Raw genomic sequence first — 72,089 nt, forward strand, 5'->3', positions numbered from 1 at the left:
CGTTTACATCATCATCGGCACGGCGCCGACGGCGCTTGCGCCGGGCGGGAAGAGGAGGCGACTGTGCGAGTGAGGCCTTACGTGGCCGACCCCGTCGCCGAGCAGGAGCAGACATAGATGCGGCATCCACACTTGTAGAAGACAGCGACTCAGAAGAGTGTCCTGCGCTGGTAGGCGGCACCGCATCCATCCCACACGTTTTCTCTCCCGGCGGCCTATCGGCGGCCCTCGGCGGGATACGGATTTTCCACAGACGAACGATGACGCCTTCTAATACCGTTGAGACTAATATAGAAAACTCCGGGGTAAAATGGGAGACGGAAATAGAAAGCGATCCTGGCGGTGAGGAGTGGACAACTCGCCACTTTCCCCGGAAATGAATCAAGTGGGTCTGACTTAATAGAAATTTTGATAGTCTATGAAATAATTCTTCTTTTTTTTTTGATAAAGCATAGGGAGCATAAGCACGTGATATTGGACCTCTTGGTATTTTGATGTCAATTTGTAGTGTGCGGCATAGAACAGACAAGATTTGTATAGCGATCTTGTATGATCTAAATAACTAAAAACCTTTTCTGAGCTTGTTGATTTATTCGTTTTATCCCTACCGAATTTCGGCTTAGGAGATGTCATTGGCTCCAAGTGACCATAATTGGCAGTACGTATCAATTGTTTTTATGAGGTCGACTTGAAATGGTTTTAAATGACTAGAAGTAATTATTATTCATAATGATCTGGGTTTTTTTGTGTGTGTATACACGTACGAACGTCATCAATTAGCTTTTGTTGGCTAGAAGCATCTTCTTAGACCAGATGAAGGTGGTTATATTTAGGACTTCTGGAGTGGCGCTGGCGCTGCGGAGCTGACGCCAAAAATGGCGACCGCCGCCGTCTTACTAAAAATAGAAAGCGGATCGGCGCGTTGTGCGACGTGCGGCGGTTGGTGTGATCTGTGCTTGAATTGTGGTGATATGCGGTGCTTCGTTGAAGGAAACTCTTTGTAGAGTTTCCTTCAACTGCTTCAACTGCAGCCAATCCTGAAGGACTGGTGAAGGCGAGCGGGTTGAACATGAATAGATAAAATCGAAAGAATAAAACACAGAGGTTGTCCTGTGCTTGTCCTCTGTGTTTTATTCTTTCTATTTTATGGATCCTGAAGGCGGTGGTGAGAAACTGCGTCACTTTCGGCTGCGCAAATCATTTGAAGACGCCCGAATTACCTTACATATGTGAGTATGCAGCAAGCACGTTGGAAGGAATTTCGCTCGCCCGCTATAGTTTACTACTGCGTGTGAGCAAGCTTACGGGAGAAACTTGATTATTATGTGCATTTGAACGGCAGAATAGAACCCTGAATATGTTTGCGCGTCACAGGTTTTCCAAAGACGTCACTCGGCGTGCTGCGTGGGAGCATGCTGTTCAGTGGACGGATGGTTGGTCTCCCAAAGATGCCGACTTTCTGTGCTCGGTACAGTTTGAAAAAGCATGCTTTGACCGGACCGGTCAAACTACAAGACTTCGACCGGGCACCGTTCCATTTGTGCTTCCGGCGTTTCCAGCGCACCTACAGAAAGCAGTAAGTATCGTAGCGGCTGTAAACACTTTTTGCAGTGTTTGCAGCAGCTACGACCGCACACAGCGTATAACTATGTGCGGTCAAAGTTCAACAATGCGTTGCCTGGCCAGCGGGCGATACGCGTCTGTGAATGGCGAGCCCGGCTTTACCTCGGAAGCGTTTGACTTCCTGAAAAACCTGGAAAAGGGCCAAGATGAGCCAGAACTCGGTGCGCTGATGGTAGACGACATGTCCATCAAGAAGCACGTTCAGCTTGTTGGAAAAAAAGTGATTGGCTACGTTGACTTTGGAACAGACATGCCTGTTGACAGCCTTCCAAAAGCGACGAATTTTTGCGTTTTCATGCTTGTGGAAATGAATATGAGGCTCAAGGTACCACTTGGATACTTTTTTTATTGATTCTCTTTTAGGGTCAGAAAGAGCACAGCTCACAAGAAAATGTCTGTCAAGGATGGCCTCAGTAGGCATTGAAGTAGTCTTACCGACATTCGACGGAGCAGCTTCGAACTTTTCTATGGCCAAGTGCCTTGGTGCTGACCTGAGTTGTAATTCACCGACATTCAACACCTGCTTTGTGTTCCCGACAGAGGCGTCTAACATCACACACAAAGTGTTTGTTATATTATATGTCTGTTATATGATCAAACTTATTCGAAACTGTTTGGGTTCAGTGAGTCGCCTTATTGATCTCGAAGATTCACAAGTCAGGTGGTCTTACATTGAAGCGCTTGAGTTGTTGCAGCGAGACGAAGGACACGAAGGACTGCACCCATGAAACAGGCTGACAAGAGTTCATATCGAATGGACGAAACGAAATATGAAAGTTCGACTCGCCGTGCAGCTCCTCAGCCCATCCGTTGCGGATGCACTTGACTTTAGTGAATTCTTTTTGAAACTTCATCAGTTTCAAGGTGCACACGCCACTGCGTAGCTTATACGGCTCTTTGATCGCCTGTTCGACATTTTGAACTTGAGAAGCCCTCTGGCTAAATCGTACAAAGCTCCACTGCGAAAGCAGAATGCAACCTCTTGTAAGGCATTTTTCCGAAAAGCTGACGCTTACATCAGAGGTTTCAAAGATGCAACTGGGCGGCCATTGATTGAGAGACTGAAGAAAACAGGATTTGTGGGGCTCCTGATTTGTATGCAAAGTGTCAAAGCGCTTTTTAATGAACTTGTTTCTACAGAAAGGTTGAAGTACATGCTGACACTAAAAATGTCGCAAGATCACTTCGAGACATTTTTCGGCTGTGTGAGGGGAAGGGGAAGCTTTAATAACAACCCTACCGCCTGTCAGTTCACAGCCGCCTACAAGCGCCTCTTTATACAAACAGAAGTAGCGTCGTCCAATGCGGGGAACTGCTCTCAAGATAGTGTAACAATCTTAAACTTGTCCAGTGCAGTCAGTCTGGCTGAGTCGCCAACGGCTTCTACGTCACAGAGAAGATCACCATTGCTGGAACCCCTAGACGACGATCACGACTACACCCGCCGTGCGGATTACCCGAAGAGACTTTCGGCAGCCACAGGCGCAGTCGTGCCATACATAGCAGGGTTTGTGGCCCGGAAGGTGCATAGTTCGAAACCTTGTGAAGAATGTTGTGCGGCATTGCTGTCAAGTGAGCTGCCGGCCCTCATTTGTGCAACAAACGGTGGCGGCCTCGTGTCACCGTCAAAAGACATTCTCCAAATCTGTGAAATTGCAGAGAAGGGGCTTTGAGTTCTACGAATCGAATGCAAGGACTTAAGAACATTGCACGTAAGGTGCGACAGCCTTATGGTTGAGGCTCTGACTGTAGATTTTTTTTTTTTTTAAAAGCACTTTTATTACAGCTTGAACCATGCACACCTCCTGAATTGCGATCCACTGAACAACCACATCTACACACTGTCCGAGAAGATTGTTAACTTGTACCTAAGGATCACGATTCACCACATAGCAAAAGAAATGAACCGAAAAAACTGCAAGGACAGTGTTCGGTCGTTACTGACGGTAACAATAATATCTAGGAATCAGTGAGTGTCGCGCATATAAAATCCATCAGCGTTCAGAGACCAGAAACTGCTTGGAATATGTTGAGAGGACGGCTCTGCTAAAACCACAAGTGTTAAATCTTTTGTAAGTATTGTGAATAAATGAATGGGTTAAAGAAATATGTGAGTTCATGTTTTGAACCATATTCAAAAGGAAACATCTGTTTGCTCTTCCTCCTCACCTTTAAAGGGTCACTGCAAAGAAAAAAAGTATTTTTAAACAGCCTAATTGGAACAAGTATGTCACAAAACAATTTTTCCGCAAAAACAAAATTTTGTGCAGCAATATTTGTTATGCGAGTCTGATTTTAGATTGCGCCTATTTCGTCCGTTTTAAATTGCACGCAACAAAGTTGGTATTATACGTCACGTAGTGGCTGCTATACGACACGGAGTGACGTATAACAGTCACTCCGCGCGCGTCCAAAGAGCGGAAGTTTTAAATGTGGAGAAGTTGTGACTCCAGCTAAATTACGTCCTGTGGCGTAACAATTGCTAGAAAAAATTTGCTTTTTCGCGGAAGATACGTTTTGTGACATGCTTGTCCCAATTAGGCTGTTTGAAAAACACTTTTTTCTTTGCAGTTATCCTTTAATAGTTGGTTCTGGAATATTTTGAAGGTAATAGTTTTCTTTTATTTCTATTACTGTTTGTCCCCAACGGGCACGTAGCCAGGGGGGCGGGGGGGGGGGGGGATGGGGCATGTAGCCCGGGATTTCTCCGAAATCTTTGATATTGCTGGAGCCACCTCTCGCCTCTCCCCCTCATACATCATTTTGTCATGGGCGGAACACCCCCCCCCCCCCCCCCCCCCCCGCCTCCCCGAGCCGCGACAACATCCTGGCTACGTGCCTGGTCCCCAAACAACATGTCTTATTCGTGTTGTTCGTTGTAAAACGGACGGACGCAGTCAAGCTGCTGCAGCAGCTTTTTTTCCCTGCACTCCACTCCACTTGCAGAAATAAACGCTAATTTATTCAAACTTCTGGCAAAGTATCCGAGAAAAAGGAATCTAACGAGTCTTAAGCGGCTTCTGAATCCTCTAAAAAAAAAATCAGTGTTTTTTTTTTTTTTTGATACTCAGGCCCAAAACGGTGCACTGCTTCTGCCGCTTCGAGCGCCGTTTCGTTTCACCTTTAGTAAGATGGCCGCCAACCGGCAAAACTGGCTTCACCCGGTCGCATGGGAGTGTGGTGGAGACCTCCACTCCAGAAGTCTTAATATAACCTCCTTGGACCTGATTGGCTTTAAGTGGCTGCCAATGGCTATTGTTGAGATCATTTACAATTACATATTTCGTTGTTGGTGAATGCACATGGCTTCAACTGGCTATCATAGGCTATCAGCTTCCACTTTTATATATATTTGCTAAATACGGGGGGCCACAAATAATAATAATATGTAATGAAAGCTTTGAGCTATTTCTGTTTATAAATTGGGATGACTTCAGGTGGCTATTGTTAGCTATTCGAATATATTTCTGACTAGATTGGCTGAAGGGCTACTAATGGCCATTAGGGAGTATAATACCCAATTCACATGGAATCGTAAAGGTACCTTTAACACAGGTACCTGTAGTAAAGGGAGCTGGAGATCGTAACCACACCGCGCATAAACGTCTCTTTCGCTAAGGGAGTAGCCTCGGACCCACGTGCTCAAAATAAAATAACATATATATATATATATATATATATATATATATATATATATAATCTTGTTTAATGCATTAAAACAAATTGAATAAGTAGCACATTATGAAATGATTGTAAACATAATTGTGGTGGAATAATAAATTAACCAGGAACGCATACTCAAGCAAGCAGGTAGCAGCGGCGGCACGTGGAAAACAATGTCTGCTGGACTCCGAACGCGATGGACCACTGCGAGCTCATTTTCGAGGTTGTAGACGAGTCGCCCGGGCGGGGACAATATCGGTTCGGTTCAGTTCCGGTTCGATCGAATATAACGGTTCGGTTCGGTTTTCGCTCGACACTCTGGTTCACCGCGCATGCGCCATCGTGCGTCTCCCGGCTTCCTCGGGAACCCGCGCGCGCGCTGCGTCGTGGGTCGTTGTGTCGTCTGCTTGTGTACAGAGGCTTTGAAACAGCACTCGCGTTAATAAAATAACGCAATTACAAATGTCTAGAGCCCTACGCGGATAACAGCTTGATCATCCGCATCCGATCCGCCTCCACAGACTTCGTGTCCGCGTCCGAACCGCATCCTCGATGTTCCTTAATAACTGTACCCACATCCCATTCGCATCCGCAGACTTAGTATCCGCGTCCGAATCTCATCCGCAAACTTTGGAACCTCATCCGACCCTCAATCCGCGTATTCATTTTACATCCTTAAATCTCGCATGAATTTTCTTTTAAGCATCCGGATGGTATTTCCGTCAGCTTACCCTTGTACGAAGAACTCTTGGTGCCAGAATGCGGTGAAAGTCAATTTATCCCACTCTATTCTCGTATATATCAAATAAGCAATCATCCTTCGAGATATACTTCGCATCGCTGGAAGGATGCTGGCTCTATGAGATCGTCTCAGAAGTCCGCGGCACTGATAGTCTGTCCAGAAGATGCGCTCAGAGGGAAGGAAATTGTAATATTTATTTTCCTTTTTGATTTCTAAAACACATTTCAAGCAGACGCATATTTTATATGCGTGAATATTACCAAACGACAGACTAATAACATTGTGTCATTTCATTTAGGCCAGACAATAAAAAGGTGGAAGAGAAAAGGCGCTCACTCACCGTAGCAAAGTACTCAGGTATGTGGTAAGGCGCGAGTACACCACTGGAATAAGATCACAATATTAAATGATGGCAACACCTCCTATCGGTTTCCGTTTTAAACACGAACCCATACCTGCATGCTTACAACCGTCGTCCATCCTTTCGATGGCTTGAATGGCGCAACCGTGAGACTCACGTGGTTCGTTTCTGGCGGGCACTCTTTAGTAACTGCAGTAAAACTTTGCGAAAAATTGAGCTGCTAAACAGAAAGAGGTCGCCCACCTCACGATGAAAACTCGTAAACGCAGATGATTTAGGACCAGATGTGGCCACACGGGACGGACGTTTTAAGGCAAGACTCATTTAGGTGCGCCTTTAGATATAGAGAAAAATAAATAAATAAAGCGCCGGCAAAAGCAAACACAAGTAATATTTAGGTTTTAAATGTGTTATTTCACACAGAATAATAAAAAACTACGCGTCAAACGGATTTCGAGGAATAATTGTTTATCACATGCTCCTCTCGCGGTTTAGCAGGAATGCAATCGACATCAACTTAAAGGACACATGCAAAGGAAAAAAAAACATTTTTTTTTCAACAGCTTAGATGGAAAAAGCATATCATAAAATAATTTTACAACCAAGAAAACAAATTTTTAGAGCTATATTTACGGCGGTATATGAATTTGTAGTTGGCGCCGGCGGGCGCCGCGGAAAAGTGGCCCTTGACGGGCCCATATTTGTCACGTGGTGCTTCGCTCTTCCGGAAGCTTCCTATGGCCTCTAAAAGTAACTTATTCATCTTTGTTTGAGGTATAACAAAAAACTTAGATGAATAAGTAACTTTTAGAGCCCAAAGGAAACTCCTGAAAAAGCGCAAACAGACGTGGTAGACCTGTGCGCCGGTCAGACGACGGCGGCGACGCCCCGAAGCAGACGAACTTGTGCGGCGGCGGCGACGGCGGCGTGGAGAAACGCGTTGAAGCGGCGTTCGCACAACGCTCAGCGTGCGGCGGCGACGCAGCGCGGCGGCGCGTATGCCTACCACGTGACCAGCGGCGGCTCCCGCGAGCGCCAACTACAAATTCGTATAGCGCCGTAAATAAAGCTCTAAATATTTTTTTTTCTTATTTATTTATTTATTTATTTAATTTACCTCAAAGCGCCCTTTCGGGCATTGTATGAGGGGGGAGTACAAGGTTTTTGACAAAATATTGAAACGATACATATCGTACATATTTGCTTAATAAACAAGAAACAATGCAATACACCCACTCGAAAGGAATACACTCTTACACAAACAGGAAACAACGTGCCAACCAGGCTACAAAAAGAGAGAGAAAAGACCATCTTTGCACATGAAAAACAAGAAAGACACCATCTCGCGATTCATTCCATGGAAAAGTGAAACCAACGTTCACATGATGATTTGAATTCATTTTTTATCTATGATATCTACAACGTGGTGGGGCAAAGAGTTCCATTCTGCAATGGCAAGCTGTAATGGCGAGTTGCGAAACTGGTTAGTGCGACAATTTGTTAAACGAATTTTCTGAGGGTGATCTTAAAAATCGTTGTGAAATCGTTTTATGATATCCTTTTTCCATCTAAGTTGTCTAAAAAAATGTTTTTTTCCTTGACATGTTACCTTTAAAGTGCTCCGTTTATTTATCGTGTGATCAAGAACGCCGTTTCCTACACGTACCTTCAGCTTAGGGACCTAAGCTACAGGTACCTTTACGCTGCCGTGTGAATTGGGTATAATAGCAATTATCTGCTGTTTGAGTGTTTATGAATTAGAATGGTTTCAAGTGGCTAATATTGGCTGTAGGCACCTATTTTTAATCATGTCGGCTTCAAATGACTACAATTGGCTATTAATAGCTAACTATTGATTGAGCTATTTTTATATTTACGAAATGGAACGGGTTCAAGCGGATAATGTTGGCTATAGTATTTATTTTGACCAGACTGACTTGAAATGACTACTGATGAATATTGATGAGGTCATTATACAATTCTGTGCTATTTCGATGCTTAACAATGAGTATGGCCTCAAGTGACTATTATTGGATTATGCATCAACTTCTAGATGAATTTGATTAGAATGGCTACAAATGGCTATTAGTGATTGGTGTTGATATTTATAAGCGATTTTGGTGTTTACTAACTAGAATGGCTTTTAGTGGCTACTATTGGCTACTAGCTTGAATTTCTGGCCAGACTGGCTTTAAATGGCTTGCAATGGCTGTTAGCGAGCATAATTGAAAATTCGGAGCTATTTCTATGTTTATGAGCGAAACTGGCTACTAGTGGCTATTATTGGCTATAAGCATTGATTATTCATTAGATTAACTTGAAATTGGTACAAATGGCTGGTGGCTATAGCCTTGATATTTACGCACAATTTTAGTGTTTACTAACTGGAATGGCTTTTAGTGGCTACTGTTGGCCATTAGCATCTATTTTTGACCAATTGCTATTAGTGAATATAATTGACAATTCTGTGCAATTTCTGTATTTATTGATGAAACTGACTACAAATGGCTATTACTGGCTATACGCATTTATTCTTTATTAGATTGGCTTAAAATGGCCACAAATGGCTAGTAGTGACCAGTGTTGATATTTATAAGCAACTTTTTGTGTTTACTAACTGGAATGGTGTTACGATTGCTCTATACAAAAGCAGGCGCCACCTTTGACACACACGCGCATTAGAAAATAAAGAAGTGCAACGTACGGGCGCCGGTGTACCGTACTTTGGCATCTTGTAAGCAGGTTAAACACGTGATTTCCCTTCGTCGCCAGTTGTTACGAGGTAGTAAATAAGACCGAAACAGGCTACGTCCGTAGCTGTTAAAGGCACAGGCTCAACTGCTCGCGCCACCGGCGCCCATGCTTTGCACTTCTTTATTTTCTAACCTGGTATCAACTGGCGACGAGGATGGGACATGATTGGATTTAAGCATTGAACATGACAGTGTTCAACGTTTTAGATGTCTACTCCGTCAACGATGTCCAACAGCTCATAGAACAGCATAACACTCTCTTTTTTGACGAACCAGGAACATTTCAAGGAGTCTCAGTGAAACTGTCAGTTCGTGAAGTCGTTAAATCACGGTTCTTCAAGGCACGTCGTGTCCCATTTGCTTTGCTCCACAAAGTATGGGAAGAACTTCAGAGATTAGAGCGAGAGGACATCCTTGAACCCGTGAAGTCTTCCGACTGGGAAGCACCGATCATCCCAGTCATAAAGAAGGACGGTCGCATTCGCGTATGCGGAGATTATCAAGTGACTATAAATCTTGTTGCAGTCCTGGACCAGTATCCAATTCTAAGAGTCGAGGAGTTGTGGGCGAAGCTTTCAGGTAGTATCAATTTCACCAAGCTTAACCTGAAGGACGCTTTTCGCTCCATATAGAGGGAAATGTTGCCCCATTCTGGGGGCAATAGTACACACCCCTTGTTTCAGCTTTTACCTACTTATGGAGAGAACTATGATCCACTTTGGGGTTAAACGTACACGATGAGGAAAACAGCTCAGAAAACGCGGACTACGAAGAACAAACACGACAGGACAGTGCTGTCCTGTCGTGTTTGTCCTTTGTAGTGCGCGCTTTCTGAGCTGTTTTCCCCATCATGTACAACATCAACCAACTGGCCCAGTTCACCACCTTATTACACGTTAAGTGTACACATGATGGAATCACTTATACCCTCTAAACGAAGGTACCATGGCGCTTTGTGTGTGTGATAGTACATGCTTCAAGGGTGGGCACTATACTGGAATAAACGGCACTCGTTCTCAAAGTAAATGACAATGTTTTATTGTGGCTGTCACAAACAAAATGGCATAAAAATCAATGGTATGACTAGACATCCTATAAAAGGTCTAAGATGAAACCACTAAGCGCAATTAAGGCATTTGGAACAATATTTTCATGGCTCTAGTTCACGACAGTCAATAAAATTATCACAAAAAGTGCATGAACAATCAGTGTCCACCCAGCAAATAACAGTGAATGCTTGGAACACCGCTTGGAAGAGCAAAGCTTCATCGGGGTGAACTCATATGACTGAGTTTTGTACAAACCAGAATCAAAATGAACGCACAGTGGTGTAGCATAGATTCAGTATCGCACATTGCAAAAAGCAATAAAAACCAAAACATGACTAGCAATGACTAGTGCGTTGCAACTCAAGGACAGCCGTACACTATGCCTGTCCTATCCACAGTAGTGGAATGAATGCTGGAGTAGAGGAAAGCAGACTCTGGGATTTGCTCTTGTAATATGGAAAGAAGAAAGGGCTCATATCTCCTGCTGCTATTGAGCTGCAACAAACTACCGCGAAGGCCAAAGGGATCTAGCCCACTTTAAGTGAATTGAAAAGCTCTGCTTTGACCATATTGTATTTAAACCCTGCAAGCCATCAAAAACCATCTCGTATTTATCCCTTGCATGCACAAATCACTGTGAACATGAAACCACAACCCTCAAATGCTTTCAGGCAGTGAGTATGAAGTAAACTGAAAAAAATTAAGTATGCCAATGCTGCACAAAGCGAGACGCGGTGATTTTTTAAATTTAAAAAATGTGACTATAAAGCAATATCATTTCCCTTTTGTAACTCTAAGAATCAACCATCCTGCCCTATGTCAGACAAAAAAAAAATCATTAAACAGACGACATACAAAAAACCTAAACCTGCATAAAAAGGCAGTAAAAAATAAAATATTTTTGTCATTTTTTGGGTGTTTGAAAGCAATGTGTTGCTGGTGACTCCACATTTGAGTGTTTCAGAGCAATTAAGCGCTCCAGTGCAATGAATCTGCACCTGAACTGGTGATGGTGCTCGAAGTTAACGATGAAGTAGAAGCAGAATGCAACCAGGACTGCCTCAGTAGACGATGCGGCTTCGAGGTCTCCCTCCACTGCCACATAGCTGGGCAGCTCAGGATTAATTAGGCTTGAGCTGACAGCCACCGGGTAGATTGCACTGCCTGCCTGGAACCAAAAGCAAACTCTGAAGAAATATTAGAGCTTTCTAATACGCATTTGGACCATTTACTGGGCCACTAGTTCCAACATTGAAAAGCATCAACGATACTTATCAGACGTGACCAGTTTAACTGTCGACTAACCACCATTGACTAAAAGTCTCATATGGCGATCGATAACCGTACATTAGTAAGCACTTTACATTCACCGGTCTTGTTTAAATTTGTCACCCTGATTTACTTAGGTGACTAATAAATCTTAGTCAAAGGCCTTCAACTACTGTATCAAGTCAAAGGCGTACAACTACTGTATCATTTTACTAGCTACTCAGCACCACAACCGACTCTCATGACCGCCAACCCTAACTGCAGAACTTCGGCAAATATTTTCTTTGTAAAAGGAACGAACACCACAAACACAAAGAAGGTATAAAAATCAAGAGCCGCATTTTAAGTGCCTAAATGCGAACAAGAAAATCAAAATAAAATATCTGCCCTATTGAAAATCGCTCTGAGGGGACTTCAGGAATTCTTTAAAGGGTGTGAAGGGGACTTCAGGAATTCTTGTGATGTTTGAAAGGTGAACCGATATTTCCTGGTGGGTTCGTTGGCCCCGTCAGAGGCTCTCCTGAAATGTCTGAAGTCCCCTTTACAATGCCTTGAAATGTCTGAAACCCTGTCAAGAACTTTTCTAATGGGGTCGGAAAAACCTTCAGGCTTCTTGAGATCTCTGTGGGGACACGGCCTAGGTGGAGAAAATACATGTCGCAGAATTAGAACATAGCTACGTATTGTTCACAAAGGGAAAACAAATAATTATATGGAGAATGTCGATCGTATGTCTGTACGGTCAGTTTTTTATTACTGCTCTTCTATCAAACACAACTGGGCTCCTCGACCCGTCTGTCAGTGGCCGGGTGTTCGGTCGCGAAGGGGGCTACGGGTTCGATCGCCCCCTGTAGAGAATTGACAAGGCGCGGGCCGAGTGTTGTTGGCCGAGCGGCGTTTTGAGGAGAACAAGCTTTACTTGTTGCGCTAATAATAATAAAAAGGGCAAGCCGAGAGCAGCGCGTTGCCCAAATTCAGGGACGCTGCGCTGGGGAGGTTCCGAGGGCGAAGCGGCAGCGACTCGTGCCGGGAACCGGTTTCCCCGCGGGGGACTGTCCCCAAAAAGGAAAAAAAGTAAATAAACAAAACTATTTTGCTTTTCACCAGAGTCGGAAGTCCTCTCTTTTTCGCCGTCGCCAAAAACACGAACAGGCAACTCAAATCCCCCCCCCCTTTTACAATGCCTACACACACACACTGCGCTTCACTCCCCCCGGCAATGGGGAGAGGGTGCAATACCGCCAGTTCCGGACAGCACGCTTCTCCAATGGTCGGCGGGAGAGAGTGGTGTGAGGAAGCCGAAGAAGTCAGGAGGCCGCTATAGCCATTTTTTTTCCGCTCGTGGGCAGTTTGTTTCTCACCGCCATGGAGATCTGGAACGCACCGTTTCCTACATCCAGAAAGGTAAGCGCTGCTTTGAGGGCTCGCCCCTTGGTCTGTTTTAATCCGTGCCGTTTCTTCCTTGGTTCCGCAGGTGAACCCCAGTTCGGCGTTGGCCGCCTTCAGCACCGCTCGAGCACCATCGTGTTCAGCGCATTCAAGGAAATGGTGGCCGGCGTCGCGACCTACTCGCAGCAAGCCTGGCAGTCGGGATCAGCGTTCAACCGCATGTAGTGCCTACGCACCGGGATCATGGCACTGTGGGTCCTGAGACGGCGGATGACGGCCGCTGTCCCGCCTTGTTCTTTGCGCCTCTTCGTCCGACCGTCCTCAGAAGAATCCAGCGAGCGAAAAATACGCCGAAGACGCCGCCCCGACGACATCGTGGACGAAACCGTGACTGTGCTCGGAATTTCTCAACGGTGACGGGATCTGCTTGCGAGTTCGTGGTTTTCGCTAAACGTGCTTACTCAGACTGTGTATGTGTACGTGAGGTGCACCTGCTCCGTTTTATTAGCTGAACTACCGTACATCAGGAATTTACCCAACGGCATTGTGAGTACTTTGAAATATATTTTCGTTGTGATAAAGAAGTTAGTTGTTCCTATTTTATATGATCTCTTTCGTCGACAGCTGCTTGCGCCCGGGTTTGAACAAGCGTTGGTTTTTATTGTCTTTTTGAGTGTTAATACGCATGTAAAACTCAATGTCCGCAATAAATTTTCAATAACGTTTTGAACTTAATTTTTGTTTATGGTTCACAGTCATTTGGGCGTCTAAAGGGTTGATGGGCTAAGGGGTTGGGGTTGAAGGGCTGTGGGGCTGGAGGGTTTTTTCTGAGGGGTATATCTGAAGGGTATTTTTGAAGGGTTTTGAAGTCCTGTGCGGTCCCATAATCCTTCAAGGCTGATGGGCCCTTTAGAATTATTTTCAATAGGGTGACTACGCTTACCTGCAGTAAACAGTGTTAAGAACTGTCACGAGATGCGTCCAAGGTAGCAGGCGTCGAGTACCATTGACGGAATCAGCCTACAACGTTGACGCAGAACGAAATATACTCAATAAACTTCAAATACTGCAAACCTGAGCCATCTAACTCACCTACTGAATGATCAGACATCTAGAAATGCTTGATGACACCCAAAGAAAATGCCAAGACAACAATATAATTGCTAGTCTCTCTGCCGGCAATAGCTTAGTGACCTAATTCCGTAATGTACTGCTATTAATGTTTTTTTAATTGCACGAGTAATTAGCTCAGAAATTTATATTAGGTAGTTCAAGGTAACGTCATGTTTTACCTAAATATTTATAATCTCGGTAAATTAAAAACTTTTAACACTGACTTTTACGAATATCAACGACATTGAGAATTAATCACACCGGTTGGCCGGTGCCGCGAATGAATGCCTGATCGACTCCTGCTCTGAGAAAAAACAAACAACAACAACAATCGTACGAGATTTTAAAATGTTTTATTAGATCTAAACGTAGGCGAACCCCGATTCACAGGCGTCTTGTAGCTCGGCCGCCCGGCTACAGGCTCACCGGGCAGCCGCTCTCCCCCTCCTCCACCCACACGCACATGCACCGGGAAATGCTCCTGGCTATGCCACTGGTTAGCGTATGTCAGTCTTATGAATATGCGCTAGTGCAAGCGACACAAATTCTAGTTCTTGCTTTTCATGAACTTCGATGGTCTAAACCATGTCTGCGTTCGCGCCACACACTAATTTCATTGCACGCTCGACGCCTTCAAAGGTGCACACATGTCCGCCACCCCTTCGTTTAGGGAAGACGGGGGTCGCCTTCCCGGGGCCGTCATAACCGTAGCCAACTGTCGGCCCGGTAGAACATTTTCCTACCTACATACGGCGCACACGACTTGGATCCTCGACTGAAGCTAATGCAGCGCTCTCGTTGACTTCGTAAGAAGAGACTGAGCCAAACAAAACAATAAAGAACGTTCCTGCGCTGGGACGCCTCTTTCGAACGTTCAAGAAGAAAGATCGTTATGACCGGAGGGGAGCGTCGGCAGGAACGCGCTCGGCACCGGGCAGGCGCTCGCCTATGCATGCGCGAAGAATGACGTGCCATACGAGGAGACCAATTAGCGCATTCGTTTGGGCCTTTCCACAGCCAATCGCCGCGCCCAAACAGGTGTACCCTCTGGGAGGTAACATTTACCTCGTTGTTGCTCCCTCGCGGCGAACATTAGCTTGTAGCAACGCATTCTTAATAGAGGGCGCTAGTGTCTGCAGCAGCTGAGGAGGTAACAAGCGAAGCATTTCCCTCCTGGCCGGGAGGAGGGTGGTAAAGGCGGTCTGTTGCCTTTTTTTGATACCCTTTTTTCTAAGAGTGTAATGCAACAGCGAAGACTTAATGTTTTGCTCTAAACGGATGTTCCGCGTCATCATTCGCTGAGCTGATATCGTAAACCGCAGAGATTGGCTGTTTGAGTGTTTGCGGGTAAGTAGACGAGCAGGCATTTCTTAGAGTGTATGCCGGTTCGTCTAGTAAGTACACTACACTTACACTGAATCCCTTTTGCAGTTTACTGGGTGCCCCAAGGAGCGACCAGGCTTTTTGAATCGACCGCAAAATTCGGTTTCTTTACCTATCGCACTACGACTTTGTGCAGCGTTGCCCACAGACGGTGCATTTTGTTTGTACAATTTGCAAAGAGAGAACTTGCCTGAGGAAAAAGTAAAGAAAAAAAAAAAAAGGCTTAGCTCCTATTGAAACGCGGTGAAGCCACCGATCTTCAAACAATACGGCGCCGTTTCGCACGGAAGACAAGAGATGGCGCAAGCGGTCGCGGCGCCAGCTGCCGCCAACGAACGAGCGTACGGCGCCGAAAGCCGTAAAAAAAATAGCAGACGATATTTTCGACTCAGAAGCGGCGCGCGTTCCGCGGGTGGCGAGATCTCGAGAAGAGGCAATTGCAGCGTAGGCTTTATCGTCAACTGCAAAGCAGCCGGCGTAATTATCCCCCTTCCCCCCCCCCCCCCAAAAAAAAAAAAACCAAACAAAAAAAGCAAAGAAAAAAAACAGTCAAAATATCCCGACAAACCACTTTTTGAATAGATTATGTGCCCATTGAATGTGTTTGTTGGTAAGGGTGATAAAATAATCCATTGGCAACTGATATCAGAAAAGCTCGCGCCGCTTTTGAGTCGAACAATTGTCTGCTAAAGAAGCCAGATCTCAGCGCAGTATGCTCGTTCGTTGGGGGCAGTTGGCGTCGCGACCGCCTGCGCCATCTCTTTTCTCCCGTGCGAAACGGCGCCGTACGGTTTGAAGACCGCTGGCCTCGCTGAGTTTCCATTGGAGCTAAGCCGTTTCTTCTTTACTTTTTCCTGAGGCAAGTTCGCTCTTTGCAAATTTGCAAAACAAATGTACTATCTGTGGGCAACGCTGCACAAAGTCGTAGCGCGATAGGTTAAGAAACGAAATTTTACGGTCGATTTAAAGAACCTGGCCGCTCCTTGGTACACCCGGTACTTTAAAGGATAGATCTGATTAAAAGATGTGTTTTCTTGCCTATGTCTCTTTTTTAATTCTTTGCTAATTTTATATGATAGAAGTACTCTTGAATAATACGTTACTCTCGTTAGCTTACTCCTCAGAGTGTCCTGGGTACTTTAAGAAACTAGCCTACAATTGCTTCACTAGAAATTTGGCCAAAAATGGCTATGGGGGATGTTTGCTCACCTTAGACGAAGGCAGCTACGCCAAATGGTGTATTGAAGTATACACATCATCTGAGATGAATGTACCATATGTGACGTGTGAATGAACCTGGGGGCTAAAGACGAGAACAAAACACGATAAGTCTCGAGCGCTCACATCCGTGATTCAAAGAGAAAGAACGAGAGAAAGCGCGACAGAAAAGTGGAGAAAGAAAGCAGACGAAATGTCAGGCCTGTTCGTTTTGCAGCGAAGAGTTGAAGTTGCTCGAGTATTTATCAACCACTTCTTTTTAATGCAACGCGCAATGCCGACATTTTATTGCAAGGGCTAGAAAAGAGGTACAAACAGATCTTACAAAATATCTTTTGCTACTTCAGCACTATGGGCCCATCGGAACCACCCACTGGGACCACTCATTTCTGCGTATAGGTTCCGCCGTTCCGAAGCAGCCGGAATGCGTAAACATGCGTAAGACCGTACCCTCTAAATGATTGTGTTAACCCTAGGGATGAAGAGATGCTGCATGATAGGCAATTTGTTTTCATTTACAGAACAATCCACTCATAGCGATACCACATATTTCGATGTACCGCTTCTAATGATCCGTTTTTAGAGTTTCTAGACTTGAAAGGATCAGTTTCCAGCCCAGATAGAGCGATAATCGGTTGAAACGACTGCATTTTCTGGTTATCTTATTATCGTTATAAGTGGATTGCAGTCCACTACTGTGCCAAATAATACATTTATTTTGCACTCTTCATTGCAAACGTCCTACTTTCGGTACCTTACCATCAATCATAATTCTTGAAACCCCACGAAATGTAGCCTACTTACAAAAATATATCACTGCATAAATAAGCATTCGATCTTCGACAACTTTTAGTGTAACACAGCGGTGTTGTAAATATATGTATCTATATTTGTGTAATTTGTTTTCACAATCTCAACAGCTGAGATCAAGAGCAGAATTTGTAGATCTTCCTGAAAATTGACAGTTGCAACAGAATGCCTTCTCTACTTTTTTTACTCCAGCACAACTGCTCAAGCGATTGGATTGCTATGCAGATTAATTCCCTAAAATAAAAAATAAAATATATATATAATTATTTCTAGAGGCATATTTGGCACATAAGAAAATATTTCTTGCAAGTGTACCGATCGCAGCAGGCACATGATAATGTGTAGAGGAACACGTTAAATTGGCTTCACGCGTGTAGAAATACAACATTTACACTTCCTGAATTTGAAAAAGAGAGAAATAAACATTAAAATAAAACAAGGTAAACTTAAATTGTGTACATAGCAGGCCTTCATAGTACGGGTTGTTGCCCTTACGCGGTGCCGCTGCTGAGTCAGTAAAGTAACGCACCTGAATTCACTTAGCAATTTCTTCCGAGGAGTCGCCGGAGTACAGGCTAGACACCCGACGTACAAAACGCCGAAATCGGTGTTACGCGAGGCAAAAGCGCTCAACATAACCGGGCAACGTCCTTGTCGACGCATTCTGGAAACTGAACGTGCACACCCGCACACTAGGTATCAGCGGGAGTTTCTCGCGCTCCAAGAGTTTCGGCTCACTGTCACCAAAGACAAAGGCTCGTATTGATGACGTAATGCTCATACCGAGATCATACGGAAGAGGACGGAAGCCAAACGGTCGACACTTAGCGCGCAAAGTTCAAATGGTCCAACCACATAAATTTGACAACCATTCTTTGTGAGGGTTGGTCTTACTCAGCCCCAAGATTACAGCCGCCCAATCAAAGAGACGTGCTCGCCCTCTCTCGGTGCACGCCGTCTTACTGGCGTTGCAGACGATGATAAATGGTGGTAAAATAGCAGACGATGGGTCGGAGGCTGCCACGCGTATCGTGACGGATATCGCCCCGGATGTCGCGACAGGGAGAAACTATAGGCTTGCGAACGTGTTCTACTGAGCAACCAAGCCAATCCAGTAATAATGGGCGGGATCACTGATCTGTGGGCAGGGTTCAAAGCGCGCAATGACCTTAACCTTAATTCCGTCTAAAAGCGTAGATACACTGCGCATTTTTTTTTTTCGATAGAAAATGATACCTAGGCCGTTTCAGAGAGAATTTGTTTCAATTTCAATGTCCCTTTAAGTTTCTCCCTCTCGTTCTCACCTAGATAGTAACTATAGAATAAACATGATTATTATCTTTATTTTGTTCATGACGTTTGGTTACTGTTCCATAAAATTATCTTTAGTTTTTGCTTTAAGATTAAAGTTGAGGCGTTATGCATCCCTGGCGACATGCCTGCGTATCGCTGTCTTATGATAGCAGGCTAGAGACTATATAAGCGACATCAAGAAGTAGTGATGACCTTCTTTGTGTGTAGAACTGTGTGTGTGGGAGCCGCTGCTTTGTTTCTATACTCCGCTTGACGATTTGCGTAGAACTGTCGAAACTGCTGGCATAAGTCTGTCTCTTGGTTCCCACTCTCTCGTGTGGAAATGAGATTCTAGATCAAGGAACTCATTCGCGTCACTATGCACTCTAAAAATGTCTGTAAGTCTGCTTTCACGCACAACACTCGGAGAGCCAATCACCGCAACTTCCGGATGCAGCTCAGCGAATGACGACGCGGAAACATATGTTTAGACCAAAAAAACGCAGTTTGAGTTGTGACATTAAGCAATGCAAAACGTCACGCTTGCATTGCTTAATGTCACAACTCAGACTGCGTTTTTTGGTCTAAACATATGTTTCGGCATCGTCATTCGCTGAGCTGCCTCCGTAAGTTGCGGTCATTGGCTCTCCGAGGGGTGTGCGTGTAAGTAGACGCACATACTTTTTTTAGAGTGTATACTGACGCAAGTGGGACTACTTTCCTGCAAAGCACTTAGAATCAATCGGTGCAATCTACAAAGAGAGCTTGGCAAATGGCTAGACTGAAAACATGTTTACACCTCAGAACCAGTGCGAGCTCTGACAAATGCCACTCACGTTTCTTGTACTTACGTCATGCACAGTCTCACAGAGCAGACAGTTTTTTTAGGTATCCTCATAGACGTTTGATTACGTTTTTTACGTTACGTTTTGAAATATTCGCAAGTTGCCGGTACATCAGTGGTTCGTATGTTGCCTGGAAAGCTACTCTCTGAATTGGTTGACATATTTACTAACTCTACTAGTTCCCACACTTCTTAAGAGTCACAAGTGTCCCGGCGACTCGCAGTTTTAGTTGGACGTAATCAGACGTAAACGTTCCAAAGTAAGAAAATGTAAAAAAAAGACGTGATTTTTTTTAACGGGTTTTAAGTATAAAAGGTTATAAATATGTCGAGGCCACGCCCGAAAATTGATTAGAAGGTAAATAGTTTTGTTTTGTTTTATTCAGTCACCGTCATTAAAAAAACTAGAGTGACAACTGTGCACGTGAGGAATCAGACGTATATTATGCAAACTTGGTAGAAAACAATAACAAAGTATGTACTCTCCAAACAAAATCTGGTCATAAAAGTACTCTTAGGGGTTCTTCGGCCTGTCCATATTTTGCACCCTAAAAATTTCTCTTAAGAACCTCTAATATTATTCTTCGTAAAAACCTAGAAGGGGTTCTTTCAAGATCCCTTTTGATGTGAAGTAGTGTGTGATCGTCCAGCTGAATTTCTATTGCGACAGGGGGCGATAGTGCTTGATTCGAAACCGTTCTTGGCGAGCCGAAAATGCCCTTTTGGACGTCCAAGCACCTTTCAAGAACGATTTATTTTATTGTTTTTAGAGTATAGACCCATGTACGCAACAGCCGAAGTAAAGCTGCGATTTCATACTGATTCACCGCGATGCTAAAAGAACGTACGCAGCTGCTCCAAGCTGCAAAGAAAACATGTTTCGATAATGTTAACCATCTGTGCGACCTTTTGTAGAGCGTTTGGGGACGCATGATGATGATTCGACGGATATAAACGCTATATATTCCTTGCACGTTACGCACTTGTCGGATGCTGATTTTGCTGTCATCTTTATTTAATTATCTCTTGTTAACACTTAGCAAATTATAATGATTCAGTATTATCGACTCAACCACGCATTTGTTTGGTATGTTGTGTTTTTTATTACGTTTATGATGCATAGCTCGGCAGAAGACGATGTCAATAACGGTAACGAAGTTGCAAAAGAAGTGGAGAATGTCAAAAAGATTTCGGAACCGCTATTAGCCGGGAAACTGGCTATTGTCACTGGTGGTGCGAGTGGGATCGGCCGAAGTGTCTGCCAGGTGCTGGACCGTGAGGGTGCAACGGTGGTCGTAGCCGACATAAATGACACAGGATCGGCCGAAACCATCAAACTCCTGTCAAGTAAGTTGTAGTATATCATTCTCAAACATTTATATTATTGTTTCGCTTTCAGAGGTGGGACGCTCTAAGATAAAATAATATGAGAAACAACTTATTTAGTTACACATACTATTTTGCAAGCCTGGATACGTCGCATATCGAATTTAAGTTTTTCACGATCGAGTAAAATACCGTTTTAATTCATATTGTATTAGAGTTGAGGCTTTAACGCCTGTGAGCTCTCAAATCTGTGATATTTCAATTTGGATCGCTAAATGAATCGCGAGAAAAAACCCATGCCACTCGATGAGTAGGTATGCACGGGTAGTGATTCTAATTGAGTATTGCTGTTTCAGTGACAGACTTCACAAGTCAAAAGTAAGTTATGAGGCGCCAGCTGTCTTTGCATTGTTGAATGCTAGATATGACACAGGACTATTCAGTTTTGAACAAGTATTCGTGTACCTTTAAATAATCAAAGCCGAAATTAAATCGTTCTTTTTCATTATTCCACAACCCATTCGTAGATTCAACAAAACTAACATTTCTACCATATTGCCTCTCTGAATAGAGGCCCATTTACTAAAAGGCGTCTGCTTACGTGTTCTGCTTACGTAGGGTGCAAAGGTACTTAATGTTTGTACTGTCTGCGACGCTTCATTCGAAGCACACATTTCTTGGTGACTCTCGACGTAAGCATACGTTAGAAAAGAGTGATTTGTGAACCAATTTTAAATCAGTGCGCAACCAACGCTCAGGCCATTGGAGTCGGTCATGTAGGCTCAAAGGCGCAGCGTCACGGTGGTCGTCTTGTTTCAATGCGTATATTATCAGCGGAACAACCAAACAAGGGGGCGTATGTGTGAGCTGTGAACTTGTGCGGTTCACTTTATGCGTCTGTGTATGTGTGTCTTCCAACTTTTGAAAGCGTTACGACTTATGCTGAAACAAAGTATAGGCCTCCGGCCAGTGGCGTAGCCAGAAATATTTTTCAGGGGGTGTTTTACTTCCCCGGTGAGACCGGAGGAGAAGAGAGGGTTCACATATATGCTCTTAACGAACATAAGAGCATACTTTTGGTTATTCCTCTGCTCTTATCAAGAAAAAGACTCACTTCTTATTTCCACTCTCACCACTACCTACATAAGAAAGCGCAGGAGACTCAGTACATTCAGGTACTAAGAGAAAAAAAAAATGTAATACATGAAAGCACAACAATTCCTGTAGACAATGATTTGAACATAACATAGAAAATGAAATGCCATATGTACAGGGTCCAAAGCAAGGAAAGTAAGCAACAATTTTAAGATTAAAAGAATTCGCATCTCGTCATTTTTACGTTGTTCATCGTATCCCGGAGGATAGAGAAAAAACTCCTTCATTCAGAAATTTCGCGATTCCGCTGCATAATCGCAAAGAAAAAATCGAGCTTTTTCCCCCACCTGCAGCGGCAAGTGGCAGCCGAAGGAACTGCGGCGAAAAGATTGCGTGACCTCGGTCGGGGCTCTAAGCTGCAGCATCACGCCCGCTAATGTCAGCAGAGAGAGGGAGAGTAACTGTCGTCCTAGAAAGCACACGAGAAGCTATATGGTACCCCGAATTACGTCACTAGGAGGGGGACCAGGTGTGACCCCGAAGACTGTGACTGAGTTGGGGGGTGCAAAAATGCCAATATTTATATTTTTTCTTCACAACAATTAGGACACGCAGGCGAAATCTGTTTTCTGTTCTTTACTTTAGAAGAGTCAGAGGGCAACTTCCACAAATGTCTGACCGAAGTCCGGGAATCAGTATTCTGTTCGCACGAAGTCGCGTAAAAAAATTCCTTTCCATTGCCGCATCTAGCGTCCGTGTTTTTCACAAAGCTGCACATAAGTAATGAGACGGAGTATAGCCCATACTGTGGATATGAACGGAGTGTATCTTTTTAAAATTCCAGAACTTCAAATCAAGGGAACTTGTGTTAGGACGTTTCTAGTAGTACCATTAGTTTTCTCGGCTTGGCGGCCATTGGGAACAAGCTTGCTGGTGCAATTAGGCGGCTAATCATTTGATAGTTTATTAATCTTTTAATTAATAAAAATACACACATAGCTCAAATTGAAAACTTGCTGGCATCGTCAATAACCACGAAATCAGTCAACTTCAAAAAATTAAAAGCAAACGCATTTTTTTTTTTTGGGGGGGGGGGGAGGGGGGGGGGGTTCAAAATGGGCCTTGATGTGCCCGCCCCAATTTATCACAAGCGGTAATTTTTGCACTTTTCTGAGATGCTCCAAATATTTTTCAAATCGACTGATTTAATGGTTTCCGATCATTCCAACATAAATTGTAATAATGAAACTTGAATAAAGATAGTTTTCCTAATTAGCCGCCTAAATGCCCCTTTCTAGTGTCCACCAAGCCAAGCAAACTAGTTGTAAAGCTAAGTGTCATAACGCATGTTCCATGTTGCTAAAACTTATTGATCGCCTAAAGTAACTTGTTTTTAAGCCGTTATTAGACTGAGAGATGAAGGTCGAACCTACCTGATATGTCAGTTGTCTCGTCCGCCAGCTATGTGAAGCACTTCGCATTGTTCATTTGGATCAGAATTGTTTCCTGAATGATCCTCCCACTCGCGGCGATGACCTCATTTTGAATTAGAGGGCTGAGGTAAGTCGCATTCCCAGGTCCAGATTCGATGTGCTCCCCGAGGACCTCGTCACCGCTGTGCACTTTCATACGTAGGAGCGCTCGAAAGTTCCCATCGTTTTCAACTGGTTGGTCCAGTTCCAGGCGGCCCGCGTCCCGGTGTCCTCTCATAGGAATCCCTTGCCTGCCACAGACAAGAACAACGTCGATTTTCGAGAGAAGGTTCTTGCGATTTTTCTCTCGTTCACGGCGATTCGCCGAGTACAGCTGATCGTGAACCGATTCTCTTTCAATTGCTTGCAGGAAGTTGCTTGCAAACAGAACGGCGGCTTTGTGGTACTCCGCTTCGCTGTAGGACTTGAAGGTCTCCAGCGCGCATTGCCATCGTGTGAACGGCGTACGCACCAGAGCACCGAGCCGTTGGTTACAGCCCTTTCCCGCTTTCTCTTGTCCGAAGAGCACGCAGACACCACAGAAAGCCCCTTTCTGGCATTCTGAGTACCGGCGCCAGGAATATGACTTAGCCAGTGCGGCTGGAACTTCAGTCTCCGCTTGCCTCCAACAGGGAAGACGTAGTTAGCGCCGGGTGTCCATGGATTCAAAAGCAGCTTTCGCCCTGTCTCATCATTCTTGAGTTCTGAATTCCTTGGGCTAGATGTGATATCAAGTGCGATATCGTTTTAGGAACATTTCTCTCGCTCAGGCAGGCGGATGGGGGTGTCTGACCTGAAGGTGTAGACTGTGCTGGAGATTTTTATGGTGCGCTTGACGACGTGGGTGGTATTTGTTTTTAAAAAAGCCGTCTATGGTCAGCTTGACTCGTTTAGGCGTGCTCATTTTCAGAACAGGCACATGGCATCGAGGCACACGGAACACGCTCTTAAAATCAGTAACTAAAATTACTCGAAAGTTGATTCATCCACTCAGCTGCGCAGGTTCGTGGTTTTCCTAGGACCAACGCCTCCTCTACTTTATAAGGCTGTCAGGGGACTCGCTCTCCCGTTGCGGCCGCTCTGCCATCGTGTTTTATCCAAACGCCACGCGGTTGCGCTCGCCTGCGACACTGACCCACGCAACCCTTCTGGGCGCTGTAAAGGACGTCCTTCGCGGCCGCACCTGGAGGTGGAAGCGGATTCTCGCGTAGAGCGACCCCGGCGTTCCAAGGGCACGACTTCCGCAGACAACCTTGAGCCACGATTATCTTCCCCCGGTAGATCAGGTGAATGTCTCACCCGTTGCGTCGACAAAAGAGAGAAACGAGCTGTCATCGATACCTTTTTCAGGCGTCCGGCGCAACAGATGGACTGTCAACAATAATCTACCCCTTATGGGCTTCCGAGGTCCTTCTCGTCCGGAATGAAAAGGGGGATGGTATCCTCTGATCGTTCGTGCCCTCTTGGAGTCAACAGAAGTAATTATCCTCTGTGTGCGTTTATGCGTGCTGGTAGGCGGTTGCTGAACATTTCGGAATGACCTTCTGGGGGTCACCTCGACGTGCAATTCAGAAGAATAGCCACAGCTTCCGAGTTTCCCCTACAACCCACACGAATCGGCGGAGCAATTATCCTCTGTGTGTGTTTGTGCGTGCTCATGGCCTTTCAACACTGCAATTTAAGTAGAGACTTGGGGTGTGAGCCGGTCGTTTGAGTCCTGCGTCGCGGATGGTGTTATTTTTGCCATTTGAGCCGATATGACGAGAACGCGACCGCGCGACATGGCGCCCGAAAGAGAGAAGGCCGCGGAGGGGAGAAGGGGGGGGGGGGGGGGTGTTGGTAGAAATTTCGGGGGGTGTTCTGGCACCCCAACACCCCCCCTGGCTACGCCACTGCCTCCTGCGCTGCCCAGGGGGCGCTCCGAAAAAAGACTTGCTAGGACTTGTTTTGGGTAGTACGAACTTGAGCGCCTCAAACTGTCAGACATGTAGAAGCTTGACTGCTCTGGTGCGGAACGCGAGATCATTAGGAAAATACAAAGAAACAACAAAAATTGGAACGCAGTCGAAGTAGAAGTCAAAGCTAAGGCGCTGAAAGTGTGCGACCAGAAAAAGGCTCTTTCACGCGTTCCAAGGTAAAAATGAAAATAAAAATAAAAGTGTCGAGACGCCAGATGTTCTGACGCCACCACCCAGAAATAAGAGTACACTAGCGGTGGTGGACTGAATATGAGACATTTGATCGTCCTGCGGCGTTCAATCTAGCTGATTTTGAACGTCCAAAGTTTTCTTTTTCCATTGTTCAGCACTCTATAGAAAGGAAAAAAAAAGCTAAAACCAACCTGCCAAAGTAGTGCGAAACCCAATCAAGTGAGCTTGTACTACCCAAAAATGAAGGCGCCACAGTTGCTTCACAGCTTCAGCACAGAAGGCCAATGCGGAAAAAAAGTCGTCTGCTTCTAGCACAGGAGTTGCGGTGACGTCAGAACGACATCGAGCTTTGATTGGCTTTGATTAAAAAAATAGTTGGAGGACCTCGTTGCTATACGCCTTGAGGCCTACCCACTATTTTTTTTCAATCAGCCAATAATAGCTTGGCGTTCTGGCATCGTCGCAACTCCTCCGAAGAAGCAGACGTATTTGCGCTTTACATAGACCTTTCCAGCGCTTATCACGCAGGCCAAAAATGCTGAGCCACCGAGCTGCAGACTCATGCGCAGCGTGTCACATACAGCACAACAGAGCAACAGCGCATGCTCAGAAGGGGATCCACAGCGCATGAGACAAAGATGACAGCGCGAAGAAGGCAATTTTTGGAAAGGTTTATTGACGACCAGGGGCCTTAATCACTTGGCGAAAAAGTGAGCGAGAAATCCGGTGGCTATGAGTGGCCGGCGCGAAGGTCAAGCGCGGCATCGGCCAATCAGTGCCGCAGGATTTCTCTCGACGTTTTCGCAAAGTCCCAGATTAGGGGCCCATAAGCTGGCCAATTGGCGAGAATGACCGCGAGATTTCTGTCCGCCCCGATTCGCTGGCGCCGCGCTTGACCTCGGCGCTGGCCAATCATGGCCGTCAGACATCTCACTTGCGTTTTCGCAGAATGTCCGGCTTAGAGGCCAAGATCTCGTGATTATGTACGGCGTGCAAGTTTTGTGTTCTCCCTGCGCATCTCGGAGGTTTGTTAATCGCCAAATGCGCGCCCGTGCTTTTGCTTACCAACGAACGCAGCCATTGACTGCGCGCAGTTCGCTGCTTTGTCATCGCGCGGTTGCTACGCTTTCTTCGAGCTAGCCTTTCTGGAACAGTTGCTCGCCAGCAGAGATGGCGGAATTACTTTCAAAAAGTAATTAAATTACATTACTAACTACTTGTCTAAAAACGTCAAAAATGGAATTAAATTACATTACAAATCACCGCAGACTGAAGGTAATGACATTACATTACACTTACTTTCCAAAAGTAATGAAATTCCTTTGATATTAATTTTGAATACCTTGACGTAGTAATTCATGCTGAATTTATTTACAGTATACACCAACACAGTTTTTTAAAAAACAAGCCCTTGTTTGCCCACACAGCGCGTGTGCAGGAACCAGATCCGGTAGAAGCGAGGCGCTGCGCATGCGCAGTGCCGACAGCAGTGCCACCCCAGCGATGTGGCGTCAAAGAGCTGAGTTGGTCTATAAGTACCAAAACGCAGATCTCGCCAACGTTATTAACCAACTCAGTTCTGGAACTCCGCTCCGGAGGGGGGTCCCTTTGCGTGGCGCGTGTTAGAGGGCGCGCGCTCCTCCGCATTAATACTCGCCATCATCATCATTGACGGCGCGCTTGTGGCCGTTGCCATAGAGATCGTACATGGCCGTTGCATGTGGCCTACTGAGCATATGGATGTTAGTGGCGTTTTTTCTGACAAGAGCAGACGACTTTCAAATTGTTTCTGCTGCAGCTGGTAGTCATCGGCACCTCTACTATTACAGTATGTAGAAACTTTCCCTGATTGTAGCCACCGGATTGTGGCGCCGACGAATTTGAGTTGTTCGAAACGCTTTGCGCTGTCAGCAAGCTAAGGCAGCAGCATTTTACAATAATGCAAAGCGTATGCCAAAACGGTCGTAGCGCTTTTCATGCTCAAGTTGTAATTTTTACTGGCGAAAAAGCAAAAATTAACCAAAAACCACGCTGAACCTCGAGAGGAGTCGGGACTCGCAAGCAGCCGCGGAGCAATAGCAGACAAAACCGCTTTGATTAATGCGCCAGCAGCGCCACCTAGTTGCAAAAAAATCGGACACGGTTTTGGACCCCCTCCAATGTACAGCGTCTGTGGGAAGTTACATAACTGAGTTGATCTAGTAACGGTGGATCTTCCTGCCTACCCTGCAACAACCTTATGTGCCTCAAAGTGAATCATACTAAACAGTGGTTTTGCTGGTGCCAACGTCATTAGATTACCTCATTTGTGGAACTCCCGTGGGAGGGGGTACCCCCCCTCGCTCACTCCAATCCGCCAAGCGTCGATCGAAGCGCCATCTGTATTTTCGTCTCATAACTATGCGTTCCCAAGAGCCCAGCTGAAGCGCCAAATGGCGATCACAACGCCGCCATTTATCCTGCAGCGGTCACTCAAGGAACTGCACGTAACATCTATTTTGGCTTCAATCGGTCATTTCGGAGCCGAAACATATACAATGGAAAGGGTCACAGGGATGCCACCCAAGTGTCACAAGCGGGCGCGCCGCGACATGCCCCGTAGGTAAGATGAGCCTAGGTCGGGACGCGTTACCTGAAATTGCCACTGAGGCCTGGTTGTATGAAAACAATATTAATTGTACTGCAAAACCTTGCAAACTAAAGATTTTAGAAAACATCACGCGTCCCCCATTTTGTACTAAACTCCAATAAAAGTTACTACAAAAAGAGTTTTTTTCCATTGGTTTTTACGTTTCTAGTAACGTTGAAACGTACGTATCCTGATTCAGTTACCAAAGCAGCCGTCTGGCGGCGCGTCGAGCGACACTTGGCGAGTCGTGGTGAGTGAGGGGGGGTACTGTTCGTGTATGCGGCGCCTGTGAGCAATCCCGTAACTGAGCTAATCTAATAACGTTGGCTGGTGCACTCGACATAAGTGTTAAACATGATGAATAGCTTCTTCTTTAGGTGTGAGTCAGAAAGGCAGTCGACTCACCGGTTTCGCTGTTCATTCAACAGAGAAGGTTCTTACTAAAAGGGTAATATGGTTCCGTCTTCCTGATTTAACAGTTGTAGTCCGTGTCAGTTTGTTAAGTCGGGCAGTGGCACCTCGTTCTTACAAGGAGTCGTCACGTGAAAGGTTTCCCTCCTGCCCCAGATGCCAATCTAAATCTATTCTCCCAAATGCACTTACTATGCTCGGCAACCACTTTTCTTGGCAATGCAGTAGAGAGGAGGAGAGCCCGCGCACAGCTTTATTCAGCATTCAAAATTGGAGAGGGAACGCATGCCTATACCCCCCACTGGATTGCCAAGAAGAGTTGTCGCCAAGTATAGTTGACCAATTCTCGGTCATTCCTTTCAAGGAGCATTTTTCCCAAACACCCGAAGAGCACACGTTTTTTCGGATTGGCCCACATAGAGCCTGAATAATCGCTCAGCAGAAGCGTCACCAGTTGAGAAATGTCGAAAGCTTCCTAGACTGTGTACTTTCCCAACAAACGGGGCGGTATCTCATTGTAGGCTTATTCCCGAATGAGCTTCGCTAGGGAGGGCAGCGAGGCGTAGCGCGATCTGCACCTACTTTGTTCGAGGACGCACGAAACGTTCTGGGGCTTTGACAAAACATTTAGAATTAACTATTTATTCCGGTCATTGGTTGTGCACAGCTGCCGATGCTTAATGTTTTACCTTGCTTGACAAAGGAGTAAGAAGGCTGGGGATCTGTTTGTTCTATCTTCTTTGGTTTTAAAAGGTGTTGACCTCACTGGTGACGTGTCCTTCGCCTTGAAGCCTATAAGCCGTTCACCCCTAAGCTGAAAGTGCGGTGGAAGCTACGTGCTCGTTGGAACAGTCACACGTCTATCTTTTGCCACGTAACCACGTTCTCGTCCATGCCCACGCGCAGAAAAAAAGTGCGGGTCACGTGCTGAAGTGTGGTGTTTGATTGGTTCTGGTTAGCTTACAGCCCCCAAAAACACTTTCAGCTTAGGGATAAGCGAAGTACAGCATCGGCGTGATGACGCGACGCCCTGAATCGGTCGTGCCTGGAGTTCATAGGCCTTTGCCTTCCAGCGATGTCTACGCGGAAGCTTTTTCCTTCTCTATTCCAGCCCTCCTTTGTGCACCTGTTTAGCTCTTCGTGCGAGGTTTTGCGCTCAGGTGGCCGTCGATTATTTCCTCTGATGCTCTTTCACTTTCACATTTCACCATGGAAAATAATTTTTCTCTTTTTTAAAGCTTGAAAACGAATGTTATAATTTAGGACAAGTAATTTTAAAAGTACTGAGTTATTTTTTCAAATTACGGCCTGAAAGTAATTCATTCCATTACTAAATTACTAGCATAGAGAAGTAATTGATTACACTACTCATTACTTCAAAAAGTAATTTGATTACTGTAATTCGATTACAGTAATCTCATTACTGACATCTCTGCTCGCCAGATACGAGCCATATATTGCCGCGCGCAGGGCCGAGCAAGCAACGTTCAGACAAGGACGTCTAGAAGATTCGCGTTTATTCATACTCTGGGAGTAGCTTTCATAATTTTTTCCTGGTTTCTTGTCTTCAAAAGTGCCTGTTCATTCACACGCCGAACGCGCGACGCTCGAACCTTCTGGGTCGAATTTTCGAGATGGTGACGCACACTAGATAAGGAGCTGCGCGGGACCTTCTCGAGTCAGTCTCGTTCCTGCTTCCTGTCACGCCGCCAAATCGCCACCCTCTTTTTTGCTGCCTCAGCGCTTGTTTAATATTTTTTTGGCATAAGTACGCCTATTAATTATTACATTTCATTTCCATATTTATCATCTTTTTGCCTTCCTCCTTGACAATGTCAGCCGTGTTTGCTTTCGTATTTCTTTTTTTTTTTTGTCACGGGCCTTTTCTACAATCTACACCGAAAGCGTTAGCCTGCAGAGTGTTGAAGGATGAATGGGGACCATCAAGCTGCCCAGATAGCGCTGGGTATCGGCATTTTTACGCGACAGCGTCTCACCCGAAGGTGTGCATGTACGGAAAATTATCAACGAAAACAGACATCATCACGGGGCGGTTCCACGTGACACACTTCCGCGTCGAAATTTTGAATCTGCTCGAGCGCTTGTCAACTTTATATTTTTTTTTTTACAATGCGGGATTTTGATTTTTTTTTTTGCAAAGAAAGTTACAAAAGAACAAGTAAAAACATAACAGGCGCTGTCTTGATGCATTTTTTGAATATTCAGACGTCGCCAGCGACAGATGAACCATCGGGATCAACAAACGGGACCACCGATGTCCTCGTCTGTGCCCCGCCGTTCCAAAGCGCCCCAATGAATCGGACCTTTCCCTCTAAATGAACTCCATGGGAGGTGGTTTTCCGTCGCAGTGTTGTGAACTGTGTAGCCGATCCCGGGGGTTGTGGATTAATCTTCGGTCGGCGCTCGGAAAGGCGACAGATTTAATCATCGTTGAAACGCTACGATAAATATCACATTCCTTCCACAATTGTCCCATAATAAATCGCGTGCGGCAGTCAATGAGTTTTGTCTCGAAGATGGAATGAAACTCTAATTCCGAAATGGGCTTGTTTCGACTGTTTGTATGATTTCTCATTGTATACGCTTGTAGTTGCCTTGGCAGTTTCGTTCGCTTTCTTGGGCATACCGTACAGTTGTATCAGTTTACCTCATGTTTTAATATTTGTTTCTTAAAATTAATTTTGTGATTAACAAATAAATTTGTTTCATTATATACTTGTGTTTCATTACATTAATTTCATTACATCAAAATAAATTTCTCACGTTTGAATTTGTTGCAAACGTTTCATTTCACTAGACTCGGACCCTTAGACGTTGCCACAACAGAACTTTGCGGCCGTGTCGTATACACAGGCTATCTGTTTCTGTGTGTTTATAGGCGGGTGTTACCGTCACCTAATCAAATCAAGTTGAAGAATGCGTCGTAACATAGCTTTTGTATTCTTTCGTTTTGTGTTTATTTTGCACATTTACTGTCATCTGCCGTTTAAATGGACCCCGTTAATATGGACATTGTTTTCTGGGACAAACTGAAAAAAAAAAGAATACGTAAATTCTTGTCGAGTTATTAGGAACAACTCACATTTTAGATGATTGTTTTGCGGGAACGTAGGTGTCCATATTAACGGGGCATCACCGTACTTCGCTTCACCTTAAAAGTATACGGAAACGAAATTCTGAAGATAACGTCTTTGCTTCAACGTGACGTCGGTAGCTCTAGGACATCAGAAATATAAATATTTTGTAGAAAACGCAAACAAATATTTTAAACCTAATTACACGATAACCAAAATCCACCTATAGTTGGTTGTGAAGCTTCAATGGTATTTCGTGACGGCATCCGCCTCCAACGGCAGCGCCACAAGTAGGAAAAGTACGCCCTACCAGTACAGATAACCTAAGTTAGAACGTAATACCGAAGGTTTGGTGAAGAAAGTAAAAGCGCAGTTGGCCACCTTGGATTCACTCTGCCAGTCAGTCGCTTCCACTCATTCTTTGACGACACTGACGTCAGGGGCTGATGAACTATCTTTCTGAACATGGCTCGTGCTGCTTTCAACGACGTTCTCCAAGTGGGACGTCGACTTCTCGATTTTTGTTGTTGTTTGCGGGTTTTATGGCGCAATAGCAACGGAGGCCATACTGCGCCAGACTAAATTAACTGATGAAACTCCTATGGTTACCTCATTATAAAAAGGCGATCCTGGAAACAACGGGGACTAGATCTGGTGTATAAGGCCAGTACTAGTAACAAATGATAAAACTCGATCAAGAGGAACGAGAGGGTGCTTTCCCAGCAAATGAGCGGGATGAAATGGAATACAAAATCTAAAAAACTCTAGAAATTGAGTGCGTCGTTCAGTGTCGAATTCCGGGCAGATCCACAAAATATGAAGAATAGTAAGGTTGTCTCCACAGTGCTCACAAACTGGTGGATCCTCCCCATAAAGGAGATATCTGTGTGTAAGGAAGGAGTGCCCGATTCGAAGCCGGCACAATACAACTTCGTCAAAGCGGTTCTTAAGTGAGGAGCTCTTCCAAGACCCAAGGACTGGTTTGCTTACATGGAGCTTATTATTAGACTCCATGGCCCACTCTGCCTGCCATAGACGAAAAAGTGACGACTTAATGAATGACTTGATATCCTGATAGGGCAAGCTACCTTGATATGAGAGCAGTTACCTGAAGATGCAGCGAGCCTGTCTGCCTCCTCATTACCCTTTATTCCCACATGACTCGGAACCCAGCAGAATTTTTGTATTGTGACCTTTACGTAAAGCTCCGTTAAGTTTACTTCGCACCTGTTCCACAAGCATATTCTTAGTGGCTTTTAGAGAGCATATTGCAGTAATGGCACTTTGAGAGCCCGCAAATATTACGGTCCGTGTAGTTTTAGTCTTCAGAATATAATCCAGTGCAAAAGACACAGCATAGATTTCAGCAGTAAATATACTCGCAAACTCCTCTAGACGTTTAACGTTTACAAAACGACCTGAATGCACGGCACACCCGACAAATGATGAAGTCTTGGCACCGTCCGTGTAAAAGTGAGCGTAATATTTATATTTCTCTTCCAGGCCAAGAAATTCCTGCTGAATCACAAGAGCTGATATGCTACTCTTATTAAACTTAGTGAAAGTCCAGTCACAAAAAACACGCACCACATTCCAGGGCGCCAAGCAGACTGTGTTCTGAATTAGGTTAAGTTCGTCCAGATGAAGTTGAAGTGAGGAACAAAATTGCTCTATACCAAAACTCACGGGTCTGACAATGCTTGGCTTATCTTCAAAAAGACGGTGGAATTGATACCTTTGTATGGAATGATACGTTGGGTGATCAGGGTTTGCTAGGATCCTAGACGTGTAGGTTAGGCTGAGGTATTGACGTCTTTTACACAGCGACATCTTATTTGATTACGCATACAAACTAAGTACAGGCGATGTCCGAAAAGCACCTGTTGCCAAACGCAAGCCAAGATGATGTACAGGATCCAACATCTTGAGAGCAGATGGGCGAGCTGACCCGTACACCACGGCGCCGTAATCAAGACGAGATCGCACAACCGCGGTGTACAAATTCAACAGACATTTCCGATCCGACCCCCATGATTTATGAGCCAAAACTTTCAGACGGTTTGTGGAACGAAGGCAACGTTCCTTGAGAAATTTCAGGTGGGGAATGAAGGTAAGTTTTTTGTCAAATATGACACCAAGAAACCTGTGCTCCTGCCTAACAAGGATCAGAGTACCGTTTAGTTCCAAAGCTGGGTCTAAGGAAAGCCCGCGACGTAGGGAAAAAGGCACACAGACTGTCTTTGCAACAGAGAACTTGAAACCATTTTCGTCTGCCCACTTACAAAGTTTGTTTATAGCCAGTTGTAACTGCCGCTCACAACTAGAGACATTGCAAGAAGATGATGAGATCTGTATATCGTCAGCATAAAGAGAGTACGAAATGGACCGAGGTAGCATTCGTGCGAGAGAATTCCTTTTCAGTACAAACAAAGTGACGCTCAAAATGCCTCCCTGTGGGACTCCGTTTTCTTGAACAAAAGGTTTAGACAGGGTCCCCGGACTTGAAAGGTTTTGTTTGTTAGAAAGTTCTTATTGCATTGCAACATCCTACCACGGATATTGCAAGCATACAAGTCTTTCAGGATACCATATCTTCATGTGGTATCATACGCCTTGTCTAAGTCAAAAAACACTGCAACACAGTGCTGCTTGTTCACAAATGCCTCGCGTATAACGGTTTCTAGGCGAACCAAATTATCGAGAGTAGATCGACCTCGGCGAAACCCGCACTGATTTTTGTCAAGGACCTTTTGCCTTTCTAATATGTATACTAACCGCCTGTTATAAGCCTTTCAATTGTTTTCCCGACACAGCTCGTCAGAGCAATGGGACGGTAACTTGATGGTAGTGAAGGGTCTTTCTCTGGCTTTAGGAGCGGTATGACATGTGCATGCTTCCAAGCATGGGGAAAGCAGGCTTTTTCCCACAATAGATTGCAGAACAAGAGAAGACTCTTCAGGGACTCAGGAGAAAGGCGACGAAGCATTTCATAATGAACTGCGTCGGGCCCTGGAGCAGAAACCCTCGTTATGTCAAGTGCCATTTCAAGTTCACACAGCGTAAAAGGCTGGTTATAAGGCTCAGAGTCTCTTCCAGACATGGAGATGTTTTGTCGCTCTGCACGAGATTTAAATCTACTGAACGAATCATTGTAGTTTGCCGAGCTGGATGTGTTATAAAAATGTTCACCAAGAATGTTGCCGACGTCAACTAAAAATGAAGAAGGGGCATCAAAAGTAGGAATTGCAAAGCACCTATAATCTCCATTTATTTTCCTGTATCTATCCAAAACCTCCTTGGCAGGCACACAACTATTTATAGAAGAAACATACTTGATCCAGGATTTCCATTTTGAATGCTTCCTGGTCCAACTGGCTTTAGCTTTCCGCTGCCTGAACTCTGCGAGATTACATGATGTGGGATATCTGCGAAGTTTGCCCCAAGCCCTGTTTTGATCCGCTAAGGTTGTGGCACACTCCTTGTTCCACCATGGTTTGCAATTTTTTGGCACATTACCAGAGGTTCGTGGAATAGACACATCAGCAACATTTAGTGTCTGCTCAGTAATTTACAGTGTAGCATCTTCGTGTGACATAGAAGAAAGCAAAGAAGGGTCCAAGGTGGAATGTAACCCAAAAAGTGACCAGTCAGCTTTATCTAACTTCCACCTAGGGATACGTTTCAGAAGTGAGGGCAGCTGAACAACGCTCTCTAAAACAATCGGAAGGTGATCACTGCCAAAAGGGTTGTTGAGAACGTTCCATGTAAAGCAAGGAAACAATGAGCGGGATGAGATCGACAGATCTACGGATGTAAATGTGGTGTGAGCTGCACTGAAAAATGTTGGCTCTCTCCCATTAAGAAGGCATAGCCCAGATGCCAATAAAAATCGTTCAACCACACCTCCGCGAAGTCTTGACGAATACTACCCCATAGGGGGTGATGGGCATTGAAATCGCGTAGAATCATAAAGGGCTGTGGGAGTTGACCTACAAGACCCTGCAACTCACTAAGATGGAATGGAGTGTTAGGTGGTAAATAAAGTGATACTACAGTTATGAGGCGGTCTAAAAGAAGGCGCACTGCCACGGCTTCAAGTGGTGTGCAGAGTGGGACCTCAGAGCAGGCAACCCCACTCTGTACAACCACTGCCACGCCACCACAGGGAGTGTCGCTAAGATGGTCTTTCCTAAAGACCCGGTGACGTCTTAAAATATGAGGAGAGCGGTCATGAAGATGTGTTTCCTGAACAGCAAGAGCTATCGGCCGAAGCTCATCCGTGAAATGATTTACATCATCAATATTTCTTAAAAACCCGCGACAGTTCCATTGCATAAAATTTACTTTTGTCATTTATAAAATTTGTATATATCGGAAAAAGTAAATTAATAGAACTCGGTAGTTAAAAGGTTAAAACTCAGGAGAGAGACCACTTGGATTACTTCGGCGCAGTAACCGGTTTTTTGTTCTTCCCTGCACGGGTCTGCGTCTGCCACTCCATACTATCCGGGTCAGAAGCAGGACCAGCCTAATCGTCTAACTCCATGGACAAGTCTGCCTCCTGAGTTGTGTCGCTGGTGTTAGCCAGCGTTTTCTTTCGACTTGGATCACGGGGAGCCAGGCCCCGGCCGCGACCAGCCGAGGAGGCGGCGGAGGTGCTGGGCAGAGCGTCTTCCAACTCTGCCTGCTCCGACCCCTTGGGTACTGGGGGAGCAGCACGGGAGTTGTGCCGCTCTTTGGAGTAGGCTCTCTCCAGTGAGTTGGGGCGAGTGTGTGGCTCCTTCTCACCGGGGGAAGGCGTCGAAGTAAGGGCTGGCAATGGCATTGCCTGCCTGTCCTTAGACTTGAGGGCAGCTAGTGTGCTCCCTCCAGAAGGTGGGGAGAGGTGCTGCCCCTGCGGAGGGTCAGGAAGACGGCCTACAGATCGCGCTTGTAGATGGTGCTTGGGGTGCGGGTCAGGACTGCAATGTTGCCCTTGGGTAGGAATATCCCAAGTCCAAAAGAACTGGCGTCGGCATAAACCTCATGCTTCACTCTTGTGATGGCAATCGGCATGCATGCGGGCAAAGCTGCCAGAACAAAAGAAAAAAGTTCTACCCATTTAACTGGAAGGGAACACCGGTGGCTGCAGCAACATGCAAGGGGCGGAGTACATGGTAGTGTGCCTGTGAGTGTGACTATTCATCCGCGCTGTTTCATGCATGCATGAATTACCAACTAGCCCAAGCATCCACATTATCAAGATCGATTGTCACTGGCAGATAGATTTCTGCATGTTTAACTTATTTCTGAACGTGAGTGGTATATTTTAAATTTCGAATCAGGGGTAGGCCAGCAATATTTATATGGTCGGCTGTTCCAGTCCCCCAAGTATTCTGTAAAATGAATAACTTTTCGCGAGGTTATTGAATATTCGAATTTCGTTCTGATTGTGTTTTTCAAACCAAGATACCCCACTGGCAATACTGAAGTGTGACGACAGAAATGTTTTAAAGTGGGCTGTACACCACCTTCCTAACGGATTACAAGACGTTTTATGGTTGGAAAAGTATGTTTTGAAGCTCATTCAATAAAGGGCACGAAAACACAATTGGACATACTCTCTTTAAGATTACCTGAACGACCTGAAGTTATGTTGGACTTGTGACCTCTCATCACGGAAGAGCGCGCGGACATTTCAAGGCTGGTGTCGGCATCATCACCATTTACTCTTTTCTCACTGTCTATTCTGAACTTCTAGACAATAAATAGCATACCATGAAGCCTAAAATCTGGGTATTCAGAAAATGCAATTTGTTTGGATAGCTTCAGAGGGGGCCGGAGTATTCCTTTAAATCTAGACGCAGCCGACGCTCATGAGTTCAATCAGTCAGCGTCAAAAGCGCATCAGCTTCGTGTTCCTCATGTTTCTGTACGTGTTCAATCGTCGCTGAACCAATCTCAACCCGAAGTATCTCGTGTCTTGCGCTACTGACGCTGATTTGTCCCATTACCTCGTTGCGTGGCCTGCGTGTGGACTTACACTGAAACGAATAGCTTTTGACCGAACACGAACGTAACACAAATTCGCACGATTTCTTGTCTGGTAAGCTTTTCTTTGCTAACAGCGCTGAATTGCACAGGAAGCCATGCAATCGCTTGCATTTTACTGCGTCTTTGTTTATTTATTTCTCAATACTGTCGGCCTTTTTTTGAAAGCCATTACAGGAGATGTTGAGAGATAGTTACACAATTGCACCAAAAGTGTGGCAAACAAAATAACTTAGAAAATTGCGCATAATTTTCACATCTAGAAAGCACGTAAACACAACAGAAGAAATGCGTAGTAAACTTTTATATTATTGTTACTCAAATAAAAGCCACTTTAAAACATTAGCAGAACTACAATCGGGGACATGTTAAGAGTTGAGTTGAAGCTACTCTGCGTGGTATCAGCTGAAAACTAATAAACAGAAATTTACAACCGCTGGTAGATTATTGTGTTTCCTAGCGTTCAGCTGGCACCACCCAAGAATATAAACTAACTAGCTCAGCTCAAACCAGTACTTGGAAGCTACTCCAACCTCTTTCCACTGTAGCAGACCGTATGATAGAGGGTGTTAAGTAACGAAGGATTTTGTTAGAAATAAGTAGGATTTGTTTTAGAAAAGTCTATCTTTCTACAGTTGCGTCGGCATCGTTTTTTTTTTATCTGCCTATGTTTGGGTGCACATTTTTGGGCGTTTGCTCGTAGACCCGCGGCAGGGGTGAGAACGTGAACGGGCAGTCGTGTTGTTCTCCCAAGCGCGGGGGGCTTCGAGCAGCCGCGGGGCTCGGTGGAGAAGTGTCGGACCCCGGTCGTTAACGAACGGATTGGGTTTCAGTTTGGGGCGCCGGAACACCCCTGCCTTGGGCTTCTGTCCGCACTTGTAGCTTTTAAGAGGGTGTGCTTGTGTCCGGCGTATTTCGCCGCTTAGTGCAGAAAACGTCGCTTTTAGTCGATGCAATAACTTAACTTGGTGGCGCCAGCCAGACGGCGAAGAAAGCATGTGGTGACTCCACAAAGAATTTGGGTTTCACCGTTGAAGTGTCGGAGGGGGGTCACGTTGACAGTTCGCTGATCATTGGGTAAGAGTGTGCCACGTTACAATGGGAAAATTTGAAGTGATTAGTCCGTCTCTCGAGGGAAAGGAGGCCCCTACGAGTCTAGAAAAGGGCTGTCGAGAGGATTCTTGGGGATTCGGCTTTTGAGATCAGGCGGATTCGGCTCTTGAGACTGGGGGACTAAAGTATCGGTTTTAATTTTGGGAGTTTTGTAATGTCCATCGTAAACCTACCGCCGTCGTAATTTGTCCAATGAGATCGAACAAGTTTTAGTTTTTTTTCTTTTCCTGTTCGATCTCCCGGGGGACTACCATCGGACGAACATCATCGGTTATCACCATCCTGAATGACGGGCCCCTCTACCCTCCCTCGGAAAGTTGACTGAGGGGTTGCCTCCTCTCCTACATTAGCTCTGCTAACGTGGAAAGAGGTAGGAGAGCTTCCATTTTACACTTAACCTACCGACGACTATGTTACACGCTGAAACTCTTATTGACATGCTGCTTTTTTCACTGGAAAACGGATATTACAATGAAGATTCTAAATGGCACATATTAGAGTAATTAAGCACACGCGCTGAAAGCCCATTTCATTCTTTAATCGCTTCAACAGAAATCAATGTTTGAATATATCTTCTGTGTTATTGTAGGCTTGAAACCGTTCTATTTTGATTTAGACTACGTGATTGCTTATGCACTTTTTTTTAAACATCTTCTATTATAGGGCTGAACAGTTTTATTGTGATTTAATCCACGGTGATCACTTATGCACTTCTGTTAGAGTTCTGGGTCGAGCTTGAAATGCCTGTTATAATTGTGGTATACAAATACTGCTTTGAACTGAATACCGGGAAGTGAATACACCTGAGCCTTCATTTGCATACCCCTCATTTATTTTATTGTCAGCGTGCATAACTTAGTTTCTACATACTTCTAGGAAGACGGAAAACATATTTCTTCTATTAATGCCAAGTATCATTTATGAAATTAGTACAAAGGTTGTTGCGTGTCAGCATGCCAATTTTAGAGTCGCATGTTAAAATGAAAATAAAATCAGTGTTTCTTTAAAAGAAACCTGAATGCCTTTGAAAAAGAGATAATTGCTTAATTCAAACACGTTCAACAGACACACACTTGTTTCTTTTTTTCATCAATTTGTTGAACAAGTGAATTTCGAAGAACCCGACAAACCCACATTTACTTTCCCGAAATAAAGTGTGATCCTGAAAACCGCGTTTCTGCACATATTTGGTGATGTGGCGGACGTCACAAGGTGAACGTGCCTTTTTTAAATGCAATACATGCCTTTCGGCCGACCTTCTCTTGCCACCCACCTCAGAGCACTTAAGTGACAAGAAAAAAAAAACTTAAAATTTCCAAACATACATTGTTTTATTTAACAAGACTTTCCTTAACATAAATACTAAAATGCACGCGATATATTTATTAACGTTGAAGGGCTTCTACTTTTCATGAGTGCTACATCATGCCAAAACATTAATAATAATAATACTATACTTTATTTTCTGCTAGTGTCCAAAAAACGGTCACGAAGGCCTACTTATTGGTACACTATAAACAAAATCATAATCACATTAAAGATGCGTTTCTCTGTTGAGGCGCAAATAAATCAGTACTAACTACAAAATTAACAAACGTAATACACGCATATACCAAGACATTACAGATAACACAAAGAGCTAAAATCAAAACACAATACTAGAAACGCAAACAAAATTTCGCACTCTATAAATGCTTCGCCATTTTTAAAAACGTATCTGCATAAATGTCAAGATCAGGAGAAGAAAGCTCGTTACAAAGGTGCTGGATCCCAGACATTGGCGAGGCATGGTATGGTGCATTTGGGTAAAATTGCAAAAGAAATCTACGAGTGCGAATAGGTACATGAAAGTTCACAGATGATAAGAGTGAAATACTATCAGTTCTACCACAGATGACTTTGTGCAAGAATGACAAATCACGAATGGTACGCCGTTTACTTAGCTCTCGTAAGTTAAGATAGTTAAGTAGTGATTCGTAACTATAATAACGACGACGATAAATGGTTTTTCTTGACACGCTTCACAGGATGTGATGACTTCGCCATCACACTCGCCTTCATGGAGATGGTGCTTTCACTGATCGATCCATAGTCCCCCGTGCACCGTCTTTGAATGTTCTACGCGGGTCCATCGGGTTACTGTAGCGTGTGGGCGTACTTTGTCCCGCATGTCGTCTCAGACTTGATTTGGATTGTGCCGAAAAGAAATTGCGCCAACTCTTCTTGAAAATAAAGTATCGTTCGATATTTGAGCAAGATTATTGCTAATGGTGATTTTTAGTTTAATAGGGAAGTACCGTCTTGGCGGCTTGATAGGTTAATTACGTGGGGCAGCCGTGACCAACGCTGCACTGGATGTCCTTCGCTGACTAACCTCTGTGGTGGAAGCCTTCGCGGCATGGGGGTTAGTCAGGGGTAATTGAATCGAATGAAACTTATTGCTCTGTCTGCCATTCGCTTGTCTCAAGGAGGTTGCCCCCCACTCTAGAATAGTACTGAAGGCCAATTTACCTCTCTTGGTCAAGCGGCACTGTTTAATGTGAAAATACGTTATACGGATATCCAGATATGCGCACATAGTGATAATTCATTCCGCATAGAGGTTGTTCGGTAGGTATATCAAGGTGATTCCTTGATTCTCTTTCTTCATCTACGAGGGCAAGGAAACAATTTTAATAAAATATATCTTTCCTTTTCAAGTTTTACTTTAAAACATGATTCCTCATAAGTTTGTTTAATGCAGTGCCTTAAGATCGAGTCACCAGTGTCATACATACGAGTTGATTTCAGTTTTGTCTTTGACTTACGATCTGTCTATCTGGACATTTTGATTGAAGGGCTGGCTTAAATTTGAAACTGGAACAATATTGTATGTACAGGCAATTGTAAAGAAATAATTACGATACGAGAAGCTGGGTCTAGATGGTAGTAAATGGGATCTCATGGATACTTTCAATATTGCTTGCAATCTAAAATAAGAATCTTTAAGGTTTTTATCTAAGTGTCGGAGGCTATTCTGAGACTTTATATACTCGACGAAAACTTTCGTTTGCATTTTCGAAAAGAGGACGAAAACACATCCACAACCTTATTCAGAGCTAAAAACGGGGAATGGCACGCGTGTTCGTAGCTTTGACTGCATTGGCAATAAGAGTTGTCTTCGAGTACAGTAAAGTAATTTTTTTAACAGTTGTGAATAAAGCACCGACCTTTATTCCCGCTTGTAGCGAAAACCTTTGGGGAACAAAAGCCGTCTTAAATCTTTTGTAAAGCTGGAATTTGCTTCAAACTCAGTAGGCCCCTTTTAACTGGGCGTTTTTAGCCCTATGTACGATATTCGGCAGAGCTAGCGCAGCTCCAAATGCGCAGTAGTTAGATGATGTTGCATAAAGTTTTCTTGCATATCAGATAAACGAAAATTTTCCAGCTAGAGTGCCAGTGCTCCATTGCACCATGAATGTAACATTTAATATATGTGGTTCTTTGTGTCTTATTTTTATAATATACGCTGGTCATTTCTTTTCACATGTTCAATCTACAGGAGAAAGAAATCACACGGCAATTCATACCGATGTTACAATTAAGGAGAATGTCACAAATCTTTTTCAACAAGTCGCCAGCTCCTACGAGATGTCCCTCAGCATTGTTGTTAACAGCGCTGGTATCGTTCACAATGCATTAGGCGTGGAAAATGTACCGGAAGCTGTCTTCGACAAGGTGATTGGTGTCAATTTGAAGGTGAGTAAAGTGCACTTGTCAGGCTACAGTTTTACTGAAGTGCTGCGTTTGTTCCTCGTATTAGTAAACTAAAGTTTCCACTAATTATTGTCGCTCGGTTAAAAGTACTAGTGGACTGACGACAGGATTATTTGGCCAGAAATGAAAACAAAACCCGCATTGAGCAATGGTTTTATTTTTTATTCTAACAAATACACTTTCCGACATCAATTTAAACCGCATTTTAAGCCATTGTTGTGTAACGAAAACTGAAGGAGTACTAAAATTTAGCTGCATTCCCCTAATATATAACACAACGAATTATTGTTCTATAAAACAAACGAATACAACATTCGAAGTTAACGAATTATTTGTTCTATAAAACAAATAATTCGTTAACCTTGACTAAGCTATACAGGTCACAGCATAAAGAGCTTTATTTTGTTATTGTGTTTTTAAAATCTGGAACAAAATGTCTTATTTGAGGCGGCAAGCTTTTTATTGAAATAATATTCTTCGTCAAGCAGAACTTTACATTTTTTTGAAGTTTCTCAATTTTATACCTTGTAAATAAAACTTGGAGTTCGATTTAATAACACACGTAAACTATGCCAAAAAGTTCATGCTGCATAAAAAGATTTTTAACATTATTTTTAGTTATGCACAATCCGCTTCATGCCGTTCAGTCTCAGGCCATGAATACAAAGAGGCCAGCTTACTTGCGAAACTTGATTATTTCAACTAGTGAATTTCTGTGTTGCAAAAATAAAGTACTGATCCTAAGGCTCACCTGTGTTTAGATGTCTTTTTTTTTTTTTTGCACGGAACACCTAAACATAGTATAATTTGTGTAAACAAGGTAAGTAGGGTTAAAACCGCTTCTTGCCTAGAAAAACTTTTATAGAAGTGGCTTCAACGGCAGTCTTTTTTACCACCACTTCGTGACCACAGATTGGGTGCAGTATGGTGTTGTACACTCGTGTATCATGAATGCCCTAACTGTGATTGCGACTCCTTCTAAATGCTTGCTAATATTGAGTTCGTATAACATGATACCGAATTTCTCGCACAGTGTGGGATGAAATTACATATGTCGTACTGGTCAACTGAAAACAATATTTGCTATAACACAATCAATTCGATAGCTGACACTAGTGGTCGTTTCTTGTTTTTACTTGATGGGGCAGCCATGAGCGGAGAAAACCTATTGCGTTCATTAAGTACAAACGAATTGCATGCTGAACTTAAAAAAAAACGAGTTAACACGATTTTGCATTAACTTTCCACAAAAATGTACACTGAAGAGCAAAAACCCACGAAAACTGCAAATATGAATTTTGCAGCGTTAAAGTTTCTCGGTTATGAGAGTTTCGAAAAACCGTGAAAGAGGGCAACTTCAGTCTTTCATTATGGTTTTATAATGTATGGACATTTTGCAATCGGTTGAAGGTCTGTTACGTGAGACTTATTTATCTATATTTATATCGCAGTGCCGATCTACACGCCAGTGGTTTGCCAATTTAGTATGCTGGTGAATTTATTGCTCTAAGTGTAAGCTTTCAGATTTAAAGCTTGGATTGCCCGTATACACCACATAACTAGATTGCTAAACTCATATACCCCCTACTCTTGTATCTAGTGCGCTTGCGTCATTCAAGTAAAATATAAATAACAAATTGTAAAAATAATTTTTTTTTACATTTGTATTGTTGTGATTGAAGGATATGTAGTTCCAGCAAACTATTTCGGTATTATATATATTGGTAGGCAGGTTATCTTTTAAAGAAATAATAAAGTTTTCACAAAAACACATAGTATTGTGAGGTTTAAATGAGCGTTAGTGCAGACTTTAGGTCGTATTTCACTGAAACCCCACTTTCAGCAATAGTACCATGAGCGCAAGCGGAATGCGCACCCTTTTAAATAATTACAAATCTTAGCCTTGCAGGATACGACATGGTGATGTGCCAGGAAACTAATGCCAAGTGGTAGGTTTTTTTTTTTTTTTAAGTCGAAGGAGACACTTGCTTGAATGGGAAGTCACAGTAAATAAATTTAAATTGCTAAATATGCAGGGCTTCAAGCTTTTCTGAAGGTAAAGTAAATATAAAATAAAGAGTGTAGAAGGCTGTGAGTATGTTTGATTTATCGTAAACTGAAAAAAGGTAGAAAAAATAGATTAGTCTTTGTTTTGTTTTTCTCAAATCAAATGCCAATATAGCTTAAAAAAACGTTTGTTTAATTTGACTGGAAAGATATTTATTTTCTATTTAGACATTCCAAAAGGTTTAGTTTTATTTGGTCGATTCGGGCAAGCTTCATCATCATTTTCGCGGAACGAATCCAGTGCTTCGCCTCCCTTTTATAGTACGTAGATTTTTTGGCATGCAAAGTAGAGTTTTTTTATATATTTATGCAGGGTTAAATTCAGCGCGACCACGCGGTAGTTAATGTGGCATCTCTGTTACCTCCCCCCCCCCCCCCAAGAAAAAAAAAATCTTGAAAAAGCTTGAAAGTGAGCTAGAAATTTAAAATGGAGATGAATTTTATTTGAAGGCTATTCGGCGGATACGCTTGGGCTGAATTTGAAAATCATCCTAATAATATATATTGTATAATTTGCACATATGCGAAAACGAATTTAGTACAGTCGTGTGGTGTCTTATACCCAGACTATCAATAGCAGATTCTGTTTTTATGAACTCCAATGGTTTGATTGATCTGTGGCACGCACGAGCGAGTCAGCGACATGTCGCCTTGAAAACATTAACACAGCTCACTTTATTTCAGGGTACTTACCTTGTTACAAAAGAAGCTGTGAGATTGATGCTGCAGAAGAATGCTACAGGCAGGGCCATTCTAAACATTGCCAGCGTGTCTGGCAAGGGCGGCTACCCGTTCCTGAGTGCCTATTCGGCTTCGAAGGGCGCCGTCATCTCCTTTACCAAATCTGTGGCGTTAGAAGTTGCGCTCAAAGGAATTCGCGTGAACGCTATCCTACCTGGTTACACGGACACACCCATGACACAGAGTACCCCCAACGCCACCAAACAGCGCATAATTTCGACGATTCCAATGAAGCGGATGGCAACAGCGCTTGAAATTTCCGAAACTATTGTCTTTATGTGCGGCCCGAGGAGCACGTACATGACAGGATCCAGCGTCCTAATGTCTGGAGGCTCCTACCTTTAATTCAAGGCCAATATTATTTAAAAAATCTGTCAGCGATGTTTTTGTGAATAAACTAAAATTCTATATAGTGTTCTTGTTATTTTCGTGCTCATTAAGACAGGTGCAGGTAAAGGGCAAGATAAAAAGAAAATCGGGATTTTATCTTTAAAAGAAAAAAGAAAAGGGGATGGTCATTAAAAAGCACATTCGTGAGCAGTTTTATCATACCCCTTTCTAGCTGTGGCTACTCAAGGTGGAAAATACAATGCAATAAAAATGCCAAAGTACGCTTTTTCGACCATTTTAATGGTACATCTCGTCGTACGAAAGAAACAAAATTCTTGCTTTTGTGGGATAAATTGAATTGCACAGATATTTTACGGCTGAATATAAATATTTTAATTATATTTGCAATTACACCAATTAAGCGCCTGTGTGAAATACAAGCCCATCATAGCGTAACCCTCAGACAAAGAAAAAAAAAATTTTAACCATTAGTGAAAAGACTAAGTGCGCAGGCGAGCTGGTGGCAGCTAACCATGTATTTTAACACCGAGACTGTCGTGGAGAAAAAAAAAAAGAAGAAAAAATGAAAGCGTTTGCAATTCTCTGTAATGCCGAATTAGAGCGCAGCTCTTGAGGAGGAGAAGGGGAGGCTATGCCCCTCCTCCCTTTTTGTATCCTCCCCTCCTCCTCTCCTCCTCCCCTCCCTGTTTAGAGGAAAACTTTTCGGCTAAATTATGCGTGGACTTCGTTCCGATAAATTTAGCGGGGAACTTTTTCTCGCTAAGTTTAGCAGGAAAATGTTTTCGCTAGATTTATCTTTGAAATTTTTCCGCTACATTTAGCGGGGATATTTGTTGGCTAAATATAGCAGGGAACTTTTTCGGCTAAATTTAACGGGCATTTTTTTCATCTAAATTTTGCGGGGAAATTTATCCGCTAAATTTAGCGCGGAATATTTTCTGCTAAATTTAGCAGGGAAATTTTCCCGCTAAATTAAGCGAGGAAATTTTCCCATAATGCAACGCGCTGTTACGCAAGGTTGCATATTATTCAACGCGTGCGGTTCCGCGGATGGTAATGCCGCTCAAGCCGGGAACGGGCGCCTTGGAGCTGCACTCTAAAACTTTTTGTCGAAGGAACAGACGCACAATTTAGACGTTCCCTTCCGTGTCTCGTACTTCGGCTAAACGTTTTCTTTTTTGTGCTCTTTTTTTCTGCACCTCAGTGTCAGGTATGAAACGACATTTCTTTAAAGCATGCATACGGTTTATAAATAGCCTAAATAAATCATTCTTCAAGTGTACGCAGATACTGCAAAGCCGTTCTTTTTACTTATGTACAGGTATGTAAGCGAGAAAAACCGCTTGGTTGACGCCGCCATTCGAAAATGGCAAAATATAAAACAAAAAGGTGAAAGCATTTCTTAGATGAATACATATAAGCTGATTCAGCTAAACCGAGTGTGTGTAGCACCACCTTTGAGTTGCAGCGTCAGCCAGAATTATTTTGGCAGTTTTCCTTCCTGTACATAGGATAAAAGGTGCTTTTAGGATGTGAGAATTTTTTTTTGTTTTTTTAAATCTAGAATTATAAAATATAGATTTATGAAATGCACCACCTAAAACAATTTGTGAAAACATTTCATTGGTTTATTTATATAAAGATTATTTTACGCCCTGATAGGGCTCAAAAACAGAGTGCACCTGCGTGGTATGTATTTCATGTGAGCATTATATTACGGAGTTTGATTGATATACTGGATATTGATTTACTTTTGACGGTCATGCTGTCGAAGTCACGCATCTACCTTAGGGGTCGGAAAGAATAGACGCGTGGCTGTTTATCTTTGCCCGCTTCGCACCCTTGAAATAAAATTAAAGAAAGTAGAGGAGGTTCCCGAGAAACGAGAACCATGTCGCCGCATCGCGAAAATAAGCTACGCCTTGCCGAAGGTTTAGACACCGCCAAAATGCAGCGCTAGCGGTTGGGACCAGATGCAAAATAGGTAGTTTTACCGAGTCGTTTCCACACGAACGGTTTGTCCTCGAACACATTGGCGATGCCACTGCGCATGGGCGTGCGAGTCATTGGAGGATTCGGGATGAGCTTCTCATTCGTTCCCCACTCCGGCCGTTGGAGTTGTCAGCGTAACACAGCCAGCACCGTTCACGTCTTAGGTAAAAAAGATGGCGGTCGGTTTGGTGACTGACTTCGCCGACCTAGCCGAACTTTCGGCTAAGGACAGCGGGAGGCGATTTGCCATCCTGTTGCTCTGCTGCATTTAAGAGGTTGGCCCAAGACATTTTGAGGTCTGCTCGCAATGGTAAGCGATCGTGAATGCTGTGAACTACGCATGCTAGTAATTGTTTGTTATCTGCGGGCTGACTAGCTGCCGTGGCGACCGCGTGCAGAAGAAATGATTTGGTTCAACGGCGCGCAACGCAAACGATCGTTGAAGTTCAAGATGACGGAGACACACCACCAACCTTTGCAGTTGTTCAAACACTTTTCACTTTATTTAGCTTCCCAGGTCTTGAAATTCCAGCTTGTAAATGCTACGTCGGCCGTCTTGTCTACATTGTAGGCACGGTACTATACTCTTTATTACTCGATCTTCAATATTTTACAATATTTACATGAGATGTACGGAATCCATGAACGGTAGCTGAGATCACAGATAGCTTATTATGTATAATTAGAATTGAGGAAAACTAAAATGTCCCGTCTCGTTTTTTTCCCTCAAGTTTAATTATCCATACCAACCCGCTCGTTTTCTGCTTATTCTGTCCCGCCGATCGTTCTGTATCTCGAGCTCCTTGGCTGGTCTCGCCGCACGCGCTTGTCCTTTGTGTCTTCTATCGCGCACCGTCCAAATAGGTTCCTACACTAGCTCCCCCCCCTAGAAGCGGAGTCCGAACAAGCTTCGAGATGGTGTGCGGGTCAGGTGGTTGGAGAGTTTGAAAATCGGACGGTTTTTGGTCTGTTCGTTTACGTGATGACTGGTTTTGGTGCGCATTGTTTATAGGCCCGGTTGGTATCGAGATAGGCAGGCTTGAGTCGGTCCAATGAGACATTTTCTTCTCGGTTGCTAATTTGCAGCGTGAAAGTACTTAGGATGTCGTCGGAGTACCTTGAAGGGGTCGTCATAAGGTGGTTGTAACGGTTTTCGCACCGCGTCATGTCGTAGGATAACGTGCGAACAGGTATGGAGGCCTTGGTTTATGAAGACTTCAGCGGTGGCTTGCTTGCAATCTACTGAAGGTCTGAGTTGTTGCATTGTTGTACAAAGGTCAGATGCGTAATCCATTACGTCAGGGTCACCAATTTCTAAGTACGCGGTACTTTACTCTTTAATGCTGTATCTACAATATTTCACAATATTTACATTAGATGTGCGGAACCCATGAACGGTAGCTGAGACCACAGAGAGCTTATTATGTCCCGCCGATCGTTCCGTATCTTGAGCTCCTTGGCTGGTCTCGCAGCACACGCTTGTCCTTCTTGTCTTTATATCGCGCACCGTTCAAATGAGTGCCTACGACATCATCGTACGTCGGAAACACGAGTTCCCACAGAATGTTTTACATGTGTACCAAAAGGTGGCGTTGCCAGTCAAACGCTATCATGGACATCGTTTACACGGGTGCGCCAGTTTTACGATTCGCTAAAACATGTAAATTTCACTTACGGTTTCACGTAGGGTTTCACGAAGCGAATCAACTGCACCGCTCATGATCTAAAAACCGTGTGCTTCAAAAACGACTCGCTAATACGCTCTAATGTATCAGAACTTACCATCATGTTTATCAAAAGTTATAATCCAAAAACTGGTTTGGTCTGCGAGAAACGCCGCCTGGCTGGAGAAGCAGAGGGGACAAGGCGGTTTTCGAATGGATCTCTCAGATGGCGCCACCTCCTGGCTCAGCTCACTGGACCAGATGGAGTGGGTTCTCTGATATAAATGGCTGGGGGCGCAATAAAGATACTTGTCAAAATAACGTAGGCCTCCTCTCAACTCTAGCACTCATGATCACAAAGAAAACAAAACTGAATAAAGAATATGAAAGTTTACTTATTCGGAGGTGCAATGAAAATAAAAATTTTACGACAAATATTGAATCAGACGTCGGGTGCCTCTTTGTTTACGAACGTCGACAGTCATATACTCGAATCTTGCACTCATTGCTTCCGGTTTACCTTATTTTATTACAAACTCACATTCCTGAAACGCCAATTAACGCTCAAGTACCTGAGCCAGGTTGTGGTATGCTACAGTACACTGATAAGCTTTAGAAGGTCCGGAGAACGTTCCGTTAGAGGTTCGGCTCACGGCCGCCTTTGAAGTCGGTTATATGGAAGAGGATCAGGTAGAAAATGGCGCGATCAGCAACTAGACTCACGTCTTTTACATACCTCCAGAAAAGGAAAAGCTTCGATTCGCCATCATAGCAGCCTGCGAGGTGGATCCTCATTTGTGCCTTTGAAGAGCGGCCCATTTATTTGTGCGAAGAGCAAGTTTGTGCGAAGAGCTATAAGGAAGATGCATCTTTACAAATTTCGTGTGTGCATGTGTTGAAGCACCTCCGAAATCTGCAATTTCTGCAATTTACCAGGGTGAAAATTTCTAACTGGGTCCTAACTGGACCCAGTTGAACTGGCTTAAGGTACACATGTTTAGTTGCCACTGGCCCCAGTTGGTTCTAGTCGCAACTGATCCCAGCTGCAGCTGGTCTAAGTTGGTGTTAGGGAATCTCTTATATAGTAAACTAAATAGCAAACTGCATCTGCTTGGTGTCAAAATTCATTGCATCACTCATCAGTGATTTACTCAGTTCTGCTGGCTCAGCCGCGGCCTGTCTGCCTTGGCTGAATCTTGCATTCTTTCTGTCAAGATATCTGTCAGGTTAAACGCTACTGGTGGGACATATCCTTGTAATTACCCGAGTAGGACAAAGTAGCTGCAAGTGAAATAGCAAAATGGCATACACTTGATAACGTTTGTTAATGACTTTCAAACTCACCCTCGACAACGTCAACCTTTTCTGGGGTCAGGGCTGGCTTAAGCAATTCGCCTGAAACTCTCTTATTCGGTGCTAGCACCCCGTTTACATTCCGAGCTGCAGCCCAGCTCGCGACCATATAGATTGTGCAGTCTCCTTCACAACCATCGTAGGCCTCACTTGCTGTATTATGTTCTTTCTTCACAGCCTTGTCACGATCACACCTACCCCCTTCTTGAGGTGAAATTGTAAATATATATTGAATATTATTGCGAGTCATGTAACGAATATTAAACTGGAAGTTAAATCAAACGTTTTATATCTGAGTGATGCAATACAAAATAGCAATACCATGCAACCTGAGAAAGAGGTTGAAAAAAAATGGAAAGACAGCATTTAGAGACACCACAAATATGTCCTTTCTGTTTAATTTGGTGTTTCTTACATTTCATGATGGAAGGATTCGCAATGGATGCTTTTCGATTGTCTTTAGTGCACTGAATCTCAGATGTCGCATCATTTGCAGAACAAATAGGTGTTGTGATTGGGAAATTACACTTATTTATTATCGCTATGAAGAGCAGAAGCAGGTTTTTGTTCAAATAATTACTAGTGCCTGCCTAACAACTTCTACTGCGTACTCAAGGCTTCTCTTTTTCATTAGTGCCAGCAAGCTTGTGTAAAGTGAAAAATATTGTAACTGAACATCGTTGCACTGTCCCTTCACCTAAAGTTACTTCTTTTTTATTTACTACTGCATTACCAGGGGATCTTAACGGTAATACCACGGACGACTGGAGTGGTGGTCGCAACCAGCGTCGTAAGACGTAGTACTCGAAAAGTTCAATAAATATTGAGCAACCATGCAGCAGCTTCGATTGTTGTGTCGGGAGCTCAAGTTTGAGTTCTCAAACTTGAGCTCCCGAAATTCTTGACAGTCTTCTGAGGAACACCAACATTTTGTGGCAGTCTGTGATAAATTATAGACCTTTTCATTTCAGTAGTTGTCTAACCGTCAAGTAGAGGGCGCTGACCCATTCGCCGCCATGAGGTTGCTTCAAAGTGGGTTGTTTCGGCTTCAACGCGCATGCGATTGTGTTGCTGTTTCATGCCGTTTCGCTTAATTTTGTGATATAAATTTCTTGCTTGAGGCACACAGCGAATGGCACAATGGTACTGAGTCACTTGGATAACCACGATGTGGTTTCGAGCCTAAATTGCGAACACATTCACAAACCCCAGATGGGTCTGATTACGTCCAATCGTCAATTTCGGTTAGGTTCGGCGGTGAAACATCTGTTCTGGTGCAAAAAGAAGATTACCGTCGCCCACGGCCGTACCCGCGGGCACTAGTTGCTAGAAAAATAATTAAATAAAGAGCAGGAGAGGCTCCGCCTCCAGTACGCGCTTCTTGCCTGCCGCCGGGCTTTGGCTGCGCGTGCACTTAGTGGTATGGAAGGGCTCGAGCTCAAGCCAGAAATTCGACTGCTCATCTAATATTGTAACAGGCAAATATGTATGATTGCTTAGTGAAGAACGAGGTCCACAACAAGATTAACGACGTGCTGAATCACGAGAAACAGGTGAAGTGACAAGTTTACGTTTTACGTTTCGTAGACCCAACTTTATGTGAACTTCGCAGACTGAAGAAGTCGCCTGTAATGACCTAGATAATATAAAAATGTGTTTTTATCTCGGCTGTTTTATTTAAATAAATTAAGTCCTCGAGAAATATTGTAATAGACCAACCTAGGCAGACTAGAAAATTTATTTAACTAAAGTACTCATTAACAAGATTTCGCAATAATGACTTTTGAAATAGACTACTGTAAATACTTATTTTTTTGCGGGCTCGATATTTCGCGATTTAGGTCAAAGCTGAAGTTTTAGAACAATTCGCGGGCTCTAATTTTCGCCACGCGGTGGGATCTCCATATAGGTTCCAACGTGTTTACATTTTACCGGGACCTATTTTTTCGCGAATTGTAGGTGATTCGCCCAATTCGCGAAAATTAGGTCCTCGCGAAGATTCAGTCGTTTGCAGTTTTTGATATACGGAGATTTGATTACGACGTTCTCAAGGTATTAGATAAGTGACAGGGCCCTCAAATGAAGCCTGACATTTATCGCCCGCAAAATTTGCCATTTGAAATTAAAGGCCGCAAAAGAAGTGCTCTGAAGTCGAGCGCCAGGCACCACACCATGAAACTGAGTCGAAAGCTCTTTACTGGCTTGGACCGATGCGCTTTGTAGATTACGGCGTCGCGAGCTTCTAAAAATAAATCCATACTCCCCGTTGACAACGCTACACTCGTGCGATTTTCATGCAGACGGATTCTTTTCCGCGTCGCATATTGGGGACCCCAGGAACTCTCCAGCTGTCTGTGACAGTTTCTTACGTGGGAAGTCAAAACCTTTGTGTTGAAATGAATTAATCGAATTGGACTGGTTATCTTTAAAAAAAAATCGTTTAACAATTAAAATACTGCACACATGGCACTAATTAAGCAAAGTATACATTTTCTTGGAATTCATAAATAAACCGATCGAGTAAATGTTTATGTAGCAAAAACGATTAAGAACGCCAAACTTATGGAGGTGTGTTATTGTAAACAAACAAATGGCCTGATGTTGACGTACCATTATTTCTAGCGTCAGAAAAAAAAATTAATTAAACTTTTGTCGCCTATTTTGTTCACGAGTTCACCTATATGATCAAATTCCACTGTTTTCGATCTGTTATAAATATACGTGGTTATTTACAGTGAGTATTTTCTCAACTTCCTTGAGATCCTAAATGCGCGATCATGTATGTGTTTATATTGTGCTTCCTATTGGAAATGGTCCGCCACTATTAGTAAGCAAACCTGAGTTATTATAAGTCATTGTCCTTTGAACCCTTGTGCTGTCTTAGAATCATATACTGTAAATTACTTCATTTTCGCGAGGACCTAAATTTCGCGATTTTCGCGAATCACCTACGATTCGCGAAAAAGAGGTCCCGCGAACGATTCCGGTAAAATGTAAACACATTGGAATCTATATTGAGATCTCACCGTGTCGCAAAAATTAGAACCCACGAATTATTCCAAAATTTCAGCTTTGACCTAAATCGCGAAATATTGAGCCCGCGAAAAATACTTCGTTCACAGTATGTGCTGAATGTGCGTGGGCGTTAACGTTGATTCATGTGCCCATATAGCTTCCTCACATGTAGCTGGCACACCGACGGTAGAAATAGTCAAAACGTGTCGCAAAATTAGCTGCATAAATTGTGAACATAATAATGTAATGCAATTTCATTGTAAATATATAAGTATCGGACGACACTTTAGGGATTGAAGTGAGACACGCGGTGAAACGCGACGAAAGAAACGAATTCAACGCATCCGCCAAGACGCCGAGTAGCGCGTAGGGGAGAGCGGAGCGGCGAGTTAAAGCAACCTAATGGCGGCCGCATCACGTAACTCCAAGATGGCTGCGCCCATGTGGCGGAGGGTGAAAAGGTCTATATATGAAGTGTATAACTACAGCCACTTTCGGCCAGTGACTGGCCGAAAGTCAATGACTAGTGGCTGGCCAAACGGGAATGGCCAGGGGCTGGTCAAAATCAAATGGCCAGTGGCTGGTCAAAACTGACTGGCTAGAATTGAATGGCCGATGAGTGACCAAAAGGGAATGGCCAGCGACTGGCCAAAGGTAAATGACCAGGCACTGGCCAAAGGTGAATGGCAAGTCACTGGCCAGATGTGAATGGCCAGTCACTGGCCTAATGTGAATGGCCAGTCACTGTCCAAAGCTGAATCGCCAGTCACTGGCCAAACGTAAATGTCCAGTCACTTGCTTAAAGTGAATGGCCAGCGACTGGCATAAAGTGAATGGCAAGTCACCAGACGAGGACCAAAACACTGCTATTGCCGAGCAATTTGGCCAAGCTTCGGCCATGGAAAATCTGGTTGGCCATAGTACACTTGCCAGTGATGGCCCATTCACAACGTGCTGCTTGGGCATGACGTACAGAAGTGGAAGAACACACATGCTGGTAAGCACGTGCATCACTTTCCTGTGACCTCGGGACCTGGTCGGCAGGGGATGCAATGGTGGGCTTCAGCCACGACTCGAGCGTTTGACGCATTTTGCACTGGCAGCTGGAAGGTTCTGCGGCACGTCCATAAAAAACCCGGGCGTGCTCGCTCAGTTCTCCACCCCCCTCCCTTAAGACATGGCCAGACAATGGGAGATCCGTGAGCCCGTATGTTTCACTTTACGTGATAGCGAAGCTGAAGCTACTTGCAAACACGTGTTCCTTTGAACGATGCTCGCACTGCACGAGCGCGCGTGCTTGGAAGGGTCACTGCTAGTCACTGCAACCTCGGAGCGCGCTCTTGTAGCCTCTGCAACGCTGGCACCAAAGTTACTAGAACAATCAGTTGGGAAACTCGCCGTCGAAACTTGGGCCGCTGTAATCCACCGAGACCGAGCTAAATACGACAACAGCGCCACTCTCTATCATTGTCTGTACTATGGTCACCTTGAGCTTTTACAAAGCATGTTTTTGCGTGAAAACAAACGAAAAAGACTCTTTTTGTATGAAATTCATTGGAGTTTAATGCCAAATGATGGGCGCGTGATGTTTTTAAAATCTTTAGTTTGCAAAGTTTAGCGGCACAATTAATATTGTTTTTATACAACCATGCCTCAGCGATGCTTTCTTGTAGCGCGTCCCGACCTAGGTGCATTTTAACTTGGGTGTATAAAGCGCGAAACACATGTACGACGAAACCTTCCGATCCGACGTGCGGACTGCCGGAATGACTTTGGGGGGAGAGGGTGTTCGTAGCATCGGAGAGCGTTGAAAACTCTCGCCTCCGACCGTCGTATTGCGCGGTCGGACGTCGGATCGGACGGTTTCGTCGTACATGTGTTTCCCGCTTAAGTCGCGATGCGTCCGCTGGGGAGATAGCGGTGGCCAGAGCCGTATATGTGGAGAGTTTGGTCAATGGAAGGTGCGGGCAGAGCCAGGGCGTGCGGCAGACTCGGAAAGAGGGCTCGGCATGCTCTCTTGACCAACCAGAAGCCGAAAAGAATCGCCTAGCGGTGATAGCGAGATACAGTTCTGATCAAAGGTTTATGTTCGTAAATGGTCTTAATAAGCGCGTAAGAGTGAGGTGTAGTAACTCTTCATGGTTGAAAATAGGGTGCACGTGTTGTTTTGATCATGATCATGCAGAAAGATGTAAGAAACGAATGCGCCGCTCAACTCTTTTTTGCGCGGACAGAGTGTGACCGCTCGGACGGCAGATTCTCGGCTTCAAGCGCTTGGCGTACGTATTATATCAATCGTTCCGCTAGTCGCACTCTTCCACCATCATTTCGGATGAGCGTGATTGAAACATCACGTGTACTATATTTTCAGCCATCAAGAGTTACTCCAATGCAGTTATCAGGTTTTTTTCTCGCGACCACCGCCAGGGTATACTATTTCCGGCTTCTGGTTGCTCACATTCGAATTTCTGAAAACGCCCTGGAACACGCCGAGCCCGCTTTCAGCCAATGGCCAAACTCTCTACATATATGGCTCTGGGGGTGGCACCCCTGCAACCTCTTCCGCTGTTTCTGTTTCGGCGCCAAAATGGCCGATTAAAGCCAAATTAGAAGTAACGTGCAGTTCATCGAGTGGCCGCTGCGGGAAAAATGGCGGCGTTGTGTTCGCCATTAGCTCGGTTGTCGAGGACAGATCTGGGCCACTATTTCAGAGCGGTCTCTATGGCAGTTTCCCAACTGAGTGGTTCTAGTAACGTTGGCTGGCACTTAGAATGAAATAGAGTATAGAAACTGTAGTCGGGAAGCGTGATGAAGCACGTTCGATACGCGAGCGAAATATTCTGTTTTGCTCGCCTGGAGCGCTGCTCAAAACTTGAGAACGGGCCTATAGAGCATGCCGTATTCCGCGCCGGCCGCGCCAGCGACGCCGGACTAGGATTCATCACGTGCTGGCTCCAGGCAGCACCCGCGCGGGAAGCGCGGCGAATACAAGGAGTAGCAGATGACGGGAGCACCACTCCGTGTGGCGTCATGTTTGAAGAATCAGACTCGGTCGTCGAAAAGCTCATCGAGGGGATTCGTTTTCACCCGTGTGCCTAAGACGCGAGGAAGCTTGAGTACCGTGACATGGACAGGAAAGGCAACGCTTGGGAGGCCATTCGGGAGCTGTGCGGTCTCCCCACACGTAAGCTATTTCGTTGCTCCGCACATGGCGTCTGTACTTACTGCAGTGCTGTGCTCCGTTCAGGGTGTAAGATAGACAGGTGGGGAAACGGCCCATAGAAACCTACCGCAGCGCCGTGACCGGATTGTGTACTCGTCTGCTTGCGGGTACCCCTGATTTGCGACAGATGGCGCTGCGGCGAGAAGAAAAAAATTGGAATCGAATTTGCATGGAACTTTATGGGAGAGTGCGCAAAATAAACCGAGAGCACGACAGTCCTCCATTGAAAATCCACGACAAACTTTCTCCGTCAGTTTAGCCGATCGCCACCGTTCGCCCACCCGGAGTGAGAGTTCGCGGTGCTCCACATAGATGGCGCCACAGAAAAAGAGAAAACCGAGAAGAACACAATACGGTCGCTCATTTGGCTCTCGTTTCCCCACCTGTCTATCTTACACCCTGGTTCCGTTGCTGCAGCAGACGCGATCATGTTTTGTCATTTGCTTTAAAGGGGAAGCTTTATATGAAAACGCTCCACCCACGTTTCGTGGTTAACGTGGTGGACATGTCCGGATAAAAACAGAGATCGGATACACAACGGAGTTTCTTGGCTAGGGATAATGCGTCGTGGTAGTTGAGGGCTGGGTGAGCGCGGGCAGCCACTTTGCGCTATCCACTTATGCTTATACAGATTGTAAACAAAATGCAATTTGCCCCCAACAAATGTGGAAAGATGAAGGAAAGCGTGCGCGTAAGCGGCGGCTGGCGAACGACGAGCGGGCCCAACTTGAACGTGCCCCTAGAGTGCAAGTGCGAGTTTTCGTCGTGCAAGGTACGTCCACATCGGGAGGCACTCACTTGATCGAATGACGTTTTAGCGAACGCCCACGTTTCATCGAACGACACTTTAGCGAATAGACGGACGCCGCGAAGCGGCGTTTTCGGGTGGGCCAAGTGAGTTCATATTTTTGCAATGAGTTGCCGCAGACTGTCGGGGCGAAGCGGCGTAAAGCGCAGCGCGACGGATGGGTTAACGCGCGCCCCCGTTATTCGCTAAAACGACCATTCGCTCAAATGTCGCCGTTCGCTAAAATGTCATTCGCTCTTGTGATATGGACCCCGTCCACATCATGGCTCCAACGTGCATTCTAAGAAAAAATGGAAGAAAAAAGTAGCAACGGCGCGTCTTCCTCCCTACTACTGACGCGCCCCCAAGCGGACACGAGAAGAAGGGAGGAACGAGACGTTTTCCTCCTTCTCCAGGCAGACGGGAGAAAGCTTTCGCCCTCCCGACTCATCTTCTTTCAGTTTCGTTTTTCGAGCACGTCGCGCACGTTGTTTCATAAATTAATGTTGAGTTGATTAAAATTCAGTGGCAGCGAAGGCCGCCTGTAATTCCGTCTTCTAGTCCAAACGTGCAGAACATTTCGGTTTCATTGACGTTTTTACCACTAATTTGATCAAACGAGCAAACGAAGCCGCTAGAAACAGCGAAGTTCCGGAGTAGTGCGGCAGTGCCAGCAGCGCCACGTACACTGGGGGGTGGCCGTCTCCGAATTTCGGGACTCGCGCGGCGCGGAACTACAGTAGCGAAACCACGCGGAACTGTGTCGACGTTTTCGACGTTATGGAAACCGCAGGAACTGCGTCCAAGACAGACAGGTTTTGCTGCCGGCTGCCTGGGTGCCTTCCGTCCTGAGTTCGGTTCTGTTTTCCGATGCAGAGTGCAACCGGCGTTCGACGTGGTTCTGTATTTGGGCGTGTCAGCAACATAGCTGCAACATCGTGATGGCAGTGTTGTGGGTTGTGAACAGAAGACTGGAATTATCGCCAATGTGACCGTGTGTTCGCGTATCAGTGGTGTAACAAGATGAGATCGTAAACTGTCAGGCATTGCATGATGCCGTTGGTCGGGCCGTGATCGGAGGGGGCGGGGTGTCGCAGGTTGACATTCCGCTTTACATTAAAAAGTTTAATACCACTTGAGGGATTACGTGCCATCGATCAACGTGCGGATGGTCATGTTGGAACCCTGGTCTGAACTGTAGAAGCTCCTATCGATGTTGTACAGTGACCAATGTGACTATAGGAACTGTCTCGACCCCGAGAGCGATTGCGCTCTGGGGCAAGGACTGAACAGTACGAAATCGTGACGGAAAGTACGTATATTTACAGTATGGAATTTCGGCATTAAAAAATAATAGTAGGTAAAATCGAAACAAAACAAAACTACCCTTTCTTCTGCTCTTTAAATATACTACGGTTCCTGGAGAAACTGCCCTCCAACTGGCGCGCTGGGATGAGCACTAGAAGTTTACGGGCTCGCCACGGCGTAGCTCCGTACACTTAACACCTGCCGCAAGTCGCGGCTTTGACTGCATTCAAGTTGATCGAAAAGCGATATCTTAGCCCGTGAATATCACTTCCAGCTGAGTAAATATCCGCTCTACAGATATAAATTCAAGACGGCAATTGCAGCTTTTCGCGAACATCACAAATAGGAAAACCAATAGAAATACAGGCTACGGCGTGCCGTGTGGGGAAACAAACTCATGGCTTCAAACCGCATTGGAGCGGCTTGATTTATTGGCTTTCAAATAATTACGGCATGATCGAGCGTTTACTTTTATTAAGAGATTAATCCCCTGAGCCATTCAAAATACTCTCAGAGGTATGAGATTGCTGGGAAAAGATTAACAAGCTGGGAATATTTTTTATTGCTTAGGGAGTCACCGAAAAGTTCCGCACGTTCAAAACGACTAGTATAAAAGACGGAAACGCAGAGCACCGGTGTAGTGTTCGGGTTAGTGTGGTGTTCCGTTGTATCGACCTTTATCTGTGCCGTGTATGTGCTCCATGTATGTCCACCTGATGCTTGTAATGTGTGTATACCGTGTATGCTGTGTATAGTAGAGGATCCCCACGCGCAGTAGTGGCCTAAGAAGAGCAAATTTATTTTTTGTAGAACATGAATTGGGCGGTACCTTGCGCCGCCTAGCCTAGGTACTTGCAATTACTCTGCTTGACCCCGCCATCTGGTTCACGCCACGCGATAAACAGCGGCTTCGAGTTTGTCCTTTCGAGAGCGGCTTTTGGTTTCGCGGATTCAGTTTGCCCTTCTCTGTGATATGCGGTTGACGAAGGAATTGTGACTCGAGGAACACCAACGGTAAGACGCAAAGTGTGCGAAGTAACTGGGTATCGGCTGTCTCCGTTTAACATCGCAGTGCTGTCGACGAGAAGACTGAGTAACTGCTTTCGTAACCCAAGTTTCTGTACCTGTGGGGGGAATCTGGCTTCGGAAATAAACACAGTTTGCGGAAAGCTCGTGTTACGCTTTTATTTGCTGCTGCTGTCGTCCCGTATAGAAGAGACGTAGCGTCCTCGTCAAGCCTTATTGGGCTCGATTTGCTCGATTCGGGGCCGCTATATTGAGATCCAAGCGACGGAGGAACTTTACTCTCTTGCTTCAGGGACGAACGTTTCTCCCTTTCTAAAGGAACGTAGGTTACAAGACCGTTCCTCCCCTAAGGGAGGACTATTCATACCCTTTTTTCTAAGAGTGTGGCGCTCAAGAAGCGCGAGAATTCTCGTCTGGGGCCCTAATCTGGACACTTGGCGCAAAGGTCGGCGAGCAATCCCGCGGCTCTGATTGGCCGGCGCCAAGGTCAAGTGCGGCGTTGGCCAATCACCCCCGCCAGATTTCTCGCCGAGTTTCTCGCCAACTGTCCAGATTAGGGCCCCTGCTGTTCGAAAGGTTGGAAACAAAAACGCGCCGGAAATGGCGCACTCTCGCAGGAAACGCGTCTTCGTAGTCAGATTCTGCGCATGCGCCGCGCTGACGGCCCACCAACGCGCTCTGCGGGAGCCGCCAGGGCCGCTAAAGTATAAAGAGGGAGAATTTTTGACGCGCGCGGCGTGACTGACGTGATGTAGCCGACTTCGGTCAGCCTTCGCTGTCGCGCGGGTTACTTCGGAGTATAGCAGAGCCTTTGCGATTGGACCCCGGTCTAGCATCAACGGCTATAAATCCAAACAGTTGTTTTGCATTTTGAAGCAAATTTGGAAATAAAGCAATGAATGAATGAGCACCAACAAACTTGCTCAGGAAGAGCTTCCTGTTGGAGTGTTTTCTCCCGAACCACAGTCCTGGAAATGTGTTGCGGAACCGTTCCTCTCGCGGACGTTCACTGAATGTAAACTGGATCGGCCAGTTGTAAGAGCGGGACAATATAAACACAGGTCTCACGTCGGTATGCACGGTCAATGTCAAGTCTCCAGGCTTCACCGCAGAGGCCTCCTTGAGGTTTCGGTACACACAACCACTGGAGATGTCCGTGAGCGATGAGCTCGAAAGTGATGTCTCAATGTCGTCAAGATTCTGACTCAAAACCTCTTCTGTTTTTGCGATCACGTGCTTCACTTGCTGATTTATATCCAGAATCGTGAAGTAGCTGCGTCCTGCTTCCTCGTCAGCTGTAATGTTTTGCTCACAGTGCACGTTGACTTTCCAGCACCGTCATCTCGAGGAAGTCCAAAGCAGTTTGCACTCTCACAGTAGTACACACTAAACATCGTAACACCCTTGTGGGTGGGAATGGCTTGCCCTATAACTAACACCCATTTTGGTGTAGCAGAACGCCCTTAAAAAAGGGGCGTTAATTCTAACACCCCTAAAATAGGGTGTTCTTGCTAACGCCCTTAAAGGACGGTGTTATTCTGAACACCCTTAAATTAGGGTGTGATTCCACTGTACACCTTTTTATTAGGGTGTTCTAACTGCGCAGTCCGCCCTCTAAATTTTGGTGTATCACCACCAGAAAGGGAAATAAGAAGAGGCGCGATTACCAACACGCATAAAGTAGGGCGTAATAACCCAAAATAGTGCACGAAAACTGACTGCAAATGCCTGGTTCACTTTTTTATTTTTCAATCAAGGTTCTAACAGGTTCTACAAAATTCTCTATAGACGATTACAAGCAAGTCATCTGGACGCAGCCATGTCTCTGCTTATGCAGGCATGTGCGTGCAATTACAAGCGTGCCAAATTGCAAAGCTACGTTCACGCGCACGTCATCAAAACTGGCGGAGGCAAGACTGAAAGAAATAGTTCTCTTTTATCCTCGCAATTCCACCACGACCAAGGCGCTTCTAAACCAGCGGCGGTCCGTGCGTGTATGTTCATGAATATTTCAACCGGATATTGTTTTATAACCCCTTCAAATTGTACAACCGAAGGCCCTAGTTGAATCTCCAACTGTACTTTTCTTGTTACGTTTATGCTTTCTTGCACTGGTAACGTGGACAAAACTGGCAGGCTTGCAAAGACTGTACGACTGGGAGTTGCTTGGAACGTAAGCGGCACTTCATGTCTGTAAACCGTAAAATGGTCTATTGAAACGGAAGCAGGGAGGCTATGTTCGACAAATGTTTCGTTACTCCTTAAAATAAACCGATGTGACGGAGGTGACGATATCGCGTTTGATTGGTTAGAGGTTCAAATGACGAAAATTACCTATTTTCGCCATTTGACCTTCTAACCAATCAAACGCGATATCGTCGCTTCCGTCACTTCCGTTTCTTTTTAGGAGAAACGAAACATTTGTTGAACATAGCCCCCTTGGACTACTATCAGAAGCATGCTTGCAAAGTACTCACAAATGAAACAGCGATCTCATGTAATCCGTGATACATGCATAATCCGATTCGGGCAGCACAGAACTATCCACAAACACAATGTCGAGGATGAAGGCGGTCGCTTACATTCAGCGGAAGTTTCGCGGTTGGCGATGAGCACCTCTCTGTCGTGATTGATGCTTAATCCGATTCGGGCAGCACAAAACAACGCAAACAAAATGCCGAGGTTGAAGGCGGTCGATCAAATTCAACGGAAGTCTCGCGGCCGTCGATGAGCAGCTCTTTGTCCGAAACGCGTTCAACAAACACAGCACAATAATTCCATGGACTCCAACGAAATAAACAACGATTTCCGAAAAGTTGGCATGGATGTATTCCGGCCGTTCACGACGAAATATCACGGCCGCGACTGAAACGCACGAAAAACAGGAATACACTGACGGGTGCCCCCCTTTTTGTAAACCGGACCTACGTGGCCCCTACAACTCACCATAACTTGAAATACGACAAAGACTACGGCCCCAGTAGCCCATCAGCGCGTTAGAACGAGTGAAGAGACAAATTTTCGCCCAAGCGTCCTTGTCCTACGGAGAGCGGTCACGTGTTTCGCGCCACCCTTCTGATTTGCTACAAGTGGCCTTCGCACTCGCTCACAGCAACACGAAGACACAAAAGAGTGTTTGGAAGCTTATCAGAAGACGAGGTCAAAGGGGGTTGGACAAAGCAGCTAATCTCCCTCTGCTGCTTTGTATTGCCACCTGCCCTGCCCAGGGAAGGTCGCGAAATCGGACTCGTCAGGACTTGCTTTGCGTAGTACAACCTTGAGCGTCTGAAACTGCCACTCATGTAGACGCGCATGCTCCGGTGCGGACCGCGAGATCACAAAATAAATACGAAAAACAATTTTGAACGCCGTCGAAGACGCGGTTTCTCGTGTACCAAAGAAAAACCGGAAAAAAAAGCGTCGGGAAGCTAGATATTTTATAGAAATACCTCGCCGGCATAGCCGATTCACTAAGGACACTCTTGACAGTACACCGAAAACGGCGCCGTTTTTGGTTGACTTTCAATATAGCGTCGGCGCGACTTTTCAAAGATTTTGGCTAGACCAAAATAATATCGACCCAATCTTTCCGATTTAATTCCATAACAGCGCAATACTCTGTGCTGCCTAGGTTTTATATTTACACGTCTTTGTTATTTTTTTTTTGTGAGCGGGGATGATTTTTTTTAATCAAGGTTGAACCGATAAAACTGATACACGCGCGAAACGTAACTTTAGGCTTGTGTCCAACGAAGAGTTCAATAGGGTTGCAAAAACTATTCTCTAGCACTTCCTAATCATACGCGACTCCGTGTGGCGATTAATTATACTCGATGTTTGTACCGTCGTACGTCAACAACAGTTTCACCAAAGCAATAAATATGAACGGCTATAAAATCATGGGTGTATTTGACAGCATCACCATTACGCCCCTTTCACACCGTGTGGATGAAGGGCGCAAAATTCGCCCGTACACCCTTTGTACACGATTTCAGACACCATTGCTGCAAGTGGGGCGTAAAGAGGGCGTGTAAAGGGTGTAAAACGTCAGCACACCCTTTTGACACCCACCGATATTCAGAAATCCTGTAAAAAGCGTGTAAAACGTTTTTTTTTCTTACCTACACCCTTCTTACACCCTTTTTACACGATTATGGGTGCTACAATGTTTAGCGTGATAGTACTTCTTTGAGACTGTGGAGGTTTTTTGGCTCCACAGCTTTCGGAATAGGTACTTGCTACCTGGCAAGACATTCTGATTTTGGCCGAACAAATTGTTTAGTAGCTTTAGAATGTGATTCAGCGCACCCCATGTGAAATTGCTTGCGTGAAATATTCACATCAGCATGGCCACGGCACTGGCTTTAGTCATGCTGGAGTGGGGCAGAGTTGACGTGTGGATTGAGCGAAGCACATCCCCTTTAGGTCTTCACGGCTGTCAGAAACAAAGTTGTTGTTGTTGTTGTTGTTGGTTTTATTTGCATCAAATACAGAGTACATGATACTGGAGGCTTGTGGAAAAAGCGGTCACAAGACCAGCTTGACAAAGCCACAGGCCCCACATTGGCATTTGCAGCACTGAAAAGAAAATGATCAACATACCATACAGACTACAGCATTAACAGAAAAAGCAAGATAAACAGAATTAAGAGAAGCAACAATGTTCACTCAAATTACGTAACAACCACGCAATTGTAGGATATCTTAAAAAGCATTATCAAGTAAAAAAAAAAAATTACTTACATGCACAACTAGTTTCACGTTTAATAATATTACACAGCATTTTTTACATAAGGAAAGTCGACTCAGGGCTGAAATAACGACGCAATGCTTTAAACGTAATATCTGAAAGCTCGACATTTTCGCAAGCTAATCTATTTAGTAACCTTGGCAGTTTGTTTTTCAACGTATCTTGCCCGTAGATTGTTCTGTAAGTGCTAACATTCCAAGGCTCACCATGGCGTGTTGTGTAGGCGGTAGTATTGGTTTGTAAGTTAGCTAGTCCTTTTAAAAACGATGTTTTAGTTTTTACCTCTTGTTTAAAAGTTTTAGAGAGCCGATAATCGTACATTTTATGAATCGGCAATACATTATATTTTACGAACAACTCATGCGTGTGAAAGTAAGACGGAATATTTTCAACAACTCTTAGGAACCGTTTTTGTAAGACATGTATTTTATGTAGATTTGCTTGAGTTGTGGATGCCCAGACTAAGTGGCAGTAGTTAAGCCTAGATAAAAACAAACTATTATAAATTAAAATCAATATTTCGTGGCAGAATGTGCCGATTACGATAAACAAGTCCGACTATTTGGGACAGCTTAGCAACTATGGAATCAATATGTGTATCCCACGACAAAGTTTCTTGAAAAACAACCCCTAGTGCTTTAAAACTAGAAACAACTGCAATGGGTGTCGAATTTAGCATTATTGGTCGATTTAACATGACACTTTTATTTTTACTACGAAATAATACGGCTTTAGTTTTGTTTATATTTATCTTTAAGCTATTTTGGCACGTCCATTCGTCTAGTTTTTGTAACGTCAAATTTGCTTTATCGACTATCTCATTATATACATTTCCGGTTATAAATATGCTGGTATCATCAGCGTAAATAATCATATTAACATCTGACCCAACAGAGACGATGTCATTTACATACATATTAAAAAGAAAAGGACCCAGAATACTCCCCTGTGGTACACCGCAAGAAACAGAAAGTGGATCGGAGAAATGATCGTCTATACGGACTGTTTGTAAACGATGAAGTAGATAAGAGGTGATTAAGGATGCAGCCTTCCCTCTGAAACCATAACGTTGAAGTTTTTGAACAAGCAATGTATGATTCACATGATCAAATGCTTTAGTTAAATCTACAAAGATATCAAGAACCAATTTTCCTTCCTCGAGTGCGGTCAAGATTAGTTCTTTCTGCGCGAGCAGTGCGGACTCTGTACCGAGTCCTTTACGGAAACCAAATTGAGATTCATTTAAAAGGTTATGCTTCTGCTCAAAGTCAATAAAACGGTTTAAAATTATTCTTTCTAACGCTTTTGAAAAAATTGGAAGTATCGGCACGGGACGGTAGTTTCCCATGTCATTTTTATCGCCTTTCTTATACAACACATTTATATGGGCAACTTGCATTCTCCGAGGAAAAACAGCTTGACTAAGGCAAAGGTTAAATATATGCGTTATGTAAGGGGCAAGTTCAACAGCGTGCTTAATTGGTTTTATCTGAAATTCATCAGCGTCTTTAGCCTTGCTGTTGCTTAAATTCATAATTGTAGTAATAACTTCTTGTTCATTTACAGGGTTAAGAAAAATAGAATTCGGGTTGGACGGAATGTTCACGAGATTACAGTTCGTTACGGTTTTATTGACAATATTCACGAAATATTTGTTAAAAGCATCTGCAAGTGCTTTTCCAAATAACTCACCATCATCTGTGATTATCTTATTGACTTTGTCGGGGGAAACATTATGCTTTAAGACGGCATTTAATCTTTTCCACATTAGTTCAGAGCACCCTGCCGCGGAAATGAATTGATTTGCGAAGTAAACGCGTCTTGCCTTTTTCAGTTCTTTATCTAGGCGATTGCGACAAGTTTTAAACTTACGTAATATTTCTTGGTCTTTAGTTTTAATAAATTGACTGTAGAGCTTGTTTTTTTCATCAATACTTGCGAGAAGCTCGGAGTTAACCCATGGCTAACGAATCTTTCTGCTTTTCCTAATACGTACATAAGGAAAACTTTCTGCATATATCGGTTTTAAAATTCTGAGAAATTCATCATAGGCATCATTTGCGTCATTACTGTTCAGTACAATTTCCCAAGCTGTTTGTGCAATTTTATCACAAAAGATGGTCAGGTTTGTTTCTGTTATTTTTTGTACTGGGTATGCCGAATGAAATATTTAATTTTTTACATGCCCCTTCGTACAGATAAATATTGGTAGATGATCACTTAGGTCACAGGCAAACACCCCTGATTTTACTTGGTTCGAGCTTATATTTGTTAAAAACAGATCAATTAGAGACGAAGAGTGCTCAGTCACTCTTGTGGGTAGCATAATGAAATTCCGCAAATTATGCGTCATTAGTAAAATATCTAGTTTAGACCTCGTTGAATCATTTTTTAGCATATTAATATTCATATCCCCGCCGCAGATGAAATTGAAACGATTTTGTGTAATAAAGTCAAAAATTGATTCTAAACAATCCAAGAATGTAGCTACGGTACCACTGGGAGGGCGGTAACAAACGGCAATTACCGTGTTTTGTATTTGAATTGACAAAAGCTCGCATTCACTCGTATTTACAGTAAAGTCTGACAATATTTCACAGTTATATTCTTTTTTGACTAAAATGCACACTCCACCGCCGCGGCTATAGGGCGATTTAAATAAAAGGTATTATACGATGGGAGACGAAATACATTTGTTTCGTCAGTTGACCATGTCTCGGTTAGCAATATTGCATCAAATTGCAGCCCAAAATTATCAAATAATAGACAAAGATCGGATTCTTTATTTTTAATTGAGCGTATATTCAAGTGAAAACATTTAAACGACCGCAAGAACGGTTTTCCTAGATGCCTTTCAAAAGAATTCGGAAGTAAGTGTGATTCGCTGGCTGTACTTGCCATAGAGCAGTCGATTGCTCATTTCTTATCGAAGCTTATCTAGGTCGGCAATATTAGAGATTACCACCGCGCGGCTTCCGTCAGACTTGCGCACAAGCACTCGGCCATTGCTGTGCCACGCGTATTTATAACTGTTCCTTTTGGCCCAGGCTTTCGTTTCGAAAAGTAGAGAACGGGATCGTCTTGTCAAGTTTTCAAGTAGAAACAGAGTGTCATTCGAATCACGTAACTTCTTTCTGCTTTCCCACCATCTATCTCTATCAGCCTGTCTTGCAAAGCGGCAGATTACGCCCGGCGTTTTATCTTTTCTTGAAGGCAGACAGTGAATGGACACCACGTCCATATCAGAAAGCTGTGGCAGTTCGAGCTGTGTGGCAAGTACGTTTAGTTTGCTCAGCAAATCTTCCTTTTCGGTTACCTGTATTCCATGAAACTCGAGGTTAAGGCGCCGGCTTCTTCATTCAAGGTTATCGATATCGCATTGCATCTGATTTACTTCAACGTCCTCCGCCTCAAGTTTTTCCATTCTGCGTTTTAGGTCTTTGATGTCCTTTTCATTTTGTTCTGTTCGTTCCCGCAGTTCGTCGTACTGCTCGCTCCAAAATTGCATTGAATCTTCAATGCCCTCAACTACTTCTCTGAGCGGTAAGAGCTGGTCAAGTTTCTCATTGATCACCCTTAGCATTTGTCGCACATCTTGCGTTTCCAAGTCGTCACTCAGTGTAGGATCCCGAGCTTGTGCGCAGGATTTTAAACGACGACAGGCTGGGCAGCGCCAAGCTAAACGATACGCTTCGCCTTTCGTTTTGATTGTTTTGTCAGAAATTCCAGAACATTTTCCCGTGTGGTAGCTACCATCACAGTCGCTGCACGCAATTTTCGCATCGGACGATACGAATTGTTTTTCACAAGTTTTACACTGACCATTGGAACTCATGGCTACACCTTGGCAGCAGCAGCAGCAGCATAACACGTGGTACTAGGGAATAAAAGAACACCAACCTGAAAGATACAGGGGACTAGTTTGGTCGTGCCTGTTCAATGCTGCCGCTGCTGCCAATGCGAAGGAAAGGCTCCGCTGAGGTGCCTTTTGTAGCTTCAGCTTGGTCGACGGAAGCGCTTGATGTTAGCGGTGGCGACGTCACGGTCGACCGAGCCTTGTCTGGAGTAGGCAGGCTCGTAGCTCCGAAGTCAGCAGATTTGAAGTTCAAATCACGGCAGTGTTGTCCCGGCAGCGCTCCTGTTATCTGAAAGATACAGGGGACTAGTTTGGTCGTGCCTGTTCAATGCTGCCGCTGCTGCCAATGCGAAGGAAAGGCTCCGCTGAGATGCCTTTTGTAGCTTCAGCTTGGTCGACGGAAGCGCTTGATGTTAGCGGTGGCGACGTCACGGTCGACCGAGCCTTGTCTGGAGTAGGCAGGCTCGTAGCTCCGAAGTCAGCAGATTTGAAGTTCAAATCACGGCAGTGTTGTCCCGGCAGCGCTCCTGTTATCTGAAAGATACAGGGGACTAGTTTGGTCGTGCCTGTTCAATGCTGCCGCTGCTGCCAATGCCTCTTCGAGGCATTGGCAAGTCTCGAGGAGCCTTGGAGCTATCGTCATCTTCCGGTACGATCTGTTCAATGAAGTCTTTGTAAGACGGTCCAAGACTGTCAGAGTTTCCGAAGTCTGACAGATCGTCCAAGTCTGATTGTGGGTCAGCACCCCCACCGTCCTGATCTTCCCATTGGTGTTCGTCTTCGGCCAAAGATGCTGTCACCCAACGTTACCATCGCCGGGACGCTGTTCTGAGTTGTCGACAGCGCTGCTCTCCGACAATAACTGCTGCGGTTACTTGGTTGGTGCTGCCGTTTGCTGCAAGCTAGCACCTGGCGCCGAGTGCTCCGGGTGTCAGCATATGGGACACATAATGCAGCTTCGGCATCTAAAGCAGATTTGATTAGCCGCGCTTTCCTTTCGTGGTGGTAATTTCGCGTAGATTTCGGAACGACGTGCTTCGCACCCTTTTCGAGCTACTTTTTTTCTTCTTGTCGGTCGGCCGGTTAGTTTCGTTATTTCAACTGTTACCAGAGAGTCATGTAATAGTTCAGTTTATCGGATACGCCGTAAATAGGGAACTGACACCTCTCAAAACAATAGGAAGGCGACCGACAGGAGGGAAGACTCAGCACCCCAACAGAACCGGAGACCGGGAGACCCAACAACCAACGACCTGCTTGAGCTTGGATTAGGTTGGAGCCGTGGGTCGAATCGTACACATATTACGCACATCAGACAATGTGACTAGTGCATAGTAGTAATTCAAATTACGAAGGGAAAATTTGTATAAAATAATAATTTTAATTCGCACAAGTTAAAATTGGCAGATATTTGAGATTTCGTGAAGTTCAGGTCTCCCACCTAGCTACACCGTCGTTCCAGAACAATCTGTTTAATAATGACTTAAATAGTTCCTGAAATCTGTATTTAATACTTCAAGGTCCAGCAAGCCCCGTGGTAGTAAAAATTTATAGCACTTCCCCATTTTCAGCCGAAAATTAAATCCGTGACTATGGCAACTACGGCTTGGCCATATGGATAGTGTTTTTTTCTCTTCGTTTGTTCTTTGTCTCAGCGTCGTCGTGCCGAGCTTGTCGGGCAAAGTTATCTTTCTTGTTCGGCGCTTGCTTAGCGATCGCTTCTAGCTGGTTCTTTGGGCTGAGGGAGTATTCACTGGCGGCCATATCCGTGTGCGCTGCTGCTGAGCGCGTGTTGACGCGAGCCTCCGCAGTCCTTTTGGAACGCGCATTTAGCACTATCAAGGTTGCCGGTCTTAGCAAGCTATTAATGTGAGCTCGTTCTGAGCATGCGCTCTAAACATCGCCCTCAAATATGGCGTCCAGTGAATACCTCCTATACTCCATTTCACCTTATGATGTACCGCAGGAAAGCCTACAAGCGCGAGCTCCTTGCTCTGGGACAGATATGAGCGGCACAAGCTGTCGTGCATTAAGGGCAGCTGCCAACGCTATGAGCTCGCGCTTCTAGCCTTCGCTGGGGTACAACATAAGGTGCAACAAAGTATAGAGCGCACGACACAAGAGCGCCGACTGTAGGACGCCACGACGTTAGCGCGCGCGGCTCGTGAGCGCAGCTACATTTGGGAGTTTTAGTAGACCGTATTTCCCCCTCCGCTAGCCCTCCGCTACGAAGAAACTGCCACTGCGCCTGCGCGCCGATGGCCTTGGCTGTAGAGTTCCGGCTAGCGGAGGGGCTGAGCGGAGCGCGAAACACGGTCTACTAAAGCTTGCTATTAGCGCGTGTGTCATTAGAGCGCCCCTAAAGACAGCGCACAACCAGTCCGGCGCGAGTGGCCCGATCCGACCGACCACTTGTTCGGACATCGCGTGTTTTGTGTGAACTTGACGGGGATTTACGCTGCGGCATCCAGCAGCAACATTGCGAATGAGTCGACGACATTTTTGGGTGTGATAAACCAAGAAGTGTTACAAAAAGCGGACAGCAGAAAAATCAATAAATAAATAAATATTTGTAGCGTCCATTTCCGCAAGAAAAAAAAACATTGCATCTGACTTAGCTTAATTATTTCCTTGATTTTAATTGATAAGGTCTACCACGGACCTCACTAATTTCATTTTTAAATTATTTTAAAACGTTCAAAAGGAAAGAAGCAATCTGTAACATGCTTCCCCGTATTGTGGGGTTTTCAAGATCAATTTAAAAAAAGGAGCTCTCGTGCCAAGTGTCATACTCCAACCATTCATGTTGTCAATAAATGACAATTGTACTAAACACTTAATCTGGGAATCTGTGTCGACAATGCAAATTAAATAAGCGTTGATGTCAGCGTAGCAGAGGGATAGAGCGCTGGGGCGAGACCGACAGCATCCGGTGCGGCAGGTACAGTAGTCTCAAAGCTTCCACGAACCACCCCCCCCCCCCCCCTCTTGCTCCAGAAAAATTTTGCATTTCAATCAGCCTGGATTCTGCTTGCAAGGCTTCTCTCTTTGAAACATGTATGGGGTAAGGGACAGGGTATGCTGTTTAATTCACCTTTTGTCTCTGCCACTGTATTCAAAATAGGCAGCGGAAAGAAGTTAACACGCACAAACACACAATTGTCCAGATCAGGTACGTAGCCAGGATTTTGTTTCGGGGGGGGGGGGGGGGGTGGGAAGGCCCCCACCCATGACAAAATGCTGTATGAGGGGGAGGGGGGAGAGGAGGCCCCAGCAAAATGGAAGATTTCGGGGTGGGGAGGGGGGGTCCACGGTGCCGGACCCCCCCCCCCCCCCCTCCCGGGCTACGTGCCGGGTCCAGATGACATC

At 44.6% G+C, this 72,089-nt stretch overlaps 1 protein-coding gene and 1 pseudogene across 1 annotated transcript; one reads left to right on the forward strand and one right to left on the reverse strand.

The window, feature by feature from the left end:
* Positions 1-20,543: 20,543 nt before the first annotated feature.
* Positions 20,544-45,740, forward strand: LOC8026279 ((3R)-3-hydroxyacyl-CoA dehydrogenase-like). The gene is made up of 3 exons (XM_029981453.2): positions 20,544-20,857; positions 42,373-42,569; positions 45,339-45,740. The coding sequence occupies exons 1-3, from the start codon at positions 20,560-20,562 to the stop codon at positions 45,738-45,740; spliced, it is 897 nt and encodes a 298-aa protein (XP_029837313.2). The 5' UTR covers positions 20,544-20,559.
* Positions 45,741-67,777: 22,037 nt separating this feature from the next.
* Positions 67,778-68,719, reverse strand: LOC115333178 (annotated as a pseudogene).
* Between the last annotated feature and the right edge of the window lie 3,370 nt (positions 68,720-72,089).

Source organism: Ixodes scapularis, unplaced genomic scaffold (assembly GCF_016920785.2).
Source record: "Ixodes scapularis isolate PalLabHiFi unplaced genomic scaffold, ASM1692078v2 ptg001522l_1__unscaffolded, whole genome shotgun sequence".
Lineage (NCBI taxonomy): Eukaryota > Metazoa > Arthropoda > Arachnida > Ixodida > Ixodidae > Ixodes > Ixodes scapularis.

What these genes read in the sequence shown, in the direction of transcription:
- LOC8026279 (XM_029981453.2), top strand. Translation starts at nt 20,560, where the DNA reads ATGATTCAGTATTATCGACTCAACCACGCATTTGTTTGGTATGTTGTG. An exon ending in AACCATCAAACTCCTGTCAA is followed by an intron (nt 20,858 to 42,372) that starts GTAAGTTGTAGT and finishes TTCAATCTACAG; the next exon opens with GAGAAAGAAATCACACGGCA. An exon ending in TGATTGGTGTCAATTTGAAG is followed by an intron (nt 42,570 to 45,338) that starts GTGAGTAAAGTG and finishes ACTTTATTTCAG; the next exon opens with GGTACTTACCTTGTTACAAA.